General features: G+C 41.9%; 1 protein-coding gene across 1 annotated transcript; it reads right to left on the bottom strand.

The window, feature by feature from the left end:
* Positions 1-11,964: 11,964 nt before the first annotated feature.
* KDR (kinase insert domain receptor) lies at positions 11,965-42,554 on the bottom strand. The gene is made up of 30 exons (XM_015624064.3): positions 42,399-42,554; positions 41,126-41,216; positions 40,443-40,639; positions 39,175-39,299; positions 38,706-38,874; positions 37,474-37,613; positions 37,109-37,277; positions 35,588-35,699; positions 35,331-35,494; positions 34,368-34,524; positions 33,150-33,270; positions 32,456-32,564; positions 31,348-31,692; positions 30,307-30,453; positions 30,035-30,166; positions 28,269-28,375; positions 27,705-27,840; positions 27,338-27,442; positions 26,589-26,702; positions 25,279-25,367; positions 23,397-23,553; positions 21,854-21,954; positions 20,380-20,502; positions 20,133-20,244; positions 19,645-19,744; positions 19,422-19,527; positions 18,212-18,363; positions 14,851-14,947; positions 14,681-14,769; positions 11,965-13,828 (listed from the first exon to the last, which is right to left on the bottom strand). The coding sequence occupies exons 1-30, from the start codon at positions 42,448-42,450 to the stop codon at positions 13,624-13,626; spliced, it is 4,023 nt and encodes a 1,340-aa protein (XP_015479550.1). The 5' UTR covers positions 42,451-42,554; the 3' UTR covers positions 11,965-13,623.
* Between the last annotated feature and the right edge of the window lie 29,535 nt (positions 42,555-72,089).

Genomic DNA, 72,089 nt, shown 5'->3' with positions numbered 1-72,089 from the left:
CCTCCTCTTCCCAAATACAGTTTGGTCACTGAGTCCTTGGCACCAGCTCATGAATCGTTCTACAGAGCTGCATCTATGCTAATGCTGACAGTTTTATAGACAATTCCTGTTGGTCAACAAATCCAAGAGTACTTACTTAAAAGAAACTACCCAGGTACCAGGGCAAAAAAACAAGAGATATTCTCCAGGATGACAAAAGGCTTACCCACCTTCTAATAGATTAGATTTGAGCCTGCACCTTTTTTTATGCCTCATCAGCATTTGCAAGGAAGGATATTCCCCACACAGCAGAATTTTTGCTAACATGCCTGTCTTTCCTAGGATAATATCTCACATGACTGGAAAAAGGCTCTCAGAAAAGTCTTGAGCCAAATAAAACTGGCCATGACTTTTCTATGGATCATAACTGCATGTATGATCATAACTAGCACTTCTGAGGATCCAGGCACTTTTTCTGAGCTTTCCAAGGAGCTACATATGACATTACATGTACTGGTCTCCTCCCAGTACCTGAAAGGCAAGAGTGTCCATGTTATGGGATAATGTATATAAGGATGTAACTGTGGCCCTGCCTGGGCTGGCTGCTGCTTTCTACATTGGCTGCAGCAGAAAGCTCACAAAGGTCAGTGCAGAGTCCAAACTTTCCAGGCACAAAGTCCAAGAATGAAGCATCATTAGTACGAGTGAGTGATGAATAATCCGGCATTAATTGCTAAAATGTTACAGTCATCTATGGATGGAAAGAGCAGTTTACCCCAGGCACATGGTGTAACTCTTTGGGATAGTCCTACATGGCCAGAATTTGGACTCGATGATACATTTTACACTTGTGAATAGCTGTACACTTCTTTCCTTAGGACGTCCCACTTGTTTCCCAGTTATTCCCAGTTATTCCTGCTGTAGATATTTAGGCCTGTGTAAGTATATTTCCTGTTGTGTGGTTGGGGCATCTAGCTCTTTTTTAGGTTTTAGTATTGAATCCTCTCTAAATGAAAGGATCATCTCCTTTGAGTCAACATATCACCTGGACAGGAGCAAAGAAACTTAAGAGTCAGATGTCATCTATAGTTTGATCCTTTAAGCTTGCTGCTTGATATCTATTAATCATCATAGTTAGAGTGATTATTTCTAATCTAGTATCATATAGACATATTGAATAAAAAATGTAAGAGATTGGACCCCTGGTAGAACCCAGAAGATCTCATAGGGCTGAGGACCAGCTACCCTAAAACATTTTCTTGGCTTTCTGGGGTTAAAGGATTGAAGTGACTCTGGTCCCTCCAGAAGCTGTAGCTACAGCACACTGAGATGCAAGGTCTCCTCTGTATGATCTTTGAAAAGTCAGTGAAACTGGGAGAGGCCTCTCTCTAGTGACTGGAGAAAAGCAAATGCTACACACACATGGTCAAAAAAGACCAAAAAAGGACAATCCAGGGTACTGCAGACAGTCAGTCTCACTTTAATCCCTGGGAAAATTTTGAAACAAATACTCTTAGAAGATATTTTTTGGCATATAAGGGAATGAAGGTTATTGGTTTTGATTAGCATGTACTTAAGAGTGGTAAGTCATGCCTCATCAACCTGTGATAAAATAACTGCCTTTGCAGGTGCTTTTGGTGAGGCTTTTGAGGTTGCCACTCACAATGATCTTGTATCCCATGTTAGAGCTCTACAGTCTGGATGAATAGGTAACTGGTGGGCTGAAAAATTGGTTGAATAATCAGGCTTTGAGGGTTAATGGGTTATCCTCCACTTGGAAGCTGGTAACAAGTGGGGTACCACAGGGATCCTTCTTGTAAACTCTTGTGTTTAGCATCTTTATCAATGTCTCAAATAGGGTGGTGAAGTCCACTTTCATCCAGTCTCAGAGCTGGCCATTCTTCAGCAGGAGGCTAGAAGAGAGACCTTCTGTAGTCCCTTCCAACTTCAGTTATCCCAGGATCTTGTGAGAAGACATTAAATGCAATCCATGCTGTTCTTTCAGAGAATATTAACATTTGAAATGTAGCATGCATCAGCATTCTTTGCACTTAATCACAGTGCCTGCTGCAGGCAACTTCCCTTCCTGTTGTGGGTACATCCATCACAGAAGACCATGATAGATCAAATGGTTTTGTTACTTACAGCTCATATGCTGAAGCTGTGGTTTGGTTTTCTCTCTGTTTTTACTCATGCAATGAACTTCAGCACTTGGCTCTCACTTCATATATCCTAGATGTCACTATGGTTTCAAATCAGTGCAAGGTTTTTCACCTAAAGAGTTAAAAAGAGAAGCAATATTCCAGCACTAATGAGTCAAATACTATAGCTGAAAACAGGCTATGTGTCCTGAAATAGATTGGAGAGGATCAGTGCTGTAACCAAGTTTCCGTGTGAACCTCTGACTTTTATAAATACCAGAGACTCTTTCCTTTCAGATCCCAAGTTTACCTTCCTCATCTGGGTTGTTGCTTCCTTTAGCTGCATTGGGAGGGGACTGCTGTTTTGTAGGGAGAAGCCTGGGTTATTGTTGTCTAATTGGCCTTGTTGTTTTTTTCCACAGATACTGTCCCATGGGCTTCAGAAACTGTGAGGCCAGTGAAAGGTGATTTTTCTAAGCACAATTCTTGCAGAGACAGAAACACTTAAAGTATTGGCTGGATTAAAATCCATGGTGAAAAACTCTTGAGTTTCAATGAGGACAAAGTTTCGCACAAGATGATATTCGTCACAGGGAGGAGGTTTATATGAGGGCAAAAATCCTGTGAACTTCAGAGAAAACTGGTTCCCTGAACTCTCTAAAAACTGTATTTGATCATTGTGGTATAATATGTATGGCACTTAACTTTTTGCATAACATCACTCTGATAGCTCTTACAGACCCTGGGAAGGAAATCACTCTAACATGATCACAGTGTCTGCCTGTCCTCCCTTCCTGCCCCCTGCAGGTTTAGTTTTAGTAGTTAGTTTTTGTTGACTATCTCTTAGTTTTCCATTTTATTATTTTATATATTGTCCAGTGCTGGGGAAAGACTTCACACAGAGTTTGTGACTTAACAGGCACTACGAAATCTGACTGCAAGAATGGAAGTTCACAGCTAGTTCAGCTTCATTCATTCTAGGCTTAGGGGGCAGACCTTTCTGCTTTTCCCTTTTATTTCAGTCTCAGGTAATATTAGTGTTATTTTAACATGCCCTTGTCTGCAGGGAGCTGAGTTGAGAGAAAACCAGATATAACTTGAGTTTTCCCTACTGCTTTCCCAACAGAATAGCAAATGTTTATTCCCAGATTTGTTCCTGCTTTGACAATGCCAATCACAGCCTTGCTTGCATCTCCATCTATTCCCAGTAATAACTAAGGAAAGTTATACCAGGTTTCTAGAGTCTTGCTATAAAAATAGCTGGGAGGATAACTGAAATGTTAAGGCATCAGAAAGTATGTGAAATAAGGGAATAAGTAAGAAAAAACCTATTTGAATAGTTAACACCTAGAGTCTAATCTTAAAAATTTAAGGTATTTTTAAGGGAGAGTAAAGTAAGTTGTGTCTGAAATTTCCTGTAGCTCCACCCCATATTTACAGTGATATTTGCAGAAGAAGCTTGTTTACAAGCTCATATCATAACCTCTCACTTGGGAGAAGACTGAAAGTGAGCCAGTGACTTGCTGGAAAAGGACACATATAGTCGTGAGGCGTCAGCTGAAACAGGGAGCTGGGTTTCCCAAAGGGCAGCTTTATCAGGCTGTCTGTTCTGTTTCCTCAGCCTTACAAGAAAGCCTTGGAAGAAGTCAGATGGGTTAACTGCTGTGTTACAGTCTTGTGAAGGCCTCTTACCTGTACTGCATCACGCATGGTTTGTACAACCCCTGGATCCAGATGTCTCACATACCTGCTGTGCGTGGGCTGAATGAGCTGTAGCAGCACTGCCAGGTATTTGGTGCCTGTCTGCACCAAATACCAAGCTGCAAATCTGACAGGGTCAAGTCTCAGGGTCATATTCAGGGCAGTTATTCATTTGTTTGCAGAGAGGCTGTGGATGCACGAGCCCCGCCAGCTGTAGGACTGAGCTCAGTGTATCTAGATATGCTGTGTCACTGGGGATTTTCCCAAGGCCAGAATATTGACTGTCTCGTAAAGGTTGATGCCACAGGACAACCAAACCAACACCAAAGTAACAGCCTTTACATGTCATGGGCTTTCAGCAGTTGTTTAGAATTTCCATGCTTTAGCCTCGAGGAAATTTTTCCTTGTAAAATTACTAACTACACAGGCATCCCAACAGTGTCAATGAGCTTTCCCACTCTGAGCATTGCTGAGCATGGTCGTGTTCAGTGAACTTTGAGCTAGAAGCATGGAGTGATAAGAAAAATGTAATTTAGTTTTTCCTTTATGAATTACCAATTTACATTCACCTTTTGGTTTTTTCCATCTTGAAAAAATGGTAAACAGGTTGACTTCTTCACCAAGATTGTGTGGAAGTACAGGATATATATATTTAGCACCAGTCAATCTGTTGAGAATGAGTAGGAAACCCATCAGTTCCTGAGGCTGTAATAGATTTCCTCTGAACAACATGTCAGCAGCCTGCTGGAGCTGAGGATATTCTGCCTGTGTACTTGAAATGTCAGGAATGCAGTGTTTACTTGGAGCAAAAAGGCTGAAAATCAGGACCGAAAGTCTCTCACCCAGAGGTTACATGACTCTTCAGCAAGCTGCTGAGGGAGATACAAGCTGGTATTTGGTGGCAATGAGGCATCACTGAAATCAAACTGCAGGCTGCAGCTACCCCTGTGAGGTGTCTGTGACAGTGTCTGGTCCACTGCCCTTCACCCTCTCTTTGGAGACACGCTCATTTCCCAAGGGTTTGGAACCTCTTAGATCAATTTTAGCAGAATTTGTTTTACCAATGTATATGGTGCTCTCTGCAGAGCACTTTAAGTGTGTGCTGGAAAACACACATTTATCATCTTTTACATGCAGCCCAAAAACTGTAACTCTTGCAGAGAATTAGTGTCAAGACAGTGTTCTAGTTAACAATAAGAGCTTACAAGTTCACTTATAAAAGCTTCAGGGAGTCATATTGCAGTACACCAAAGCACCCTTCTAGGAGCTTTAGCAGTCCACAGTGGAAGCCAAATTGATAGTAAATCAGCAGGATCAGCACATAGAAAACTTCTCCCAAACACCCTGTCTCAGTTTCCCATGATTTGCAGCTCAGAGATTTCCTGAACTTGTGATGTGTTTTATATATTTAGTACCTCTGAATGCTTCTTCTTCCATTAATTTGCTGAACAGTTTGCTCAACTGATGTAAATTTTTACAACCTGTGGAAAAGAATTTCACAAGTGTACTGAGCACAGATGAAAGCTGTGTATTTGTACCTTAATATATTAATGTATTAATGCATTTGCAGCTGATGGTCACTAGTTCTTATGTTGGATGAGACAGAAAAACAGTTTTTCCCTACAACTCTGTTTCTGCAAGACACAACCTATGTGAGGAGCAAGCAAAGTATTATCTATTCTCTGTATTATCTTATTCTCTGTAACACAAGTAAAAGGAATGCAGAGAACTCTTTTGATGAAGACTTTTACACATCTGAAGGAATATCTCAAGTTTACTTGAAGTTCCTTCAGCTGCTGAAGATAAAACAAGAGCAAGACAGAGGAGAACGTCTTTCTTACCATTTCAGAAAATGCTCCAGATGGGAGCAGTGGGTAACTCTCCCCCATTTGCAGCTCACAGCCACCCAGACACACTGTGCTACATCTCAGAAAGGTTGGTGTAGTTTTAGTTCCACAAGCAGTTAGCTGGAGGAAAGACTGAAGCTGTGACTCTCCACTACTACCAGCATTCACTGCTTTCCCTCCTGAAGCTGCCACATCCCTTTTTATAGCTGTGATGCTCAGTAAACCATGTGCTGGGAGCTGAGCTCAAAATAACCTGAGAAAACCAATCAACCAACCAAATAACCCCACCCCAATTTGTTTTTAGTCAGCTCTGTCCTTTGCTGGCACAAAAAACCACACAGAACATGGGGTAAGGATTAGCCCCAAGAGTCCTAAGCCAGAGTTAGGGAGTTTCTTCTGGTGGAGAAACTGCCCAGCTCTGGCACTTAATGTAAGGCCAAGTGTCAGAGAAATCCTGGGCAAAGCTATACTGAAAGTATATACACTGTAAGTATGGGTTGTGAAACAAGAACTGCCTCAGATGTACCTTGCATTTTTTTACCATGCTATTTAAGCTCTGATGAACTGTAATATGCTCAAACCTAGGAATATAGTCTTAAAAAAGAAAAAGCACCATATAATGAAAAGCACTTCATCAATTCAGATGAGAAATCTGTCACGGACGCTTCTGTGACAAAGAGTTCTTCACCTTAGGCTAGTGAATTTTTGGAGAACTTATGAACATGTTTATGGCATGGTGATTTGAATATACATATTTATATGAATATACCGATTTGCTTGAGAGCTATGTAATGGTCAGGAATTTTAATGATGTTTCGGAGTCAGAAGGGGGAAAAGTTTTAAACATACAGCAATGATTTTCTACAGTCTACTTGTAAAATTCAATGCAAAGATTTAAGACTGTGGACAGATTCTGAAACCTTGTCTTCAATGCCAAAGACATCTATTTCATCATGCAAAGCCCAGTTTCAGCAGAATTATAAAGATTCCTCCTTATTTGATTTCAAAGCTGGCCCCATAAAAGACTCAACAAACTATAGCTATTAAGGGACTCCACATGATACAATATTGATTTCTCTAATAGCTATATAATTATAATAATTATACTGAGAAGAAAATTGGTAATAAAACTCAATAATCCTCCTGAAAAATTAGCAACATTAGCCCGGGAGCAGGCTTGAAATGACTAAAGCCATTGTTCCAACAGCATTACCAAACATACATTAATAATTGTATTGCTTTAGCTGCACGCTCCCTGCTGGTTTAGTACTTAACTATACTGAAATGCTAAATAGTTGTTGCCAATTTAAGAAGTTTATCAGACAATATAAAGATGTCTTTGTGATTGTAATACAAAACTACACATAAGTGCACCAAAAAAGTTCTGCTGGTGAAGTTATCTCCTAAGAGCTCCGTTTATGGGTATTACCCAGAGTTTAAAGAGAGCTTTTATGCCCCCGAGTTTTAACTCAGTAAGTAACTGATAAGATAGGGAACTGTCTTTCCCTCTGTTTGGCTGGTTCATGGTGGTAAATGGTGCTCCTGTTTGTGCTGCATTTCAGTCATCCAGCCCCTGCCTTCTGCCTCTTATCCCTCCCCGCAGCCAGCCAGGAGCCAGCACAAACAGCCTGGGAACAGGGCGATGCTGCCCATGGGAGACAAGTCCAGCACAGCCTCCGGAAACCTTTCACCAGCCAAAAATAGCAGCCCTGAGAAGATGCCGGCAAAGTCGGGTCTTGACATTGACTGATGTTCGCCAACACTGCGGTACATCCGTCACGCGAATGGCTTGACAAAACACCATCCTCTGCTGACTGTCCCACACCCTCCTTCCTCCCGATGGAAACCGGGTATCTTGTGGAGACCTGCTTGGGAATCGTGCCAGACAGATGTCACCTTCTCACCAAGGGGCCCTATGTACAGGTTTGGGGAGATGCAAACTGGTTTTACACAGACTTGGAAGGGAAAGACTGGGGGATGGCTGTCCATAAAATCCTGAATAACACAATGAAAGTGAGTAGGGAAAACTTGATTGATGTACTAGAAAATAGCTTGGGCCATCAAGTGAAAATCTGCATGCAAACAGCTCTTGCTGAGGGATGTTGCAAATGTTAAAGGTTACACATGAGTTCAAAAAGTGGAAAATCCATCAAAGGATATTAAACATAAGGGTCCACTGCTGGTTCAGATGCTTTGTCCAACTGATCAGCTCTTAAACCATAGCCTGAGCATGATGAACAGAGAAATAAATGGATCAAGTCTACAAGTGAAACCCTACAAACTTCAAGAATTATCCTTCCCAGGAACAAAGGGGTCCTACTTCTGCATGAAATATGCACTACAAAGTGGCCTCTGCGTAACTAGCAGCAAGCAGTGCAGGTCTTCTAATCAGCCAGTGCAACCTGAAGGTATCTAACAAGTAAAACCCCTTTGTTCTTCCTCGGTTCCTGGTGCTAAAGTACAACTCTCCAGGACCTTATGCACATTTGAAAAGGATATACACAATTATTAAAACTTTCTTTCAGTCTTTGTCTCCTCTCCCCTCCTCCATTCAATGCAGCACTGCCAAACCTAGGCAGAGTGTCAGTTCCAAAACCAAGGCCACTGCTGCCTGCTGGCCCCTGTCAGCTGCAGTTTTAGCCAGGGTCTGGTAGACTGGGAAATAGTGGTGGAAAACAACCAGCCATCTTCAGCCTCAGATGAGTCTGACAGAGGTGAAACATGACAGATAACCTTTGCTGCTGCAGAACATGAAGAGCATGCTATGGGGGAGTGGAATACACCAAGAAGCGCAAGAAACTCCAGCAACCAGACAAGAGTTGCATTCCTCTGATTATTCCCAAATGGGGAATTGCTGATGTGCTTCAGCACAACCCTGTGGCTGACTTCCCACTGGTGAGCTTGGTACCAGCAGCACAGACTTCGCAGTGTGCTCCATTATCATGGGGCCATCTCTGTAATGGGCAATGCTGGGCCAAGCCGAAGTCCAGGCTGCCAAACCCTCACTGGTACTGCTGCTTAGCTGGGCAGGATGAAAACTACCTTCTGTCTCTTTACAATGAGTGACAATCATGCTTCTGACTGTAGTGTGAAAACAGACTAAGAGAAATAAAACAAAACTGTCTTTGTGAAACCATTGCTAATCATGTCACTTAGCATGACTATACAGAAAGAAAGAGCATCATGGAGCCCAGGGAAGCAGCTTTGTAGGATGGTGAACAGATTCAGCTCTCCTTGGAAAAGATAATTTAATTTAATTTCATATGTTCCATCTTTGGAGAATGTCCTTTTTTGGTTTTTTTATCAGGACTTAGGAAACCACATGGAACTGCCATTTCACCTGGCACAAGAGGATGTGTCTGACATTACAGATGGGTCTGGAAATTGAATTCATTTCCCCCCGACTCTGCCCCAAAACTTACAGAGCAGTCATCATTCACCGTAACATGTCATCCTAACAAGCTGCAGGGCAGAGATACTTCCCATTTGAACCAACTGGTGGCAGCCAGTGAACAATGTCTAGGTAACCAGAACACCCTTCATCATGAATCTGATATGTTTAACAGCTAATTAAACCTGTGTAGGGATTAGGCTTTACATTGTACAGTTTTATGGCAACAAAACCTGAGCTTCCTAAGATTACATTGAGCAGCTCCTTATCTCTGATGCCGAGATGTTTATCAGCACCATATGTTACAAGCTCCTGCTATGTTTCCCACTGACCTTCTGGGACTTAATCAGCCTGAATGTCAGGGGTTGAGGAGCTGGGGACATATATTACAACACAGAATGCAACACTCAGCCAGGCAGAATAAAAATGCAGGGCTGAAGTCCAAAGAAAAGGTCTTTGTTGGTTAACTTCTGTCCCTAATAAATTTGTCAATTAGAAAGAACAAAAGTTAACTTTGTTTTCCTTGCCCTTGCTGTTGCTTTGAGAGGTCCCATACTGCGAGGTAACACAGGGTGTGTACTCAAGTATCAGTGATGAGGGGAAACCTCAGATGATTCATGGTTTGGGAATGTTTTGCATAAAAATAGCAAATTCCAACTTTATATCTGGAGGCTATCCACACTGCCCAGTTGTTTTCCAGCCTTGGAACCATAAAAAGAGATGCCATGAAGAGATTTTTGTCCACAATGTCAGCAGTTCTGCGACTGTAGTAATTTTAGTCACAGACTGCTTTTAGAATTAATTAGCACTCTGTACCTAAAGTCTCTAGTCATGGTCTTTCCGGATGACCACATCAGAAAACATGGAGTATCATCTTAACAATTTTATTTTCACTTGAAATGCACTTGTTTGCAATCAGAGATTAATAAGAAAAGCTGAGGCAAGGACTGGATTTGCCAAGACATTTCTGTGCAAATGATTTTACAGTATCTCATGCAGGGAGTAGGACCTACCTACCATGCCTGAACACCTCTGCATTCTTCAGGTGGGCTGTGTTTACATTGATAAGAGCTGACATGAGGCATCTCCAAGCCCTGAAAGTGCCTGTTTCTGGCATGGCTGTGCATGATTCCCCACATCCTAACCCACCAGCAATTACAGCTCACTCTGGCAGTTCCTCTGAACGAGTCAATCCCATCACTGCTTCTCCTCACTCCAACCCAGCTGCTCACAGTGATATGTTTGGATACATAATTTTATAAGTGTCCCTTCTATTTATTGTAGCTCACTGGGCTCAGATCCAGGCTGAATTTCATGGACAAGGATGCTGATCCGAATGTTGACACTTTGCTGCATGGCTGCAGGATAGAGATAAAGCTGGGACTGGTTTGCAAGGCATTTGCAAATCTGTGCATTATATGTCTGTTGTTTCATTGAAAATATCCATTTTGGAATTTAAAGCGTCTCAAAGACAGATGTGGGATGACTAGGGTTTAGCTGAATGCACTGTATTCAGAATACAACAAAAAGTCCAGGTGTTTTAAAGGATGTAATGGCCATGGTTTAAGAAAGTAATTGTGTTACTGGATACCAAATACATAAACACATTTCTAGAACCTTTGCTTGCTTCTGACAGTGAATATATGGTTTTGGTTGATTTTTTTTTTTTTCTTTTTAGAAACTAATTTCCTTTCCTAAAGCAGGTGTGTGTTAGTTGCCATATTTTCCAGGCATATTTAAAGCTATTTGGAGCCAGAAGAGAGTTTAACTGGCTGACAAGGATTGTAAGTGTGACCTTAGTAACTGACATGGCTATATCTTGAAATTTCATTAGTCTGCTTTGTGGTGGGAGGCTGTTTTAGAGGTTCTGTGAACACACAGGGAAGCATCTGACTGCATGTATGTGGCACATATCATATGTTACACCAAGCTGGAGAGGGAAAAAACTGCAAAATGAGATGTCTAAATTGATCACCCCAAACCCTGAGGAATGCAGGTCTAGGGCAGATGGATATCAGTGGCACATCTCCATCTTCACCTCAGGGCTCAGTGTCAGGACTCTCCAACATATGGCCCATCAACTGACACTGTTGTGTCAGTATTTTATGTCCACTGTGTAATATAACATAGAAGAGCCCTTTCATTAAAGGTATTAAAAATATTGCAGAGGGGGATGTTAAAGGATGCAGCATTGTTTGTTGAGCATTCTCTGCTGGCTAGACTCTTGCCTGGGAAGCAAGGCAAATGTCAAATAGATACATGAAAATAGAAGTCCTTCCTAGAAGCCCTTACACATGATCTAGGAAGCCTCTCTCTTTTTTCCCATCTGACCTCCCCGCTCCTGATTTCCTGGCTGTAAAATGCTTTAGATTTAGGGGGAGCAATGGAGAAACATTTACAACCTGACATCCCATAGCCTTGTATTTGGGTAATGCATGTAGTGTGTAAAAGGCAGTAGTCCCATGTTCAACCTGAGAAGAATTTAGCAGTGACATCTCTCACTGCTCAGACAAATGTTCTCACTATGCTACTATACTAGCCTGTCTCATTTCAAACTGCAATAAAGAGAAGCTGTATTAAAGTTTGCAGTTTGCAGCTTAACTTCCCTTGCACTGTGTTTTGGCATAAGCTGTTATGCCCCTAGCAGTGGACAGCTTTTCCCTGAAAACAAAGGCCTACACAGTGCAGAAGAGAAAGACAAAAATTGGACAACAGAATGAAAAGTTAGGAGCTTTAAGCATAGATTTAAAATAAAGGAAGACTTCACTGCACAAGAGCAGGGAAAACATTTAGTCTGTGGGAAGTGAGCTAGGAGAAACAAAAGTGGGAAAAGAGAATAAGGCTTTAAGTAAAATGCCACTCCCCAGGCAAAAGCCACAATACAATTAGATCAACCATCCCCCAATTAACATAATAAACTCTTTCAGAGGAGATTCAGCTTGTACAAGCAGTCTCTTCCTCTGGCCATTTCTCTAAAAGTATTTATTGCCAACTGCTAACAATCACTGAAGTTTCTTCACTACACATGCTACAATACGTTTGTAGACTTGAAACAAGTAGTATTTTAAAATCTTACCTGTCAATAGAAAAGTTATAACAAAAGAAAACAAACCTACTTGTAGCCCCCAGCTCTAAATTCCCAGTCCCTTTTAATAAAGTGAAAAATTCTAGCTATTAAAAAATTTTGTGACTCTTGCAATGTTGCAGAACACTGATACGAAATGTGAATAGTACAATATCTGTTATATAATATATATTTATATTTTAATATATTACATTTATTTCTACATAAAGAGGCTATAAATACTGTATATGCCTTATATTCATGGTTCCCAGCATTTGACATTATAGTAAGTACAAACAAAAAAAAACTTATAAAAATACAAAAAGAACTCGGTAGAAATAGCTTTACTTTTTAAAATCCTGTAGTCCTCATTGTGTCTATCACTAGAGTTCTGGGACTACAAGAGCACAGGTAAGAAGTTGTCCAACAATTAGGCACAATTTCATCACTCAGAGAAGATCAGAGCTGCCACAAAACCAGTCACAGATTCCCAAGGCTACATAAACTGAGATCTCTGCCACTGCAAACAGACCTTGAGTTTTCAAAGAGTCAGATCTAAATCTGAGGGAGGGGGAATGAGATGAGAAGGTAGGGTGCCCTAAGGATGCCCCAGCAGAACCACAGTGCTTCCTGTGGCCGTTGGGTAAATGACACTGCCTTTTCTACCTGTTGGAGGCTGCCCAAGTGGTGATCTGGGGGGAAGGGAGTATTTTCTGCAGCAGTTTCAGGCAGCTCAGAGGCAGGTAGGCATCTGGCATGAGTGAGGCATGACTGGGGATGAAAGGGGAGCAGAGCCATCCTCAGAGGTCAGGCATGGCTCTGCTATTTGAGTCCCATCACTTGGCTCAATGCTCTGCCTTCTCCCTGCTAACCAACTTCACTGAGAAAATGCAGCTCACAGGATTTGTACAGCAGCCTTTTTCCTCTTCCAAGGACAGAGACCATCACCCCCACCTATATTTAGCCCAGCCTATGTTTAGTCTCAGGCCATTAAAGTGCCAGAGCCTTGAGCTGGAGGTTCCTTTTTTTGTTTGTGAAGGTACAAGCAAGGAATAACTCTGAGAAACAAGAAGCCAGTGCTGTGCTGTTTCCTTCCTGGAGTCCAGCCACAAGGGAAAAACAAACAAAAAAAAAAACAAACCACAAAAAGCAGGGATGTGCCATTATTTCGTACAAGTAGAAACAGTTAAGTCGAATGCCATGATGCTGCCTGCATCAGGCAGATGCTCGACATCACCAGGCTCAGCCTCTGCCATGGGGCTGGCACAGCCCACACACCACAGCCAGGGCTTTGCACCCTCAGCCACCAGCATCTCTTGAGGAAAGGAGCCCAGCCTGGCACGGCGCAGTTTTGCTGCCAGATGCTTCCGCATCATCTTCAGGAAAAATAATGTCTTTCCTTAGTCCCATGGACGCCATCTTTCAATACATCAGACCTGAATACCACAGCCCAGGCAATGAAGGCACATCCCAGGGGGAGCTGGAGCTGCCAGCTCCACCCTAGAGCGGCGCGGGGCTCTCGTAGGGGAGCCCATGAGCGCGGCAGAGCGGGGGCGAAGCCTCCTGGGCACACAAGAGTTCAGTCTCCTCGCTGGAGTAGACGGTGGTGTCCATGTCATCCGAGTGGTATCCCGACTGGTACCCACTCGTCTGGTTGGAGGCTTCGGACATGACGGATTCGTTACTCTTGCTGGGCACCAGTGTGCTGCAAAAAACATTCAGAAACAGGGCTGAGAGGGCTGTGGGGACTGTCTTCTGGAGGGCAGGTGGGTGACTCTTTCCATCACAGCAACAACCAAACTAAAAAGCTTACTTAAACTTGGCTTCAAGCCCTTTTAAACACACATTTGATTGTAAGGAGAGACCTTTTCATATGCCCTAACTTCACTAATGCATGAAAAAGATGTTGCGTTTTATAATGATACAAGGAGTTAGATTGTGACCGCAGATGAAATGGAGAGAATGCTTTTAGAGGCTTTACTTCAGCTGTCGTGCAGCTGTAACTGCAGTATGCCTTCATCTGCACTGAAGCTGTCCTGGAAAAAAATAATTCCTGAGAAGCTCTCAGAGAGCATATGTGAGGTTTCAGCTCCATGAATGCCACTGTGCTTCCTGTGAACTGCACAATGAAACCCCTGTACAATGCTCTGAAAATACACCCAGGTACATCCTGAAAACTTGAGTGTCAGCTATAAAAAAAAAGAAACCAAAAAGAAAAAGCAAGTGAAAAACCGAGAACTGCTCATCGGTCCAGACAGGTCCTCATGTGCTCAATTGTGTGCACCAGCTCAGTACCTTCGAGAGGTGGTTGATGCCATTGCAGCTGATAAATACAAGTCCTTTCTGGGCACTGACTGAGGCTTCCAAAAGCTGCATTGCCTCCTATCTTCTAACAACAAATGCATATGACCAGGCACACCAGGCATAATTTTGCTCTCTGTTTTTGAAAATGCTTTAAGAAAGATTTTGTCTTCCAAACAATTTTACAAACCAATCAGTCTTCTGACATATTGCAATAAAAGGTCATATTCAATTCTATGTGCAGCCTGTGCCTTACCTAAAGGGTATTTTCACTTGTTTTTCACTTTCTTCCAATGCCTTCAGCTCTTCAGATGCAAGAACCATCCCACTATCTGTCTGGTTTTCCTGCAAAGGTGTTGGAAAAAGATTAAAAACACACAAAAAAGTATCAACAGAAGGAAAGTATGTATAAATAGACAAGCCCACCTCCTGAACAACTTTTACAGTGGTAACCAATGGGACATCTTCAAATGTTTTCACGCTTGCAGGGCGGCTTTTTCTCTTGCTACCTTGTCGGTACTGACTGCAAAGAAAACAAAAAAATTTTGTGTCCACTATCCACAACTTGGCTGCAAACAGCACAATGATATCAGAATCCTTTTATCTCTCTTCAGAGAAGTTAAATCGTTTTTGTCAAAACATATTATGCAAACTCCAAAATATCTATTTATTGAAAGGGATGAGCAGCCTAGAAAGTGGCATTTTTCTGACCTTTTGCTCCTGACAATATTGATCTCAGAGCAAATTCTAAGAAATGGCTTTGAGAAAACAGCTTCTTTCCTCAGTTACACTGGAGGGCTTCACTTCCTGCAAGCTTTGCTTAGAACTATAATAAACAGAGAAGCCTGGAGCACAGACGTGTGTTTCTTCCTTTGGACTGCACTTCTGAGACCCCTGGCTGGACCTAGGACAACAACAGCAGATTCAGCACACTGCTGCCCTTAAGGGATCAGGACAGGGAGTGCTAAATCTCTCTTGAAGGCTCTTCTCCAAAAGAAGCCCTCTGGTTCAGGATGACATCCATAAAAAATATTGGAGAAAAAAATAAAATTGACTTTGATGGAGATACTAAAACAGCAAACAAAGCGGCATCCTCAGCTCTCTGCCTAAGTGAATATGGAATGAAATGGATGGTGTACCCATTAAACAGGGCAAATTTATGCTCTTAACAGCTAATGAAGGAAAAGCCATGGAGTTAGTAGAGTAACCTGCATTCACTTGAAGTGCAAAGCTGGAGACCATTAAGAGCATCACTCACCTCTTTTCCCAGCTTTGAGTCTAACTATGCTGAATCCTCCTTATCTCTAATAGACTTTTATTTAAACTGGTGGGGATTTTACAAGTTCCTTAAGAAGCCTGCTCAGGTGCTCAATCAGACTTTAGAAAGTTTTTCATATATTAAACCCAAGTATTTGCTCAAATAAAATTTGTCTTAATGCTTGGGACACAGACTAATTATTTAACACCCTTTTTGGAGCAAATTCTCCTATACTGAAAACTGTTACTATGTTCCCTCTCCATTTTCTCTTCCTAAACTTAACAAAACCAGTTCTTTCAAGCTTTATGCACTGGCCATGTCTTCTGCTCCTCTGCAGCGGTATCTAATTTATTTTCCATCCAACACTTCCAGGTCCAAAACCATCAAATGGACAATCTAGTCCATGCACCCTCCTGGACAACCTGATCTTGTACAACTCAAAGTTCATTCCACAACTTGCCTTCTAAGTTTGGGAGCTTCCTGTGTGCCTGCATTAAATGTCTACACAGGCACAGAACTGCATGGCCAAGACTACAGTTTTCCAGGGTGGTGAGGACTGAGAAGCCCAGCTTCTTTACCTCAATGACCTCCCAAGTATGGGAGACCTGTCTCTGCTGAGCCCAGACAAGAGCCAGCCTATAAGAATCCTGCTTATCTCTAATAATATCCTGCTCATCTTTGTTGCAGATGCATTAAAATGCATCTCCTCTGCTATCATCCAGGTCAATTATTCTCCCTAAAAATGAAACTTAGATTATTTTGACTTGATTTGTTCGTGACAAATCCATGCTTGTCATTTGTAGTTAATTTGTCTTCCTGTAGGCATTTAACATTGTTTATCTGAATGTTTATTCCAGGACTGTTGCTAAAATGAAAATTAAACTGATTGCAGAATTACATTTTTTCTGTTCTTTCTAAGAGCAGGCTTCATCTTTACACTTCACACTAACTCTTCATACCTCACCTGACTGTTTTCAATGACAATCTATCAAAGTTCAGAAATTGTGTATCTATTTCCTAAAGCAAATATAGCAGACGTTAGGAGATCCTGCTGATTTTAATTTAATCAGCAATCTAACTAATCTTTATTATTCTCCATGTTTTCCCCGTTTGTTATCCTCCTCCAGCTTTGATTTAGTGATTATATTTTTTCATAGTCAGTACTTTTGTGAAGATTGAAAAAGACATTTCTAAACAGATTAATCTTTTCTATACTACCTGTATAGCAAGACCCACGCCTACAAAATAATTTTCTGCTACCAGAACTTAAGAATAAAGCCCCTAAGCATGACTTAACCTCCTCACTTTGCCTCTCCTAGCATCATTGCCACAAGTGCTTTCACAATCCTGTCACAAGGTTAAGATAGGAGAAAAGATATTCAAAGTCTCCTTAAAATGTCAACAGAGGGCTTTTACTTCTGTTCATAACAGGAAATGGGAACCAAGAAAAGCCATCAAGGAAGTATTAAAAGTAGAAAATAAGTGTTAAATCATGCTATTTTGTCTTTTAAATGTGTATAGTTTTAACTACCCCGCTACTAAAACATGGGGTTGAGAGTTGAGCTACACTCTTAAGTTCAACTGAAGTGTGAGAGTCACTGTGCCTATGTAGTCCTTTCTAGGACCGCATAAAAATCCTGCTCTACCCCAAATCCCCATCTGTTGTGGTTGTGATACAAGCTGTGGTACAAGCAGTGATCAGTGAGGCAGAGGGCTCTGTTTCATGGAAGCCACATGAAACCTGCCAATAGAGTCCGTGTCCACCCTGATGGTCACATCCATCTCTTTCTACCCTCCTTTGTCTGAGACTGCATTGAACAATCCAGGGGTCCCAGCATCTCAGTGGCTGCACTGGATGCCTTACATGCCTTTCTCCCTTACATCCCATGCCAGAGGTCCCCAAAGAGTCCAACATAAGCCCCTGAAGTGCATTAGTACAGACTCCTTGCTGAAAGGTCACCTCTGCCACGATACCCAATATCATCTACCATTGTGGATGCCCTAGGAGCCCACCAGAAGCAAGCAGTGGACAAAAAATGGTGACAATGCTATTTACTTCATCTTCCTCTTGGCTATCAATTCATGAGATATTTTCCAGTGTTTCACTTTAGGAGGAGAAATTCCAGAGAAGTTATTAAAAATAGATCTATCATCATTAATATTCTTGGCAGCTGCAACACAAGAACACAGCAAACACAACCGAATTGGACAAGTAAAGCCTTCTATGGGTTCTGGTCCTTAAAAACAAATAATGGTAATTTTCATGGGTTTTGCTTTTTTTGTTTGTTTTTGAATGAGAATACCAAGTCTTGAAAGGGTAGCAACATTAAAAATTAATTTAAAAGTCACTAGCTGGGAAGGTAAGAAACTAGCTTTTGCCTACAAAAGATTTATAAATTTCTTCTTATCCCTATGGAGAAGGTTAAATATGGACCAGGCAGCTGAAGTCTCTTCCTTTCATTTTCCCTTCCCCCAGCATGAACAAAACCTTCCCAGAGGCCCCAGTAGGATGTCCACCATATAAAATACCTAATTCCTGCTGTGTTGTCATAATGGAATTTAGGATCACAGACTTCCTCTTCCTCCCTACAGGAAGCAGGTGAAGTTGGGAGAGAGAGACCCGAATCCTCTTCCATATTCAGTGATACTGACAAAGGAAGGACAACGTAGTCTTTACCATCCTGTAGAATGCAGTGAAAAAACACAGAAATTAAATAGGCTACAGAGACACACAGACATAAACAGATACATGCACATACATGGAGAATGCATCAGCCCAACAGTGTGGGTGCTCTATTAAACTATGGAGAGTATACCACCTTTGCGGGAGCAGCTACATTAAAAGAAGGAAGATAAATAAAAACCACTTCCAAGTAGTTTTCAATTTTTTAAAAAATAGATTTTTATATGATACGCTGTAACATAATGTGCAAAAAGGACTTTTTATTGATGTCTTTGGAAAAATAGATTTTAGTAACATTTGAATCCCAATGCCACAAAGAAAATGAACCTGAGAGTTCAGAAGGGCAGTGTAATTCCCATCATCACTGAGAAGTTAGAAAGGGAGAGTCTGTCTAATAGAGAGCACACAGCCAAATCCATCCTCCTTCATTCGGTGGGCTCACATCTATGGCCCTGGCCTTGTCCACTGCCGTAGTAACTGAAGAGAAAGCCACAAGATGGAGAGCTTGGAAGGGAGGCCCATGTCCCTACCTGGTCTCTCTCTTACTGCAATGCCTGCACACAGGTCATGCCTTAATACATTAATTTGTGTGGAGCTGCTCACAGGCAATAAAGTTCTTGTATCCTTGTTTTCCAGGATAGCCACTAAAAGCATTGCAGCCCACACCCTCACATACACTAAGATAGCCATCTTTGGCACAGTAAGATCAACAGCAGCTACCTGCTGGAATGCATCTGCAGCGTGCAGAAAATCAGCAGGAGAGCAGGGAACTGAGCCCATGCCAACAGCTCCCCAGCAAAGACAGCAGGAGTGTCATGGGAAGCTTTGCTGGCAGGGCAGAATGGCTTTTGGTTATCACAACACAACCTCTGGGATCTTTACACCATAGGTCACTCTCTGCTGGTCAGAGACCCAACTGCTGGTCAGTAATGGGAGCAGTAGAAGTAGTCCAGGCTCGCTGACAGCTCCAGCAGACAGTACCCAACTATGGAATGCTGGCAGGACGGGACAGGTTCAGCCAGTGATTTTAGCAACCAGAGAATACAGTTCATGTACCTGACGGACGTTGGCTTGCAGTAAATTCCCCAGGTGCTCCACCAGCTCTGAAAAAGTTGGTCTCTGCTTAGGATCTCCATGCCAGCAATCCAACATTGTTTGGTACCTGGAATGACAGAACCGATTAAAATACCAGCACAAAGAAAACTGAAAAAAATAGCTTGCTTCTGCACCTTCTAGTAGTGTGGGGTAAATGTGGGCAGATGGAAGAACAGTTTCTCACATTTCTGGTGTTGTGTAGTCTGGTGCTCTCATTCTCGTTCCTTCTTTCAGCCTTCTGCAAAACTCCTCATCAATTTTCACTCCAGGGTACGGTGATGCGCCTAAAATGAAAGCAGCAGTAATTTTAATGCATTAGACTCTTACATTTTGGGATTAATTTTCAAGTAAATAACTTGCTATGATTTGTGTTAATAAGACAATTTGGTATATTTGGATGTGTAAACAATTTATATTTATGATGGAAACAGCAACTGACTGAGTAAATGAGGCACATCATCACTTACTGAAATTGTATGAAGAAGCATTTCAAGCCTATGTTCCTACATTTGCATTTTAAAGAAAATTTGAGTATTTTACTTCTATGGAGAAAATATACAGGAACTGTTCAAGAAATAAAAAGAAAATGCTACAGAGGATCCAAGAACACTATGGCTGTTTCCTTCAGACTCTTTTGTTTAGAGATGGCTCAGTAAAATTGAAGTGACTCACCTAATGAAAATATTTCCCACAGCAGAACTCCAAAGGACCATACATCACTCTGAATGGTATATACTCTATCAAAAATGGTTTCTGGTGCCATCCATTTGAGGGGTAGTCTGGCCTAAAAGCATTTTCATAAACAAAATGGTATCACAGTTTAGCAAAACATAGTTTCCAAAAATCTCATTAGGAAAAAAGGAAAAATAAGTCCCTATTTCATATTAGTTCTCTATCAAACAGATAATCTGAAACTTACATCTCCTTTCCTGACGTAATCTGGGTCTTTGTAGATGTCTCGAGCCAAGCCAAAATCACAGATTTTGACCACGTTATTGTCTGACAAGAGGATATTTCGAGCAGCCAGGTCTCTGTGGATGCACTGCAAAGAGAAGTAAACAACTTCATACACTGCCTGTCATCACAGCTCTGTCCACAGGGCTGATCTCTTTCACATATGTGCGCTCCTGCCCTCAAAGGCCAGATAATTCTTAAAACCTTTTAAGAAAAAGAAACCTCAGCATCAACAGTTGCTGATTTTGAGTGCTTTTTTGATGGTCACAACTGATTTGGCTCAGGGAGACTTGTGTTCCCAAGTCCAAACATACATCTGTTTATCCACTGTGCAGAGAGGGCCTTTGAAGTTAGCTAATTAATTATCCTAAGAAGCTGACACAAAACAGGTTCAGATCTGATTACCTTTAGATTTACTTCAGTTCACCCAAATCTGTGTACTCCACTACTTCTCTGAAAAACACCACACTAAAATGCTGACTTGATTCAACATAAACTAATCTTTACTACAGAGAAAGAAGTCCATGTCTCTACCTATGCAGAGCAACAGCTTACTTAACAGCCCAAACACTTCAAAACCCAAGCCTCAATAGCCTGAAGTAAAAAAACCAGCCTCTGAAAGTGGCTAGAGATTTGCTTCTACTATGGACTGAAACTGCAGATTCTGTAAACAGGTATTACTACATTTGCATGTCAATCGGGATGTATATGAAAGGCAGACAAAAGTAGGTTTGTAGAGAAAGACTCTGAATTCTGCTCTTGAACACCTAGCCTGCACTCTAAAGCAGTGTTTTATTTCCTGCTTCTACTTTCTTTTCCCATTTCTAAGTATTTTTTGTTTCTATACAGCTGCAGGCAATTCCCTCACTCTTGCTGGAATTGTCGTCTTTTGAAACATGTGCTCTACATATTTAGACTCAAACCACAGAAAAATATTTCTAAAAGGCCACAATGCAGGTGAGGTGCTGTTGACTGCCAGGGTGTCCTCAGCAAGAGATTCTCCAAGTAGTCATCCATGAAATTTCATAGCTGAGTATTGTCTCTCCTCACACCGTCCTTCCAATCCCTATGCACAAAGGTACAAGTAACCTCCTCAGAGCAAAATCCTTTACTCCCGTTTAGGCTCCTGTTACCAGGGATTTGTCCCTAATGCCTTTAATAGTCCTCATAAGTCAGCTCCCTTCCTCCAACCACTTAACCATTGTTCTATGGACTGGTGGCCCATAAAGCTTACACAGATCACTGACATTTGTGTCAATAAATGCATGGGCTGTTTCACTCTGTAGTATTAATGATTTGGGTATGTCTTAGAGCAAAGAGAAAATGTTGCGGATGACTGCCAGTCCAAAGATGCACATGCTGTTTCCTTCTACAGACCTACAGCATTACTTCCTGCAGTCAAATAAATAACATGCCACTCTTCCTGAGAAGTTCCTTACTTTGCGTGAAGCCAAGAACTCCATTCCCCTCGCCACCTGGAAGCTATAACAGATGAGGTCCTCCATGGTCAAAGGGTTCTTGCAAAGGTCTTCATGACCAGCTGCAAAGAATCAGATGACAGTCAAACATGCCCTTTGTCACTGATTTCACCAAAAACTGCTTTTTAGCCAAAAGTCCATCCGAACCTTATGCTGTACTGGACTGGAAGAGCAAATCAAGCACTTTTTTTAGCCATATAATTATCACTAAGAACTCACTTTACAGCAAACTAGTCTTTTGCAAAATAAACTTTGAGGAGATGGGTTATACCCTTTGCCTCCTTGCTTATTTCCAGAGGAAAGATTTGTGAAACAATCCCAAAAGAAAAACAACTGAAACTCAGCTCACAAGTTCCTAGGAGAGTAAAGCTTTCTAAATCAGATTAATTTAGAAACCAAGGACAGGGAGTCCCCACCTAGTCTTTCTGAGGAAAGGATATGCATTAGGGAGAAAGATTTTTTTTTTTTTGCAAAAAGCCCTGCTAGGTTAATGTAGAAGAACCCTAATATCATCATCTAGTGACCTACATATATATATATATACATATCTATATATACAAAGATACCTAGGCATTTCGTTCCTGCTGAAATAAACAACTCTGTGACTTTGTTCAGCTTTTGATTTTAAGTAGACATCCACCAAGAACTACAACACTGGTGGCTAAAACCTTCACCCCTAAGGGCTGCTTGAGGTCTACATAATTCTTGTAACATCCCAGTTCAGAGGGTCAATATCTGCACCAGGGAGTACTGGAAATGGACAAAGTACATGCATGACATTACCTATTAGATTGCATTCAAACTGCAAGATCATTCTCCCTGTTCACATACTGATGCTTTCTTTGCACTAAATTATTTTTAGTAGCAGTAGAGGTACAGGCAGTAGAGCTATGGCTTTCCTCCCAGCTAGTCTGATCCCACCCCCAGGTGAAATCAGCAGCCTCTGAAATGGCAGCACTGAGCATTTTGTACTGCATCTGCCAAAGGAGAACATGGCAAATGCAACAATGAAACCACTGCAGAGGATATGTGCATCCTGGGGAGGCTTTCAATGAGTGGATAAGTCAGGCAGCCTGCTCCTGACAGACCACCTGGGCAGAGGGAAGGCAAAGCAAGCTTTCTGCTAATAAGCAGTGAATCAAACAGCATTTCAAAGTATTTAACTTCTGGGTAAACATTAAGGAAATTCAGTTAGCATGCTGGTGCATCCCTCTCTGCACTGCCTTTGGAGTTTGTACTCTGCAGTTTTCCCTGAAAATATTGGGGCATTAAATAGACATACCTCCAAAAAGCTTCACACTAAAAACAGACCCTTTTCATACAGGACATTATCTGGGATTGGGCTGAGGAGTTTGGAATGCTGATCTAAATAATTCATAGCTCAGGAACTTTGATCATCCAGAGAATATCCCGCACACAAGTTTGAGGAAGCTTTGGAAATCAGAGTCCCTCATCAGCCCCACCAATGACACATGCCCCAACACTAGAAGAAGATGTATCCTACCATCCTCCTCTTCCACATCACTCAGGGACCGCTCCTCCACAAAGCCAGAGCTTGCTGAGCTCTGGCTGCTCGTGATGCTGTCCAACCGTCGCTTCAGGTCAGAAGAGACATCGCCAACATAGTTGTCTTTCCCCTGCCGAAATCTGGCACATTTGGTCTAGAAATATGAGGAGAAGGTGAGAAAAATCAGAAGCTGAAAGCCTACCAGAAGCTTCTGCTGGAGAGGCAGTGATGCTCCCTATGGTCAATGCCAAGGTCACCAGGGAAGGCAGGGAGAGCAACCCAGAAAAGGTGTGATCAGCTGCTCTGCTCCAAGCCAGCTCTGGTCAGGGCACCGGGCTGGTGCACGGACAGTACCAGCAAAACCCAACTCATGGCCATGCAGGTTCACCAGCTGGAGCACCCTCTGCCACTCTACAGCAGAAGTTTCTCCTGCTTTCACAACCTCCCAGCCAAACGCCAGCAGCATCTCCACATGCTGGGGACTAACTGCACACTGAGGAGCTGGTGTCTTCAGCCCCTGGTGTCCTCCACTTGTGAAACACACATGGGTGGATGCTGCCAAACCCTCTCATACACTCCAGCCTCTCTGTACTGCTATGGCTTTACCTCCTGCTGTTGCAAAGGCCCTTCTGCTAAACCTCTACCTTGGCCAAAACCCTAATAGCCATCAAAATCTGATTTACTTCCTTCTTCCCCTAAGCCACTGCATGCCTCTAGGAAGGAATCCAGCCCCAAAGGTGTCCTCCAAAACATTTCCATTTTCTCCTGCTTTGGTTTGGTGATTTTCTCCCTGGCAGGGCTGTTTTGTGACACTGCCAAATCCTATTCTTGCCGCTTGTGAAAGCAAGGGTCAGCACTCTCATTAAACCCTGTCTCCTTCTTCAAGGCCTCTCAGATATTTGTTTATCTTTTTACCTCACAAGAAGATGCAGAGAGTTGCCTTTGCCAATATAATATAGTAAACAATGTCTCCAAGGATAAAGAAAAATAACCCCCTGGAGAACCAACAAGCACTGGTGAGAAGCTTTGATGTAAACACAGCAGCTGCAGGAAGACAAGTCTACCAACATGGGAGAGTACAGCCCAGGGGCCTCTTGGCTGTGGGTGGAAAAGGCTAGGGTGCCCAGGGTAACCCTGAAAGCTGGGTACACACAGCCAAGTTCTTCATACAGCAATCTGACCCTCAGAGGGCATGGATCCTCCAGATGGATGCTCTCCAGAAATAAGATTCCTGTCAGAGGTGCCCAGAAATGAGTTTGAAAATGCTGGTCTCCATCCTCCCACTTCTGTCAAATCAGGGTGCAGAAGGGGTGCTGTGATGGAGCTCCTTCTTGTGAAGGACTTGGGAGGTGAAATGCTGAATGTAAACTCATGAGCTACATTAATTATACAAAACTATTAACAGCAGAAGAAATGCATAACCTTGTTCAGCAACGAGCCAAAGGGACAGTAGAACAGATAATCATATGACAGCAGATACCTAGGGATATCTGATAGATATATAAACTAAGCAAGGAATGCAGTTATTTAAGGTGGTCTGGAGCTTAACTAAGAAAGGAAAAAATTCAGGCTGATAATCAGAAAAAACTTCCTGAAAGATACAGCCAAGTGTAGAATAGTCTGCCAAAGGAAATAATGGAAGCCCAGTTCCTTTGCACATTTTAAGCTAACAATAACAAAACAGCTACATTGCAGGGGCCAGGGGAAAGACTAAATGACCTCTCATGTCTTTGCCATCTCTCATTCCCATAAAAAGCACCAAGAAGCACCAAGACATGTCCCCAAGGATTGCTGCTTTAGTCTGCACCAGAAAAAGAAACACTGTGTGTGGAAAAAACCCATCAAATCAAACATTTTACTGTTAACCTTGACTCTTTACCTTGTATGGGACAAATTCACTCCTCTTGCTCCTTAGGTAAGCAGACAGATTTCCAAACTTGCAATATTCCACAATCACCATGAGTGGGCCTGTACAACACATAAAGCAATTCATTAGACCACTTATATCCCACCTTACCTCACAGCATAAATTCTGGCTAGAAATACATACAGTTCGATAAGAATTCCAATAGCTAAAGTTTTTTTTTAAAAATCAGTAATTAAAAAAAAATCTAATCAAAGTACTGAAATTACTCATTTTTCTGCTGTTTAAAGGGAAAAAACAAAGCCTATCAAAATCACGGGCTTAATTTCGTATGTCAAAAAGTATAGTGGTGTGCTTGTATTTGAAATGCTGCTAGCAGCCCAAGTTAATTGACATTGTGAGGATGCAACATAAATATTTGAATGAGCTTCAGTGAAATTAACCTCCACAATAAAATACATATGTGATTATCCATGCATTTTTCTACAGGTGGTTAAAGTACTGAAAATTTAAAACAGGAAACTTGGTTTCAGACATATATGCCTAAATGTACAATCTAAATATGGTATTTCATGTCCAAATGTACTTCATATAAGCATATGCTATGATGACAAATTTTCATCCTAGGTTCCACATACTGGCCATCTCTATTTTATTATGGAATAAACAAGGAAATAAATATTTATGGATTAAGTTTCCTTCAACTACTGACTTCTGTCATGGAACTTTACAAATTAAATTTTCTTCCCACAGTAAGCCAACAAGTCAGTTTCCCTGAAAAATTATTACTTAGTTACTTTACACTGAATTTCTTCCAAATTAGTTTGTAGTACTGGATTTGCTAAATGAAACATCTGTCCCTGATTATAAAGTGAAATAGGTTCATCCACTCAGAACTAGACTCCAAGATGCAATCTCCCCTCCTACACACACATACACACATAGGCACCAACAGCCCATCCGAAGACAGAGAAGTCACAACTTGCTGTCACCCTGTAGCTGGTGACAAGAGTAACTTGTTAAATCTGGTATTAGACTCATCTCTGAACTCTGTTACACATGGGCTGTCCACTATAAAGGTGTATCTCAAGTACAGAAAAGCAGTGATAGAACAACTACGGGATAAAGCTGCATGGCCCTTTTTCCACCCTTATTCTGCCTTTATTCCACCTCTGGACCTGCTCACTCTTATCAGATTTTTTGTTGTTGCTAGAAAGCACTACTCTTTCAAATCCTTATTTTTTAATTTCAATTGTCTATGCAGCAAAAAGTGAAGAAATAAGGTTGTCATTTAGCACCTTCTCCTCCAGGAAGAAGTTACTCACCTCCTGGCTTTGTGCAGGCTCCAAGTAAATTGACAACATTGAGATGATGGCCAATATGAATGAGTATCTTCAGCTCTGACATGAGTGCTCTGTGCTCACTGTGGGTTGCCCCTTCTGCAGAGGTAAAGCAACACAGGTCAGGAGCATCACAGACAAAAAGGTTTTGCCCTCCTCCCCATTCTCTTCTGGTATTTATCCAGCCCATCAGGTGTGGAGCTGTGTTGGCTGGTAGGCTGTGTCAGCTATGCCTGTACAGCCTGCTGTGGAATACAGACTCCAGCTGCTGGCAGCCCCATTTTGCTGTCCCATTATGTCTTCTTTAGGAACAATGTGTCTGGGAACCACACATTTCAACTTTCCTGTGGCAAATGTGAGGCAGTATAATATGATTTAAAGTGAGGAGAAAGCTATTCCAAATTACAACTCAGTTTGGAGCGTGCCTAAGCCATTGTCTTGAGACTTGCAGAAAGCTTCCAACGAAGATGCATAAGGCAAAAATGGACACATGCAAATTGATTGCAGGAGCAACTTTACATTCTGAACATAAGCAGAATTATAAGCAGTGACAACGAAACCACAATTGCATTGCTCCAGTTGTCAGTGAAGGAAAGGCATGTACTTTCTCTAATCATTGCTTCATGATAACAGCTGTTAAGCTAAACTTACAGAAGGATGGGTACAATGGTTATAGTGTTGATAAATATGCCTATACTGTATATTCAAGTTGAAGTTCTAGTCATTATTTTTACCTTTAAGCATTTTGACTGCCACTGTTTTGCAGGTAGCAGTTTTGTCAATCCCGAACGCATCTGCTTCTATGACCTGGCCAAAAGCTCCACGTCCAAGAGGTTTACCTTGAAGTGAGAACACAAACATACTCGTTTGGCACAGCAGGCAAAAGTTGTAGAACAAAAACAATACTCCAAAATTAGTTCATAAAGCAGAAGTTAAGAGAGGACTTAAAATGTAGATAGGATGCATCATATTCTATGGGAACACAGAGTGCACCCAGGGATCAAGCAGCAGAGCAGTACTGTGGTGAGCCAGGACCCAAAACACCCTCCAGCACAGTGCTGGTTGCACTATCACTAAATGGCTCATGCAATGGAAACTCACCTAGCTTTAGCCGGTCTCTGGGAAACTCCCACTTGCTGGCATCATATGGGAGCCGCTCACAGTGCTCGTCTATGGGGACTTCATCAGGATCCATGATGATTGACAAGTAGCCAGTCTTCATGTCCCCTCCGTTGGCCTGGAAAATGGTATTAGTTGCAGTTGCACAGTTTTTTGCTGGCAGTGTGCAGGCAAAATGCCATTTTCTCACTTTAGAGTATTTTATTAGTTCCCAGAAATGCCAGGCTACCATTTCACTAGACCATGTCATCATGAGTGTGACCATTGTTAATTAATCACACTTTTCTTTTCTGTCTGTCTCTCTTTTTTTTTTTTTTTTTTAATAAACAGAACCAGATGAAACATTTTTCTCTTGCAAGGGCCTGTTCAATTAAAAACAAATTTCTGCGCCCTTGGTTCCAGGCAAGAATGTTATGGCATGGAGAGAAAAAATGTGTCTGTTGATTTAAGAACAATGGAAAGAAGCAACACAAAAGGCTTCAAGTCAGCTCTCATTTGTCATGCAAGACCAGTGCTGATAGGACAGTATGAGAATTTTTTCATTACCCGCTTAACGGTCCGGAGGATGATTACAAGAAGCAACCAGAAGAACATGGCAATCACTGCAGTGCCAACGAGGATAATGAGCTCCAGATTTGTTTTCTCTTCAGCGCCTGGGAAGAAATAAATGAATATTTGAGTGATAGTTGGAAGCATATTTGTTTTGTTCATTCATTAAAGTAAAGAATGGAGGTCCTTGTTCTGAAGGTTCGTTTTAAAAGTGCAACATGGAGCAAGGAAACGAAAGCAAAACAAAACAAAAAGCTTGGGGGTTTATGTTGGAATATTACAGTTCCATGCTGTTTTACACACCATCCCATTTCTCAGCATCAACTTTGTTCCAAAGACAGTTGCTGGACCTTTGGCAAATATAAAAAAGTAAAATTCACATTTTGGAAAGAAATAATTGTTTTAGAATACCAAAAACTAATTACTCCTTCTTTAGAAACAAAAAAACCATCCCCATCATATAGAAAATAAAGAGCTGTGAGAATGACCTAGAGAACAATCTCTCTCTTGTCTCTTGACATCATTCAGCTGGGGCATAAAAAATGTGGTTCTACAGGAACATGATAATAAGGTCTATTTACAATGTTCCTTTTCCCATAAAATAGTGGCCAGAAGATACCATTTGAACACCTTTTAGTGCACAGATACAGCCCTCTTTTTCAGCCCCTGTGTGCCACATCATGTTCCTGTATTTCATGCCTTGCACCACAGAGATTTTCCTACACAGCAGCACACTCCACTGCATGACCCCCATGAGCTGCACTATAAATTTACTGGAGTGAAACAGAATGTCCCACACAGATTTCAAATTTCTACAGATGTGCCCCAGACATATTTACCACAACAGCTGAAATCTACATCAATGCCATCTGCAGATAATTTCCACCCCAGGTAAATATTTTGCCTGACATCTTAATATCCTAAAGAGACCTATAAGAATACCATGATATTTCTTTAATTACCTTGATGGTATGGATCAGACAACCACCTGACTTTAAATACAGAGGTTTGTGAAGGGCTCAGTGACTAAAGTATGAAAATATCAAGAACAAGAAGTTTGAGGCTTCTTGTTGCAGGTCTTGGTGGAAAGTCCATCATGGTCCCAGCTACCCACACTGCCAACTAACCTCTTGCTACCATTTATTGTTTGTCATTGCAACTCGTATTTTGGTGGGCCACAAAAGGACTGAAACAAGTGAGAGATGGGTCTCACAAAAGCTGCTTTCAGAGTGTGGTGTGTGGTGGACCAAGGCTGGAGTCCTCTAATTCAAAATCACCACAGGTTTCATTGAAATGGAACAGCAATCACAACAGACTGCAAAAAAGCTTTCATTATGCTTTCATTAGATGCTCTGAAAGCAATGACACAATTCAAAAAAAGGTACAACATACTATGCTAAAAAAATAGTATGACAATTATGTTACCTAGACAACAGGGATGCCCCAGGATATCTGCATTTTTATGTAGCTCTGTTGTATGGGTTTGCACATGATATAGATTGGCAGAGTTTTCTCTGCAACCACAAGATAGATCCAGGTTTTGTTGAGAAGCTCTAAGCAACATAGTGGAGAAGAAAGCATCAACCTCAACAGCTGGGGTATGACAGCTGTGACAGCACCCAATTTGAGCTTGATAGGAATGGTCAGGACTTTTCACGAATTTCACAGTATATTTTCAGATCTCCCATCAGGATAGCAAGTAGATTTTCCTTCTAGTTACTCTAAAGATTTTATGCACAATCTGGAAAGAAGCAAACACCAACCTTCCACTGAAAAAAAAGCCACTGCTTTACTGCATCCAAGGACATTGCATGCAAGGCAGGTGTATAGCCCTCCATCTTCTTTCCTCACTCGACGGATGGTAAGTGTTTTGTTCCCATCTTTCAAAACAATACCTGGAAAAATATTATGAGTCTTAATTTTGCTATTTTTATGTCTCTTTCTGTTAAGAATTCAAAATGAAAATTTTCATGGTGAAAATCAGCAGTCAGTCCCATGATAGAAAGCTTTTTAATAATAAAGGAGCACTCCTCACCTGAATCTTCCACAAGGGTCTCATTATTTTTAAACCACATGATGCTTGGACGAGGAATGCCATTCACTGCACATGACACTTCTATAGTTTCACCAATGTTTGTTGTTTGATTTTCCAGGTTTCCAATAAGTGTGGGTGCCATGGGCTCTGTTGGTTTGAATTACAGAAATACAGTAAAATTACTGATTATTAAGAAAAAGATCATTTTTTTTCAGTAGTAGCAGTGCATGTCCCAGTAACAAAGTCTCAAATCCTTTTATTACACCAAGAGCCAAAGTGTTCATGTTAGTTAAGATCATAGTTCAACTTCCACATGACATGAAAAATTTATAATAGCCAAAGAAAATTTCAACAGTATTGATATAACTTGCTTTAGCTGATTTAACTTGTAACTGCTCAGGCTGCTGAGGGAAGAGGGAGTAGTTGAGAAATTGCTTCCCTCACATTGCTGTGTCCAGGGTCCTTATGAGAGGTTTGACATTAAACGTCCATTCAGGACAGGCTGTGAACATGCGTAAGTATTTTCCTGAATCTGCCTAATCAATCTAGACATCTAGTTCCCAAAGAAAAGTCATCACTATTTGTGTGAAAAGCTGACTGATTATCAGCTTGCATTGCTTCTTCCTGAATACTAGTATCACTCACGGCAGTTTTAAATTACAGGCACTACTCCAAACTCAAGAGTCAGTCACACAAAGCAACAGCATGAATACACACATGCATATACAGCTACAGAGAAAAACATGTTCTGAAAAGTAAAGTTGAGAAGTTACTGAGCTAAACACATTACTTCAGCAGAAGACAAACACATCTCCTTGCACAGTACAGTGACTCAGTCAGTGTTTCCTCACTGGTATAAATGAAAGTCTCTGCTGCCTGAACAAGCCCCAGAAGTGTGTGTTACAACTGGTTTAAATCCATTTAACAAACTGAGGGAACCATTAACCAAACACATGCAAAGCCTAAAAATCAAAAGCTGCCACTACTGCAATTGTTTTCATACACAACCAGTCATTTTGCTTCAGAGTAAGAGATCCATACCTTGAACAGTAAGGTGCTTCACCAGGCAGTGCTGTGTTTTAGCCTTTTTGTCCTGAGCAATGCAAACATAGTCCCCTGCATCTTGGAGGGAGATGTTACGAAGAATGAGCTCTAAGGTGACATTTTCACCATTGGTATTTGAAACTGTCTCATTCAGTTTCTGGAGAGCATTGAGATTCTTGCAAACAGGCATGGGCAGTCCTCCAAAGGGAGTCTGCGAAACGTGAGCGCTGAGCTTGTACCATGACAGCTTCTCAAAGGTGAACTTGTCTGCTGTGCATCGCAAGGACATGTTATCCTTCTCTGTCACTTGATTCTGAGGCTGGACATTAATTTCAAGTCCCCCTGTAAGTTAAAAAAGTAAAATAAATTCCTATTTGATTGTGCACTTTGTGGCTAACATTAACTCAAAAAAACTGTTTTGGAAATAAAGATTTTGTCATCCTATCTGGTTGAAAATAAGAAAAAGAAACAATGAAAAAGATCAGTCAAATCAAACAGTCAATCAACTAATCAATTATCTAAGGAGCACAATCTCATTAAAAGCAATACATTTCAAATGGATCAAATGAAGGACTGTGTAAGAAATACAGTTACTCTTCCTGTAGAAACTTACAGCAACCTAAAGATGATTCTCAACACTATCTTATAGTTCGTTTTTAGATATGGATTAAAATAAATTTTTTGGCATGTGAATATGGATACTGATTGTTAAGGAGACAGAAGCTCTTTGACAGTGGTTTGGAAAATTTTAGCCTTAGCTCTCACAGTAAGTCTTTACTCATTTTGTGACACTACTATAATTTCTCTGTTGCTCTTTTAAGTGACTGCAAAAACTCAACAAGAGTCACTCTTGGGACAACAGCTCCCATCTTGTATCATTTTCACTGGCCCACCAGTCTGATGCTAGTAGAACTAATCGCTTGGCTGAAATTAGTGGCAACTTTAAAGGCTGCCAAAAGAAAATCTTAAGTAAACCTAAAATCCTAAAGAAATAAAGAATTTCACAAAGGACAGAAATCAGGTAACATCACTGAAGTGCCTTCCATTAGCAAACAGACAAAATAACATTAATTTAACATGTCTGTCCTTGGCAGGGTGCACTTACTTGTCACATGGAAGGAGATCACTCTCTCACTTGACCCAGCCCTGTTCATAGCCGTACATCTGTACAAAGCAGACACATTTGCTGCTTGAATCACGAGGGTGCTCACAGTCTACAAAAAAACCAATTTCATACCATATCAGTGCTAAAGTAATGCCCAACTCCCTCAATAGCTCAGCAAAGGGCTCTGCAGATATCTGTACAACCACAAATCCCTCCAAAGCACAAATCCATGGCACAGCAGAAGCACAAGTCCCCTTCTGAAATTTACATTTTTGTCCTTAAGTGTGTAAATACCAGGTAAAAGGAAACAGGAAGAAGCAGAAGACGGACTTTGGTATAGGTGTTAAAAAATGCTGCACTCACATTTTTTTCTGCTTTTCAGTCTCTCCAACTTCTATTACAGTTAATTGGCAAGACTAACTCACTTAACTTTAGACCACTAAAAGTTAGTTATTGAAATCTAAGTAAGTTATACTCCACAACAGAGATTCACTTTGCATGAGTGCTCAAAGGACCTGAAAGTGTGTATCTCTACCTCTTGTTTTCAGCAGGAGCTTGCCCACCTAGCTGAGAGTAGATTCCCAAGTTTAACAACATGTGAAAAGAGTCTTATCTCTAGTGATATATTTCCAGACATGTGGACTGCTGAACAGAGTTAATTATCCCCAGCCAAGAGAAAAGAAAATGTGCTCACCTTTGTCTTCCCAGCAATAGTAACGACCCGGTGCTTAATTTCAACCTGATTCCCACCCTTTCTCTCTGAGATCACTTTCCATTTCTTGCATGCATATGGATTGGCTCCTGAGCGAACTTTCCTGAAATGTAAGTAGAGACATATGCATTAGATAAGAGGAATATTTGCCCTTCAAGAGAGGTATTTTGGGTTCACCATATAATATGCAGATATTTGTAAGTCAGATGCATCACTGGCCACAGCTTGCATCTGTGGGGGAAGCGTATGTTTCTGGAAATATTTCCATTAAATTTCACCCTATAACCTCCTGAGACCTTCATGCTCTTTAAAGTAAAGGACCCCCAAGCCTAAAGGTGAATTTCCTAATTAATCTGCCTGTGTCAGCTCATTTGGGATGGTTGGAGGAAAGCAGCTATTCTGGGAACAAACCTCCATTCATAAATGGATGATTCAAGTTGATTTAGTTCAAAGGAAGACACAGAGACATAAAAATCGCTGAACTCCCTACAAGAATTTCTTGAGGACAGTAGCCATTGTGTAGGAAGCAACCAGGCACCAAAGGAAGAAACTAGTGGAATCATTTTAAAAACAACAACAGGAAAGAAGAATGCTTTTTTTTTTTTTTTTTACCCTGGTCTTTTTTTTTTAAAGGAAATCTGGTCTTATGGCAGATCCAGATAAGGGAAGCTGCGTGAATCTCAGTCAGGCACTCTCTCTATCATTCCCCAACATCAATCAGTTCACTTCCTCTGAGATACACTTTCACACAGATAAAGAGCACCATCACATTCAGCACTTGAGCACAAGAAAAAAAACTCCACAAGGACACATAATTAGCATAAGCAGCAAATTTCCTCTGTTTGGGATGGAGTTTTGGGCCTGCAGCCCACAGGGGGATCTAAGGGAAGGGCATGCAAACAGCTGCATTTGAGACCCCCTGCAAGTCAAGATGCCCTTCATGAGAGCACGACAGCAACATGCCAGCACTGCTGGATCCTCTCCGCGGGTGGCCCTCGTCTCTGCCAACAACAATGACCTTGGCAGAGCCTGCCTGCAGCAATCTGTAAATTAAGTACAACAATCCTTTTCTTCATTGGCCATTGGGTTTGCACTCAGTAACGAGCCTGGATGAGGGAGGCACCAAACAAACCCCAACCCAACACAAATATCACTCGAGACCTACATAAGCTGCAGAAGATAACAAGGTTTGGCACTCACTGGGGGCTGAATGTGCACTCCTCCTCCAGCTGCCAGTGCCAGAGCACGGTGGTGGGTGGTGGGACGGCGTAGACGGTGCAGGTGAGCGCTTGTGTCGAGCCGTACTTGTAGGAGTCCACAGGGGCCATCAGCGCGTTCTCACCAATCTGGGGGGGCACTGCAAGGAGAGCAGCAGGTCACAGCTCCCGCTGAAGGCTCCCCAGTGCGCATGCATTAGACCTATGGTGACCAATTCATACCATGCCCCAGTGCGAGCGCAACACAGAGCATCTCCAAGGACAGGCGGGGAAGCAGTGAACCTGCCCAACACTTGGAGGATCAGGATACTTGGGATCTCCTACAAAACCCTCCTTCAATACTCCATGGTTTAAAATGCAGTTCCTGGACTCTCACCACCATTTCCAGCCATTAAATGCAAAATATTCCCCCGGCCTGATCCCTCTGCACGTAGCCTTGCTGCCCTTTCCAAGACCTGCTGTCTTCAAAGCATAGGCTGTTTCCTGGGGAGCAGAAAGGAGGAGGTAGGGGAGGAGGAGGAGGGTTGTAGAGGACAGGGCAGAAGAGGAGGGATAGCCTGTGTGGGGCAGGAAGGATGGGTGAGGCGGGACAGGGCCAGGATGGAGCGGGTGGAGGAGGACTCCAGCAGCACAGCCAGCAAGAAGGGCAGGAAAAGAGCAGGACACAGAGGCAAAGAATAATATACAGAAAAAACCCAAACCAAAACATAAAACCCCACCCCACACAAAGTATCATCACAACACTGACACCCAGAGTCTGCAGCCTCTTGACTGACACATCCCAGAGCCAGAAAAGACCGGTCACCTCTTCCTTCCCAGGGCTGAGGTTCAAGGGCTGTTCTTCTTCAGTACTTAAATCTTCATAGGTATGGGATGAATTAAGCCTAAGGATGGTAATATACCACATCCACACGTGAAAGAAAGGCACCTCTGTAATCCCACTTACCATTTACCAGCAGGGTAAATGTATGTCTTTTCTGCATCTTGTTAATGGGGTTTGTAAGGACAACCGTGTAATTCCCTGCATCCTTTTCAGTTGCTTCAGTGATTGCTAATGCATAGCCAAGTTTAACGGTATGATTTGCATTGATGGCTTTTCCATTTTTATACCTGAAAAAAAATACAGAGCGCTTTGAATATTTAAATGATTTGCTTTAATTAAGAATAGCTCATTTTTCAAACACGTTATATCCCAGTTCATACCATTTAGCCTCTGGTGGAGGATATCCTTTAAACTTGACAGGAATTTTGACTGTGTCACCTAGCCTTGTCTCAACGACATTCTCCATTTTCTCCAGGTGAATAAAAGGACTTTCTGGGGGGGAAAAAAAGGAAGTAAACTAAATGGTCTTTTCTCAAGGACCAAAGCAAAAGTGCTTTCCATTTGGGTTAGAACCTAACAAAGTGACAAATAGAAGATAGTGACAGGATTATGGGTCATTGGTAAAGCACAGCTGGCTCCAAACTGGGCTCCGGAGAGATGCCACCATGAAAATCTAGTCCCTTCTTTCACACAGAGGAACAGACCAGTTCCCTCACTGAGGAGCTCTGGAAAGCAGAGACAAGACTCAGCTCTCAGGATAATGTGCCAACTGTCAGACCTGTATATACATATATATATATATATACATATCATGAAACTCTCTCAGTATACTCATTCCAGGAAATTAGACTATTCAAAACTACAGTGTGATAAAGTTAAATACCCTCAGACTATTCTCAAGTATATATTTGAACCACTGCATTTACAGAGTACTTTGAAATTATTTACATTACTTGTTATAAGTTATAAACTTGCATTCAGACATAAGACAGTGATTAGCCTTTTGACTAAATTAGGCTTTTGACTAAGATTTAGGATAGTTTAGACTTAGTATCTGATATACTCAGTATAGCACATGATCTCACTTTGGCTCCTGAGGAGCAGAACACAAAGAACCCAGGAGAAAATTCAGTATATCTTGAATCACTATGCCCACAATAAGTTTGAAAGTTTTGTCTTTCATTTTAAAAGTACCATTAATATTCTGGCCCCTGAAATCAAACCTCAGGAAAACCAGTCTCCTTTAAAATATAAACCTCTTTGTCTGACTCAGCAATTAAAAATGGGCCATTCTCATGCTGGTAATTTTTTTCTATAAGTTAGTGGAGCTGGGGCTGTGCCCAAGAGGGGGTTGAGAAAAGGCTGTAGGATGTGGCCTTGTACTTATCTATTCACTTAGCCAAAGCTGTTTCCCTTGCATCATTTCCGTATGACCAAAACTCCATTTGATTCATCTATTCATAATGCAAAAGCTGAAGGTTTTATTTTCTTAGCTTCATTCATGCTGACCCAGACTCTTGTGTCACAGAGGCACCAAGACCTAGCCTAAGTTCACCAAGAGTGAGAACAGGCAGCCCTTGTACACAGCCACCTACACAAACTGAGTTTTACAGGACTTTAAGGAGGTCAATGCAGAAGAGAGTCAGAGCTTTACATTAGTTTATTTTACTGCCCACTTTCCAGTGGGATTCTACAGCTTTCAGTAAAATGCAGCATCCTTCAAAATCTTATTTACTAAGGATGTGGTATAAAAATAATCCCATACTAGTTGCAAGAGAAATACTGTAGCTACAGTTTGGTTAATTTCTGACATTTGATTCATCATCAAGATGCCTTCTGCATCCCAATAATTAACCCCAAATCTGAAACAAGCAACAGAACTGAAGTGGAAAATGTCATACCGTGGATAACAAAGTAACTGCTGTTTTTCATGTTCATACGACCACTGGATGCTGCACAAGTATATCGACCTTTGTCACTTAAGGAGACACTCTCAATGGTAAGGGTGCTCACAAACTTCTTTATTTCTCCTGCGGTGGTTTTTACATCCCTAATGGTGGCACGTTTTTCCTGTAATAGGCAAAAGACAGAAATGCTTGTAAGTGTCATTGTTATTCCTTCTGACACCTTTTGCACACTTGTGTATGCCAGAAATTCCATTGTGTATTATCATCTTTCTCAATGTTTTAAAGGGGGAAGTGACATTATACCTAAATAAATCAAACTGCTTTGTGATGAAGGCACCTGTTAGTTAGAATGACTTTACCTTGATGGAAGGGTAGTCCCATTTAAAATCGATTCCCACATTCAGCTCTGTCCTTACAGTGCAATTGAGAACAAGTTTTTCTCCCACCGCCAGCTCTACTTCATCATGTGGGTTCATTGTCAGGTCATAAATTCGGTACCCTAGAGAAAGACAAAGGCACACATGAAATACGGGGATAAGAAGAGTTCTTTACAGTACACAGCACCAAATTTCCCAGGTGAATACACCAAAACTCCGGCTACAAAAAAGCCCCTTGATACCCCAGTGCAGCACGATAATGGGTGTACAAAGGAGCCTGAAGACAAGTGATGTGCGTACCCTGAGCACTTCCCAGCTGAGATCTGTCAGACAGTGACACAGCAGGATCTGTGCATTTGATCAGAGCCCCTCCAGAGGTGGGAACAAGCAAGACACAGTGATTCACACACTTCCTCTGCCTTAGACACCTTCATCTAAAATATTTCAAAACAGAATATTCTGAATGCAGAAATTCTACAGATATTCTGAAATTCCTCCAAATCAGAGTGAGGACTTGTGAATTTGGTGGAGAAGTAAAAGCCTTCTGCACAGAGTAAAGAGGGAGGAGCTACTTATGCCTTCCTGACAAGCCAAGAGAGAGTGTCTTGGTGCCATTTGGATACTTGAAATGGACACTGTGTCCTCAGCTAAAAGGGAAATAGTTGCCGAGTTTCAGCTCAGGCTTAAGCCTCCACAGAATTAACACATTATTTCTGGGGTTTGATGAACATCTGACAAAATATACCAGGAAAGCATAAAACCCTTTGAGAGCTGAGACATAGGTCTTTAGGGAGATAATACAACCCAGCTCTAAGTGAGACCTTCAGATCCACCCTTCCCTTGGTACCCCCTCAGAGTAATTTCTTTTCATCTGCTGCTGATGGATGCTTGCCTCTCATTTCCTTCAAATGTGACTGACATTATGGATAAGTGATTTTAGGAAAAAGGTTTGCATTGTCAGGAAAAAAAAAAAAATTAAAATCCCTGGCATCAATGTAAAACACTAAAAATAGAAGCACTTATCCCAGTGATCAACCAGAAAGAACACAATACATTGCATTTAAAAGAAAAGTGATATAAATCTCAACATCCATTTTGCATTAGCTGCATTGTCAGTATTGAATAACCTAGTGTCCAACCAAATGTAATTGGTTCAGTATGCTGTAGAAAGCAAAAGAACATTGGTTATAGAGGAATAAAAACCTTTGGCTTACCTACAACTGCAACTATGTATATCACAGACTGGTAGCTTTCATCATCTATTTTAGCTTCGCAGAAGACCATGCCTGCGTAGTTGATTAAATGACTGGGTATAGTGAAGCCTTTTTTATTATTCCATGAAATGGATTTACCATCAGGAACAAATATCTTTTCTGGATATTTCTGTTTGGAATATTGATAAAACACAAAGTCAGATTTCAAAAATCAAACAACCCTGAACTGAAGTCACCCCCAGCACTTTCCACAACTGCAGGGCCCCATTTCAGCTCCCAGCCCAGGAATTAGTACATGCTCTGAGAGCTCAGTGCCATAGATGAGTACAGGTACATCTTGTAATCACAGGCTACAAAACTCACAACAACAGAAAGAAGTTTTTAAGCAATGTATTTATACTTCACACAACATATTTATGCCACAGTGATTACAACTAACTCTTGAAAAAATAACAGGCTTCTTCCTTACCGCATGTAGAGATACATTGAGATTTGATACGGTTCCAAGGCACGGCACTACCACAGTTTTGTTCTTTGTGATGTATACAATGCCAAGCTGATCACTAACTGAAGTCACAAATGGTGATCTGTAATCTAGAATAATATTCAAGTGATAAGTGGGTATTATTCATCACGTGATTTTCCAGTTTTGTTCTTTCCCTGTCTATTTTTTCACAAGTCAGTTTTATTATTTTCCGTGTCATAAAGCAATGAAATAATGAGACTAAATAGGGGAGGTGCATGTTTTATAGACACCTCATGTTTAGAATATCATTATTCTCAAAACAGTTATCAGCAGCATTGTGTACTTTGGAGAATGGCTTCCTGCTAAAGCAGTCCTTTTGCCGACAAAAAACTGATTTACCCTGGTGTGACTTTCCTTGCATAATTGTTACAGGAAATATCAGTTAAAAGTTGTGACATGTTACATTAACTCCCCTGATGGGCAGCATCCTTTTCAAAGTCAGATCAAAACACCAAAAAAATAGGTCCATGATATTATAAAACAAGCTAAGTCATGTACTCAATTACATCTCATTTCTCAAAACGGTAACTATAAGTTAACAATAAAGAGGAAACAGGATGCATATGGAAACGAGGTTGAAGCCATCAGTGCAAAAAGGCAGATGCCTCAATGAATGCACTTACTGAAGCTGAGTGTATAACTGGAGGCTTTGCAGTGTTTGAGATGCTCAGCTGCGCTGCTGCCAACACAACTGACAGCCCAAGTTTGAAAACTGAGTTCTTACAGCCTGCATAGATTTCAACACCAGAGTCAGCAAATGTATGGAAGTTCATGTTTTGGGGTATGGGTGGTTTTGGGGTTTTTTTAATGATATCAGTACAAATCGTGCAGTTTATCAGTTACGTAATTTTTAACAAATATAAAATCTCTGCAATCTTCTCTCATATGAAGCTCCTCCTGGGGTCAGTAATAGCTCTGCAGTCATGAGGACAAGCTGAGTTCATCAGAGATATGTATCAGTATGCTAAATTCTGGGTGGAGAACAGTAGACCATGTACTGCATATGGCAGGTCAATTCAGAGTTATAGGTACAAAGGCTTTTGTGTTGATGGCAACTAGCATACCTGAATTTAATTACTCAACATGAAAACAAGAAAAATGTTTCATAGGATAAAAAATTCTAGAATTTATAAATCAAAACTGTTTTGAGACACTTGATATTCCTTCCTTCTCTTGATGCTAGGGAAAGAGACACCTGTGTAAGCACTTACCTTGAACATAAACATAAATGGTTGTAGCTGCCTGGTTGTCCCTGTAAAGGCACTTGTAGTCCCCTGTGTCATTGCCAATGACTTTGCTTAGAGTAAGTGTCTTGCAGTAGGGGCCATCACTGCAGTCTGTCACGGAGATACGCCTCTCAGCATTGCTCTGCTTGCTTGGCCACGACCACTCCAGTGGTCTCTGACCGCTGGGAAAGCAAATGTTAGAGGAGCAGACACTTCTGATAGGGCCCCCAGCCCCACCAGTCTCTGTGGCTAAGGATGGGCTTCACCCCCTCACACAGAGAGAGCGTCAAACCATGTAGGACAAATTTACACACAACATACTTTTAACAGCTACAAGGAAGCTACTTGAGATTTACATTCTGTTGAATCTAAGTGGCAAAGCACCCAAAAGAGAGTGCTGAGAGTATGGCTCACCAGCAGGATCCACGAGGCCACAGCCAATGCTTCCTCCTCCCAGCCACCCTACATTCCCCAGCCCTCTCCTGCTGCCACCCCTCCCACATAATTTCTAAAACTTGTCAGGGAAAAGTAAGGCAGAAGGCACAGAGGGAGCAGGGAGTAAACAGGAGTCATGACAGGAGAGAGGTCACATCACCTGTGATTCTGTACAAAAACTCACTACATAAATTACCAATCATCAAAATCATACTGAACAGACGTGTCCTTACCTGCAAGTAATATTTAGTGTGTTGTTTGCCATTATTGTGAGGACATCTTTTTGGATGCTAAGGGTTGGCTGATCCAGAGAAATAAATAAACCTGCAAAAAACATGTATGAAATCCTTCAAATAAACCAAATAAACAAAGAAAATGCTACTCTGTCAGAAAAGTATTATTACAGGAATATGCAGCAGGTTTTAAGTGGACACTTTCACATCACCTATTTAGCAGTGAAGGGTAAATCAGGATTTTTCACACATCCCAAAAAGTTAAAAAATTCTGTCATAACAGGAAGCAAAGGCAGATGGTCAGGAGCTAGCTGCAGAGAACTACAATTCAGCCAGCCAGGGTGGAGTTCCTGTTTTCTTGCATTGCCAACTTCAAGGTCTAACAAGAGGATGTGGGACATTGAAACGAAGTGAACCTTCATCTGATGATCTCACTCCCTTGGGGATTACCAACTTTTCTTATAATAAATTGAATATACTTGAGACTACTGATCAATGAATTATGCAAAGAAACTATTTTATACTTTGTCACTAATTTGAGATCCCATGAACTTATTTTGTGCCATGATTTTCCAAGTTTACCTCTTTCCTCCTAAGCAGTTAGGCAAAACTGCATTACTACCGGACTATGTGCACAGCAGCTCGCATCGCACCCACCCGCAGCCACTGGCGCTTGTCAGGGCTGTGATCTGGGTGCCGGTGCTTGCTCTGAGGCACCAGCCCAGCTTGTGCAACATTTGGGAATACCACAGGGAGAGATTTTCAGTCCGCCCTAGCTGCTGCCATCACCTCCAGGAATCCCGCCTCACCGGGCTGAGCCGCAGCCCCAGCCGTGACAGCTCGGCCGGCTTCAGCGGGCAACAAGAGAGCGTGGCCAGACCGGGACATTCCCTATTTCGCTAGCATTTCCCCGTGCTTTAATCACTTGCATTCCGAGCAGGTTCTTCGCTGATGACAGGTTTCCCGCGTTTGGCTCCAGGGACATTCTGCTCTCGGAAACGACAGCTGATGCTGGAGCCAAGCGAGCGGGACACTATGCCAGGACAGGCAGCCCGCTCCGACGGGCCAGCCCCCGCCGGCCGGACAGGAGAGGCCAAGCGGACAGGACAGGAGGGGTCACCAAGCCCGCAGCCACGGGCGTCCCGTCCCACACGGACACTCGCACTCAAGCAGCCCCGACAAACCCACAGGAAAGCCGCACCCGCGGCACCCGGGCATCCCCGCGCCCCCTCTCCTCGGGGTCCCGGACCCCGGCGGCTCCCCGAGGGCTTACCGGGAGCTAGGCACAGCAGGACCGCCAGCAGTCGCGCCGCGCCGAGCTCCATCCCGCGGCCGCCGGGGCTGCGGGGCGCCGAGAGAACCCTCTGTCCGACGGCAGCCGCGTCTCGTCCAGCCGAGCCGAGCCGAGCCGAGCCGAGCCGAGCCGAGCCGAGCCGAGCCGAGCCGCACGCCCCTCACCGCCCGGCGGGGATGCGGGACCCCGGCGAGCGGCACCGCCCCTCATGTGCCCGGGGCGGGGCCCGGGGCCGAGCCCCCGCCCTCCCCAGCCCGATCCCGCCCCCGGCCCAGCCCCGGGCCTCCTGCGCATCCCGCCGGGATGATCCCCTTCGGGGGGGACAGCGAGAGCTCTGCCTCTTCCCTGCTCGACGGCAGGAGGGATTCACAGTAAAATTCAGCCTCTGGCGCTACATCGTGAATTTCTGGGGTTTCTTAAAATCCTCCCAACAGAAAAGGTCCCAAAGGCCAGTCGTATGAGGTACTGTCCGTGAGACACACGTTCCTGCCGGCAGTGACTGCACCGTGTGAAGTGTCTGGCAGCACCAGGGCTGAGCTCACAAGGTGGAGTTCCCCCCTAAGCATGTAGCGTGTACCCCACCACCCTCACTGGCCGCAGCCCAGTGATCCAACAAGATATGGGGATCCAACAAGTGCTGCCACAGCTGCCCTTCCCACCCGCCGCCATCCACATCCTGCTCCATGGGGGATGCTCCCCATTGCAGCAGCCATTGCCCTCTCACACCAAGTGTTGGGTTTTTTTAGCAAAAATGAACCCCCCAAACGGAATTATACCTTTTAATCAGAATTATTAACTAGTGATTAGTCAAAGAGAAGTTTGTGAGGTAGTCCTTTGGGAAAAATAAACAGACAGTGGTCATTAATGAGTTATCCATACACACAATATAAAGCCTCTGGGGGAGATAGATTAATAAAGAGAGGAGATAATAGATCAATAAACAGGGAGATAATCAGGTAGATAGAAACACACAGCTGTGTACGTAACTATGCACGCATATACACATATGTGTACATCAACATGTTACCTTTTCCTCTTTCCCTGCAAATCTGCATGGGAAATGTCCACAAATTACTAAGTTAATGAAGCAGTGATTTTATTTTGCATGCAATGTAATTCCAGCTGTTTTACTGTAGTGGGGAAAGAGTGTAATTTCCTTTGAAATTACACCCCTGTTGCCCACAGAGAGATACAGGGAATAGGAGAAGCCAAAGCTTTCCTAGAGATTAAATAAAATCCATGAAAAGTCAAATAAGACCCACATGATTCAAGGGGCAGCAAGTCAGCTCATGCAAATAAAAACTGCAGTTGCTATTCTTATGAGCTCTTAAACCAGAATATTGGCAGCCCTCATTAGTACCCCCACCTCCATCATACTGTGGGTCAGGTCACTGGTATTGCTGAGTGATTTGGGGAACTCTGGCAGTGAGTTCAACTACTGACCTTGCTGAAACTAGACTGCATGTAAGGTTTCTGTGCTAGTGACAGATATTTAGTGAAAACCAAAGGTACCTACTGCTAAAAAAGCCAGTTATGGTAACTTTATTTGTGGTGACGCAGGTTTTGTTTGGTTTGACCACAAAGAAAAAAAATTTGCTAAGAGTTGGATGGCCTAGAAGAAGTGTTCGCCTCAAAAGCAGTTTAGGTTGTAAAAAAAAATAAATAATTAAATTATAGGAGTAAGTTAAAAACTATTTACATGAAATTGCTACAGGATCCATAGAAAACACTAAAATCACTGGCAGCTCACTTTAATGCTTTCTGCATTCCTATGTGAACTTCCAAAATTCAGCAGTAGAAAATATGCCCCTATATTGATTTTAACAAGTAACTTTTCTAAAATTTAGTCAGATGATATGCAGCTACAGCTTACTGCAATGCCACCTGGGCTCTGTTTTCATTCACAGTCATTGCCATTAAGTGAGTGGTTTGGAAGGGGGGGCTGCTTTCATTGTTGAAAATTTGTGCCTGAGCTTTATGGAAACAAATACCTACTGCTTGCCCTAAGCACATCTAAGCCAAGACAGATGAATGCTAGCCCTCTTCAGGCCCTTTGGCATTTGCCATGTCCCCTGCCTCCTTCTCCCCTGCAGCATCCTGAGGAAGGGAAGTAAAGAGAGGGGCTGATCCTTCAAACACACCAACCTGGTGAGTACACATCAAACTGAGCAGCTGGCAGCAAGGAGCTTGCATGTTGTGACTGTAGTTCATCCACAGGGAACTCTGCATTTCAAAAGCACAAATTGTTTTTATCTTCCTGTGTGAACCCAGTGAGATCTCAGTTTTTACGCTGTGCTTCCTAAATGGAACAGAATTCTTCAGCACTTTGACTGACTGTCAGTATAATCTTGGTTACTAGTGTCATCCCTGTAGTACCAGGGACATTTGTGGTACCAATGAGAACAAGAAGGTGACTTCTTTGAATGAGGCCCTAACCCTGTAAACATTTAAGCACAGAAGTAGCTTTATTCTGAAGAGTCATTCAACAGATGCAGAACTTTTCATCTGATTCAAATTACTTACATGGTATTATTGGTGAGACTAATCTCCTAGGAAGATAAAATGAAACCTAGAGCCAAGTATCATTGAAAATGGTAGATGTTTGGGGAAGGTGAGAATTGGAAAAGATGTGAGATGACTTTACCAGTACATGATGTATGATATCATATGTACTTTGCTAAACTGATTTTTCTGTTTTGAGCTCCAGTGGGGCTTTTGCAAGTGGATCTTGACTGGAAGATGCCATGGGGAACCTCTGAGGGAAAAATCAACCAGAGCACAGAAGAAAGACAGTCACCTAATATCCAAGTGAAAGATTCATATAAATAATGTGTAAATAAAGCTGCTGTGATGGCTATGTGACACAGATACCTGGTTACAAAATCAAAACTCCAGTGGTTTAAGGGATGGCAACTTTCTCATCCAGTCTTTTAGGCTTTGATCTCTGCCCAGCCTTTGTGTCATCCTTCAGACTTGTAGAGTATCTAGCATAATTCAGGTTGCACCAGAGACTAGCAGTGCTGAACCACAGGGATCTAGTGAGAGAAGCCAAGTATGTTAATGTATTTCAGTGAATACAGGGTGGGATCTCCTCCATCTCCAGAGACAGTGTGAATGTTGAAAACTTCCTGAGATCTAAATCCAGTTTGCAACAGCTTCTAAAGATACTCTACTCTCTGTCTCAGCATTGTCACCCACCTCGAATAATGGGAAAACCATTAAGACTTTTTTAATCTGCCTTTCTTCAAAAATGTGCCTCTGCCTTGGCCAGACAACAACAGGAAAGAAACGTGGGGTTAGAAGGAGCTCGATAAAAGTTCAGCTGTCTGAACTGAGCAGATCTCAATAAAGCATGAGACCAGGCCTGGGGAGCTGAGGAAGAACTGGTGGCTGACAGACAGAATGCATCACTCCGTGCTTCATCAGATTGACTCCCAGCTCACACAACATCTCCCAGAGTCCCTGGGAGAGCAGCTTCCCTTCTGAAATGAGTGTGTTCCCAGTCCCATGGCTCATCTTCCTCCTTCCCTGCAGCCTCTTTCTGCTGCAGCCCGCACGCAGGGAAAGCTCCGTGTCCGTGAGCGGCCCCTGGGAACGGTCTGAGCAATGGGAGGGGGCACCGAGCCTTGCCCAGGCCAAACAGGGCCGGCGAGCCTTTGTTTGTGCCTCTGCTCCTCTGATCGCCAACAGCTCATTAAAAACAAGACACAAAGAAGCAGCAGAGGAACCGGACAAGCCCCCTCCGGTCTCCTCCCCGACCTGTCACGACTCCCCCTGGCTCTGTCAGGGCTTCCCGGGCAGCCCTGCCGAGGAGTCCGACTGGAGGCCAGGGCAGCAGCAGCCTAGCGGCCCTTTGTTTGCTTAATTATTCAAATAACAACCTGGAGAGAGATAAGGGCTGGCCCTGGCAACACCGATTATGTGCTTTCCTGCTCCTGTGGCTCACCAAGCTTGCAAGGGGTCAGCATCCCAGGCAGAATCCATCTGGAATGCGGCAGCCAGCAGCCTCCCGGTCACACCTCTGTGCCGCAGCCACGGCTGCAAGCATCTCAGCATCTAATGCAGGAGTGGATGCTCTGTCTTCATGGCAGACTGCACCACTGCAGCAGCCTGCAGCCCTGGCCCCAGTGTGGCTCTCATCAGGCATGCATCCCCAGCACACTGATAAACTTTGAGGAAGCAGACGTGGAAGTGTATGCAAGATGCCGCTACAAGAAAATGAGATGGCGTTCATGTAAATGGCATGCAAGATCAGAAATACATTTACCACAATATATACTTTGTGTGTAGACCCCACAAAACATGTTGGCTTGCAAGGGGCATTGCAAAGGACAAAATTTAACCTTCCAGCAAGAACTGAAATAATAATTGTCTCAGGTGAGAACAGATGTGGAAGTAGGAATGAGATGGCCTAAACCCACTAATTTTCAGATTTGCCTAAAGGTAGAGGTTTGAATGTTTCTATTTTCAGAGTATGCCAAAAACATGGATACCTTAGCTGGAGTCTAGGGATATGTGCTTTGTATTTGGCTTTGTCCATCTATAAACAGGAGGTATGAGTTTGGTGTGCATGCAGATCCCCAAAGCAGCTTTATTCTAGCTTGGCTGGATGCTGATGGTAACAAAACTGGAGGAGCAAGTCCATTGCTATCAAACCCCATGCTAGTCTAAAGCGCCTTGGATATTTCTCTCCACTCCTAGGCATGTAATTATGGTTCCAGGCACCTGGAGTTTTAGGGACACACCTTTGAAAAACTCATTTTATTTCATTGTTTATTTACTTGCCCCTATTGTGTCCTAAAACACTGCATAATTACTCCTGCCAGGACAACAGGGTCCTACACACCCTTCATTCAAGGAGTTATTTCTTTTTTTACCCTATCTAGTTGTTTTTTCCCACCAAACTCTTTTCAAGGCAAGGGCTTTCTGGAGAAGGGAAAAATGCCTTTGTTGTTTATGTGGCTGAAGTCTATGGATTCTCTGTTCCTTGCAGCAGGAAGCCACTCTGAAGCATCGCTTTCTGAGCAGGAAGCAGAGGGTGTCTGGGGCCCCTGGTCAGTTTGGCTAATGGATGGGCAACTGGTGACAGGGACAAGCTACAGATTCTTACACAGAAGTGGCATGCAATACTTTTTTCCTTGGTTTTTTTGTTTTTTTGTTTTTGTTTTTGGTTTTGGTTTTTTTACATTCTTTTTCTTCCCCTTGACTTTTCTTTTTCCTTTTTGGAGCTCAAAGTTGAAAGTCTCTGAAAAAAGTCTCAAAGCCTAGGTTGAAAAAAACTGCTGAAGAAGGACAAAATCCTTTTTTCTGTTAGTTGCCTAGTGCAGCATGTCTTCACTGCATCCCCTCCTGTGAAGAGATTTGCATTCACAAAAATATCCTCACCTCCATGCTGCAGGAATGGAAAGCAGCATCCTTAGGCACTTTGTAAAAATGGCTGTGTTTTTTTATGTGAATTCCCTTAATATTCACTGAAGGAAAACAAAGGATCAAAACAAGTATCACACTACTTACAGAGAAGGTCCTGGAGCAAAGACCTGGATTCTGGACCATGTGCCTGCAAATATGGAAGGAGCTTGTTTGATGTGGAACAGCACCATCAGGAAACCTGAAATGGCCACCTGTTATGGAATGGTGTCTGAGGCTTTCTAGTGACCCAAAGCCAGGCTTCCCACAGCTGAATTTCTGTGGTAGTAGAAGTCTAACTTTGGGAAAGAGTCTGCCACAGATAAATATTATTGTTTTTCATGAAATAAAGAAAAATTATGAATGTATCTGACAGGGAGCCAGACAATCCAACCAACATATTCTTACAAGTCATCATTGCTTTAGGGGTAGAAGAAATGCACCCCAGCTCCTGGGGTGTTTATGTGTCCCATACAAAAGGGAAAATCTGAAGGGCTTTGTGTTGTTTGTAGCACTTTTCTGCTATGGAAGTGCCTCAGTGTCTGCTAGGAGTTTTGTCATGTTGCAGCCTTTTAATTGGTGTCACTCTAATCAGATGTCTCTCCTACACCTTACCACTTCTTAAATGAAATAAATATGTACCTAATATCTTAGAGACATTTAACCACTGTCATGTTTGCTTGACACTTGGCAGAAGAGTTAAAAAAATTATGAATCAAGTAGATAGAAAAAGTAAACAGACAGACAAAAAATGTGATTAGTAAGTCCTATTTCCCCAAAGAGCCAGCCTAAAATTTACTGGTCACAACAACTGGAAAAAACTGCCAGCACTTCATAGGACAGCATTAAGAGTTTAAACTGGAGGAAACTCAAAGGAGAGCAAAAGGCTGTCAGGAATTGCAAAAACTCAGCCACAAGGAAAGGCTGACAGATCTTTCAATCTTGAGACTGTTCAATCTTGAAGAAGAGGAGACCAGACAGAAAGGCATGATAACAACCTTCCAGTGGGACAGGCTGGAGGTCCCTGATCAATTATCCTTATAGTCACCAAAGGTAAAAGAGGAAATAATCAGTCTAATTTTCTGGACAGGAGATTTATCTCAGGCAATGGGGTACATTTTCTGATTTTCAGGGCAGTTAAGCACTGAATAAGGTTGTCTGGAGAGTCTGGGACTAACATCAATTGAGGTATTTCGGATCACATCTCTCAGATCTTTGTAAGGGATGAAATTTAATTCTAATTTACAATAAAAGTTGGTATTAGAGAGTCTTCTCAGTTTTATTCAAGTCACATGTATTCATAATAAATAGGTATACAATTTGTGATTTCTCATTCTTTAATAAAACAGCCCAAATTATGTACTTCTTTATTGGGTCAGGTGAAATATTTAATCCAGCCTACAACAACATTTCAGCATTTCTTTTCAGACAGAAGAGCTAATCTGATCAGTTTGAGTTGATACCTCTTCTATACCTTTTTCTTGGAAGGTACCTTGAAGTGACTCGATTTCCTGTCATTTTTTGTGTGTTCAGCAGCACAACTGAAAAAATCCAAAACTACCCAACCTCCAAACCATTAATCACATTGCTCTTCTTCCAGGTAGGAGCTCCTGGGAGGTGCCTGAGGGAAAAAATTGGTGAGGACTTCTGAAATGTGTCAACAGTTGCCAAAGTTCAAGCAGAGTTTTATAGTCATGGCTCAAAATTACATCAAACGACTTTCCCAAATCAGAGCCAATGGCACAGAGCATCTCTTGTGCCATTGGCTTGGATGATGTGACATCTCTTTCCCAACTAATGCTTGCTAGTAGACTTAAACTGCATTTAGGAATGCCTCCAAATTGGTTCCCTCCAGGTAATTATCTTTCTTCCCAAATATTTTCACAGCCAGGATAAGTAAATAGTAACTGTATTATGGGACATAATGTAAGGACTTTGGAACACAAAGAACTTTGAGATGCACAAAAGTCACAACAAGGGCTCCTACAGATATAGGAGGCATCTCCATCACTGCATTCTTCTGAAGACTTTTTCTAGCACACCTGGCTCTAACAGTCCCTCTGAAGAACAATTTTTATTTCAACAGTGAGGAACCCTTGTTTTTGCAGTCACAATTTACTTGCACAGCAGATATCTTAAATGGGATTAAACCCGTTAAAGTTGTAATACAGGAGTTGATTGAGACACCTGTGTCTCAAAAGCCATTTCTTACAAAGTGTAGAAGTTCATCACAGCTAATTGTGTCTTTTCATGTTAGTATTTTTCTTTGTTTTACTTCATTCCCATTTTCATGGGATAATGGCCATCATTTGTTCCAAAGAAAAGAACTGTTCCACTAAGGGCAAGTTCACCTTCAGGTTTCCCTTCCAGGACACAAATCAGTCAGGTTTGAAAAGGTACAGGGAGAATAGCAGTTTCTTTGCTGATCAGAGTACTCTCTTTACAGGGGTACAAATCATGTTTCAACAGTCTGGGGAAGCAGACTACCTCAATTCTCACAATCACATTCTTTACCCCAAAGCCAGAAATCCTAACCCAAAGCTCTTTTTTCTATGTATTTTACCTTTGCGAACAAGTTGATGGATTACACTGTTTTTAATCATCTGACTATCTTTTCACATCTCTCATCCAAGATGAAAAATCATAGCAAATATTGTACCACTTCCTCATTGTTTTCTGCTGTGGCCATAGCAAAATTAATCCTCTGAACATTTAGTAGCTGATGTGTGGCAATGTGGGACCAGAAGAAAAGCATCAACAGGAAAGGAAAGGAAGTGACCGGGCACTGACTGTATTCTTCACTGGGTTTCTGTCACCAAAGGTTGTCACCAACCAAAGGTTAAAAAATACATTCCACATTGTTTTCTGGAGGGGGACGCCCAAACAAGCCATGCACAAAATTCATAGAATAATCATTAAGGACAAAAGGAAGTATTAGGACATGTAGTGTGACCTTTGAAAACCACAGGCTGCAAAAGGAGCCCACTGGGACGCAATGCTTCATTATTGAAGTACAAATTCTACTAGAAGAGAAGAGGAATATTTACTAGAAGCTTGAGCCTGGCTGAAGTTAGAGCCAGACAATTAATAGCAGATGAATGGCTCAGAGCCTGCACATTATTCAGGAGGATTTTAGGATCACATATAATAGCAACTTTAGCACTGTGTTGAGATTATTCTAAAAAGACAAACTGTATAATCATATATTTGAGGGCTATAACATACACATTTATATTTATATCTGTACTCTGTGAGAGGTCAGGAATATTTCTGGAATTCTACTAGTATAACATTTATTAACTACACAGTAAACATAGCTGATAAGCATTTTGAAATTATTTCATTTCACTGAATTGCTGATTCAGTGCTTGTAATACATTACCATTCCAACCCTTTCAGTTGTGGGAGTCACCAAGGTGACCCTTCCTTGTAACACTCGTAGTAAGCAATGTGGACACTTTTTTCTTCCTGCCCAGACTCAGAAGGAGCTGATTAAAGCTAACAATGCCAAGGAAACAATAAGGAAAGCACAGAACCTTGGGAGGGGCTGGAGGGTTCCCTCGAGAACCATCCTGCAGCTGAGGGAGCAGTCAGGGAAAGAGCCCAGCTGTGTTCCTTTCCACAGCCAGCATCACATTTTCCAGGCAAGCCCTGGATACAGAACACCACAGACTGGGAAAACTGATCTACTGAGACTGCATGGTGGAGACTTCCAGGCCATCCTCTGGGGCATTGCTTTCTCTGCAGAGATTATAATTCAGTGGTAGCATTTTCAGCTGAGACCAGCAGTGAAATGCTGGGCAATGAAGAGGTGAGATGGGAATTGTGAGTCCAAGAACGACATGGTGCAAACTAACAGGTGCAGATGTAGATAGGGATGCCAAATCTCCAGGCTTAAATTGGTAGGAAGGACTTTCTATTGGCATTAGAAATGAGTGGTGAAAGCAACCGTTTGGGTGAAAAGGGTGAGAACCTTATGAAAGTGACATGGATCTCAGATTATCTGGTTTTGGACCTTTGTCCATAAAATGCCACAGGATGCGAGTCAGCAGGAATTCCCCATAAGCCTGAAATTAGACCTAAATTGCAGGAAATGCTATGCCAACACTGAGGTGTTGGCACCACACACGACACACCTCCTTATTCTTTGACATCTGCAAACTGTCATGTGCCAAGAAAAAGGTAACCGAGCAGTTCAAGGAAGGAAGACATTGAGATCAGGGTCACTGAGACTGCCAAGAAGACTTCTTTTATTTCAGAATTAGAAATACAGGAATATTTAATTTATAAAAGGTGAGAATCTAAACATAAAATCATAATTTCTAAAGTTTTAAAAGTGATAGCTTTTTTAACCCCAAAAATATAGCAACAGGTGTCAGCGAAGAACAAATCTGTCTAATGTCCACAGATGCATGAACAGTCACTATATAGAATAAGCCTCTGTCTCTTCATTCCTTTCCCTCTGCCTGATTTATAATGTTATTTACTCTATTCACACAGCTTAACTGTGAATTTTCTATCCTCTTGTTATCATTTCAGTCACTAGATTTTTGTGTGTCTGTGTGTGTGAACCTGTGAAAATATTTTGATTGAACTGGTGCAAAAATATTTCAGGCAAATCCAAGGTATGGATGTCAAAACATGCCAGGAGAATAACACAACTACTGGTGTCTAATAACATTATCCAGTTATTAAAGGAACCAAGTGAGAAAACATAGGTATATGTTTTCTAGCTAGCTGGAAAAAAGAAAAATAAAAAGATCCTGACTAAAAGTTATTAAATGACTTTGAATACTGCCTCCCTTCCTTAATCCATGTGGCCTACAAAGCATGGCCCTAGCTGGGCAGGAGAGCACACATAAGTAGGCAGCTTTACCACGCTCAACTGGTGCAGCCAGCGAAAGTCACTTTCCGTAGCCTCCAGCCTTCCTCTTGGATATGCGTGTCATCAGGAAAACTAAGTCCAGGCTCCCTACTTTCTCTTCCGCCCCTTTAGCTCCACATGTTTCCTGACCCTTGGCTCCTCTGCTACGAGGGCTTGCCACCTGCATGCCGGCTCTGCTAGCACAACCACATCCTGTACCTTCCCCTGGCCAGGGGTCATTACTTTCATCGGCCCATAGGGTAGCTGTGAGCTGGGAATGTATTTGGGTTTAAACTACCCTTGTGAATGAAAACAAGCCAGTGTTTCCATTGCAGGGTGCAGCAGGGAGAGCTGAATAGTAAAAAAGGAACCAAAGACTGTGTAGCATCAGGCTGGTTGCCTCTTTGGGTATGATGATGAGTGCCACATGGGGATGGGAACCTGGGCCTTTGCAAATTGGCTTACAGAGGTTACAGAGTGTGTGAAAAAGCTGAGTGCTGTTTCTCCAAATATGTCTGTCCTCCTCTCCCAAGGAAGACATTGCAATGAGTGACAAGGAAAAAAAGTAATTTGCACTTTCTCTTATATTTCCCATCCCATTTCTGTTGCCATAATGTGTCCTGCCCAATTTTTTCCTCTGGTGATTTTCCCAGAATAAGAATCTCTTCACATGAGATGCTGTTTCTGAGTAAACAAGAAAATAGCCATATCTGAAGGGTGAGCAGGAGACATCATCAAGGACATAATTTAATAGAGAAAAAAAAAATCCTAAAATGTCAGTGGCAGGAGGAGAAACATGTCTGTCTCCATATGTTCAGGCATAGAAGAAAAAAAGTCTCATTCCAGTTAAGTTCAGCATGGAGTTTTTCTTACCTCTATTGATCCAGCTCCCCAGACAGCTGCTATTCTGGTGCTACAGGCAATGAAATTACTGCCCACTTGCAGTTACTGGGTTGTATCATTGAAGGACAGTGACTAAACAGTGGAAACAGGTCCTCCCACCTGAGTCCCCAGTGCGATGTTCTCCAAGAGGACAAGGCAGGCTGAGGAGTAGCACAACACTCTCTGGCTGGGGGGTGGCTTTGGAAAGCCATGGAACCCCTGAACATGCTAATGAGGGCTGCAACAAAATCCAGAGTGCTAATGTGTTACTATGTCCAAACGTACTTCAGGTGCCAAATGCCAAAGTACCTTGGATTTATTCATTGCAAATTGTAGAAAAATGAAAGGCCAGTGCCTTTCAAAAAGACACCACAGTGTTTCCAAAGGAAGTCCAGTTCTGACCTCCTGTGTACTGATGCAGACCGGAAAACTCTGCATGAACATCCTTCACTGGTCAATGTAAGTTATCTGAAATGCCACTTAAAACTAACTCACCCTGAGAGTGCCAAAAGACTGAGAAAAAATTCAGCAACATTTCTGATAGGCTTATTCAACTTAATAATCCTTTTGACAGAAACCCAAATTCAGTAACCCTTTATTTCTCTGAAGCTGGTAATGACTTCTGCTCAGTGTGATGAAAGAAGAAACACCAAGTAGTCCTTCATCTGAAATATGACCTTCTGATTGCAGTGCAGAGAGTCCTCACACAGGTCCATAACTACCATCAATGAGTAAAAAAATAATTTTACCCATGAGCTGATATCAGATTGTGTTCTTAAAAACAATGGTTAGTGTTCCATGTGAGAAAGAACCTACACAAAGAATAACACCAACTTTCATTCATCAGGAAGTGTTTGCACAGCCTATAGAAATCAGTTGGTTTTATAAAAAACACACAACTGCAAAAGTTATATCCTCTTTGGAATTCAATTGGTTTGAATAAATGGTAAGGCTGTTGCCACCAGTAAAGTTAATCTAGATTTCTTCAGTATGAACAGGTTAGACTTAATTCTTAATGGTTGGATATTACCGATTATCTACCTGAAGTCATTACTTTTAAAACTGTAATAGAGAGAAAGATATAATCCTCTACTGTGAGTGTAGTGGGGCTTTTTATGGAGTGGGAACAGAGACATCATTTTCTTCAAAGTGAACATCAACACACAGTGATAAACAATGAAGTTCCAATACAGGCAAAAACTTGTGTCAAATTTTGGAGGTGATATTTGGGGACAGCCTTAACCTGGAAGAGATTTACTTTGGGAGATGACACAACAGCAAAGCAGGCTCTCCGCACTTTATCCATCACACTGAAGGGTCTGTACATTGTCCTATTCCAGAGGTGAAAGAAACTGCCTCTTATCTTTGGATCAACTTTAGTAATAGCTGGATAGCACTTTGGAATTGCAGCCTTTATACCCTGGAGGACTTGTAATGGTCTGGATAAGGAGGAACTTCCATTTGATGTCAAGCACCAGAAAAGGCTCTGCAAAATGAATTCTTATGAAGGCTGGAAGTGTCTGGGTTTGGTATGTTTAGTGGTAGAAAATGCTCTAGTTGTGAGAGAGGACGTTATAGGGGGGAAAAAAACACAGTATCTGAAGAGACAATCTGCTGAACATGTAAGTGAAAAAAGTGTTTCAAGAGCTCTTACCTAATTGATAAAGGTCTTATAGGCACAGAAATTTTTCCTTCTATGAAATACTTCTCAAAATGACCATTATCAGTCCAGAGGCCACAGTAAATATTTAGATTTTTCTTAGGTTTTGTTTGAGCCTGACTGTCTTAATCCAGTGTTAACAACTACAGTTTTGAGTTACCATTAACAAGAAAGGGTGTAAAACCCAAGCCACCCTTTCTTGGCTGTGCAAGTTGACTACTGTGCTGTATAACAAATGGGCTACCATGGTGGGCTTTCCTAAAATAAAGGCCCTATAGTCATATTATAGCCCAGAGAAGCTAGCACAGGAACAGAGGCCACTTTGCCCAGTTTCTGAATCGCAGTGGAGGAGAGGGAGCTGCTGCAGCCAGCATCACTCTGGCTACGGAGGCAGCACAGCAAACAGATACAAGTACTGGGCCCAGCAGGGACATCCAGACCAGCTCAGATGCTAGACTGGAATGGCTGATCAGTGAAAGTACTTTAAAATCTTTGGATGGAGAGTCCATGTAAATCCTGTTTGAGGTGAGTAAGTCCTTTTTGTGCTCCTGGTCCTTTGATGAGCAAAGGATTTGAAGACCAGCAGTGTATTTATTTTACAACGCATTCAGCGTGTATACTTCTGAATGATAAGATGGTTTATCTGTTGTTTGCTTAATCTTTTCCTGTCATTCATGGAGATTAAGCACCATTTTCATTGTAAACATTCTCTCTGCTCCCCTTATAATTCCCTAAGGATGCACTACTTCAGATATCCCTTCAAATAATGAACAGGCAAGGACTAATAAATATTTCACACATAAAAAGGAATCTTGTAGCAAAAGGCTCTAATATCTCCCTTCCATCTGATTTTTACTCCTTGAAACTTTTCTTATAACTCAGAGAAAAATATGGACTTCCAGTGAAAGTGGCAAGCACACCCAGACCTAGATAAAATAAAACTATGGAAAACTAACTGTCAGGAAGCAGAGCACTTATTTTGTGTGCCCATCCCACTTCCTATAATGCATTTTAAAGCAGGGGCTGTTCTGTATCACAGCTCAATGAAGTTTACTATACCTTTTTCCATCGTCATCTAAAGCACACTGTGCTTTTAAGACTAAAGATTAAGTAAGGGGAAATTGAAAACATAATACATACTGAAATTTCTGTACTTGTAAAATCCAAGTTAAAAAAAATGTCAAAAAAGGAAGAATACCAGAAGGCTCATATAGGTTTCCCTCAGCTGGTTTTTAAGTAAAAGTTACCAGTCTATCCCGATTCTAGTCATCAGAGAATAATTAATTAGTAAGGCATAAGGCATTTCATTTCAATGGCTCTGATAAATTCCCAATGCCCAGTATGGTCAGAAATCATGCCACCTTTGGTTTTTTTTCACATATCTTGAAGGTATTGCTTCCTTCATTTTGTTTACTGCCCAAGTACTCACCGTCTGAGAAAAAACCCCAAACTACAAAACAGTGGATGAAGCTGTGTGCATCTAAACATCTAATTCCTTTTAACAAGAATCCTGGAGCAATTAAGTCCACAGATCCCAAATTTTATGCACAGTTCCTCATTTTAAAAGAAATGTTAAGAAAACAGAAACTGTGGGTTTTCTTTGAAAAAGGTCTGATTTATGAGCTGGAAAAACTCGTGGTGATTTCTGTCACCCATTTCTCAGAAGCTGCTACTTTTGCTGTAGGATGTCTCATTGGCCTCTGCGAATCCATGGGGTTTACAATTCAGCAAAATCTCAGAATAAGTGCCTATTTTGTGAAAAGATAATAAGCTGAAGTGGTTCAGTAAGGGCAATATACTTTAGGAAAGAAGACTGAAGAGATAGGGACATGGACACCTAAATCCATCACATCTGCTTAGGCATGTATCCTGCTTCTGAGGTCTTCCACAACATGGACATAGCTGATCATGCAATACTTAGCCAGTCCCATGATACTTGCATCCAGACACCTCTAAATGAAGTAGATGATGGAGCATCACTGGACACAGAAGTGGCTTTGGAGCTTCCCCTTCCACTTTCTAACCAAGTCATGCCTACCGTTTGCTGACAAAAAATAGTCAGCAATTCGTCACTGCCAGCATGGGCACCAGAGCTCTGCGTTCACTCAGAGCTGAGCTGTTGATGCCATGGCTTGATCTCTCATCTTCCTTTCATGTGGTGAGTCCCACTGTGGTCCCTGCCATGGCAAATGAAACTGCATGAGTAGGAAGTTAGCTATTCTGGCAGCTAAACATATTTTTGACCACAGAGTTATAGCAATAACCAAAGCTGCTGGATGGTCAGCTTTCAAAATCTTGAGCTTGGATCATTCACCATGACACACATGTACTGATAGTAGTGAAAAACTTTGGTTCAGAACTTGTGTTTTACTGGTGGTATTAATCTCAACCAGAGATGGAAAATTTAACTTGCATTACCCATAAACACAGTAGGTTCAGGTCCTGATGTCATGCTTCACATGTGGGCTGAGCTGAGCCTTCTGAGAAAGATGTTCCCAGCCTCTTCCCCAGACATCCCTGTGGCTTTCTTAGGGCCAGCACAAGTGCTACAGTCCTAGGGGAAACAGATCCTTCCCACCCTAAACAGAGTATTGGTTTTAGGGCTAATCTGAATATTGCTGGCCAGCTGATGCCTCAGACATGGCATCTGAAAATGAAGCTGAATATTTCAACTTTTCCAGCCTGATCCAGGGGCACTGGAAGGGATCCCATGATACGCCTCCAGGCATAAGCTGTCACTTCTCTTTATTGATGTACAGTGAGTTGGTCAATTGAGTTCATCTGGCAGTAGACAGACTGAATTCCAAGAAACATCCTTCCATCAGTTCAGGTCAACAAAACAACACAACCCATAATCATGCAATTATTAGAGAGTAGAGAATTTATGATAAAAGCTGAGAAGGATTGATCAACTCCTTGCTGGCAGTGAGCACTCAGGTCTGATTTGGTAAATCATGAAATTGCACCAGAATGCTGCTGCCTCAACTGAATCAAGTGAATCATGTTCTCTGCAGATCTTCCTGTTTTCCAAAAAATCATCTTCTGAACTGGCATAAGCAGCAGTGTCACTTGCCTTTGCAGACTGAATCACATTTTCAATTCCCTCTTTGTGTTCTCCTGTTCTTCCCTGAGAGCACAGAGTCTGGATGATTGTTCTGGAGTTTTCACCAACCTTAACTTCATACAAATTTTTATTTTCTTTCTCTGTTTTGGAAGCTGTTGATTTTAAAACCTCACACCTACTGTAAAGGAAAGTCTTGATCTGACACAATCACATTTCAAGACTGTGTTGAGTTTTGACCTCTTGTGAGCACCTTGCTGCAGTGACCTCGTTCAGAATGACAGCAGGCTTTCGGAGAGGGAACCTTTCCAGCAAGCTCTCAGTGAGGTGTGCAGCGAAGGCAAGCGCAGATGGGGAAAGAAACAGCTCTGGGGCTCTGGCCTGTTTGATGGAAATGAAAAAACATCAGCAAATTTGTAAGAGCTGACTGAGGCCTTTTTCAAAGAAGCACAACAGCTGCAGGGCTGACTTTGAGGCTGTCATCCTGTGCTGTGCGGTGCACTTTGACCACACTCTCACAAACACCGTCTTCCAGTTACAGGCAGGCTTGGTCACTTTGCTGCAGAAAATGTGGGGTGAAATGATAACCAGCACTGCAAGACATGTAGCAGTGAGCAACAAGCACATCCACAGTTAGAGTAACAACAATGAAGATGTTCATCATTAATAAAAACAACAGCTCAGGAGAAGAGGTGGGAGGAGTCATAAAATTAAAAAAGGTTAATTGACAAAACTTTATTTTTCAATATGCAAATTTCTTAATTAAAGAAGGTAATTTGATTTGGACATCACCTCTAACAACACTTGTAATTCGACCTCACATAGGTCCTGCTGCTTATGATTTGTTTTAGTTCAGTCTTGCAAGTCCTGCCCTTGTTATTCCTGAAGAGGTTTCAGCTTGTGTCCTCAGCTTTAAGCATATATGTATCTCCCATGGCTTTCACAAACAGCAAGAGTGTTTTGAGGCTGACATGCACTATGTTGACATGCACTATGGGACTGCAGCTTGGGCACTCATCTGCAGCACATCGTGAGATCAAGCCTTGCATGATTTAAAGCTGTCATTCAACATGTTGTCCTGTAATAAGGTTTTTCTGGACTCGAGGAGCTGAGTCTAGGCTGTGTGTCATTTGGAGAAAAGTGACTTTTGCAGTGAGAGCAGGAATATGTCTTAAGGAGTGAGTAATTTTGCTGCATGCTGCAGTTTCCACCACAGTGCTTTACTTCAAGTGCTGCTTCTTGCCTCAGGGAATATTTTCCCACTCTCTGGTGTTTATAATAATGAAAAGGCTGGTCTTGATTTGGAAAGAGAAATGTGTGCAGATAAGATAAAATTGCTGCTGAGGAACTAAGAGCAGTCCTTTCTTTGCATTGCCATTTGCCGAAGGCTAGCGTCTCATACATACCCAGCCTCCCTCTATCTCAGGAGCAAGCAGCAGAGCCCAGTGCTGTATATACTGTTCAGCCAGTTTCCCAGACATCAGGAAATGAACGTTTTGACAACTTAGCCAAAATAACAAAATAGCTAAAGTTAACAGGATAGCAGCTGTGAGGACTTATTTCTCACATGGGGCTTACCGACAAATGTTATTGCATGCTGAGGTGGAAGGATGGGACACCAAATTCCCCCTTAATTTTACATATTTATTAATAGAAATAGCTTTTGTAGCAGGGGAGAGGCTCACCCTATTAAAGTTTGAAGTCTAAAGCCCTCTGATTGCTTACAGAGAGAAGACACAGGCAGTCTTTCTCCATTGCAACACTAGCATTTTCTGTCATAGTCCAGGTGAACACATTTAGAAAGGGAAGATAGCTTTAAGTCAGTCGTAAGTCAAAAGGTTTTAGCAATAGGTTTTTTATTTGCTGTTGGATTAGGTTTCTTTAGAAAAGGGGACAAACAGGAAACGGGGATCTCTCCTGCACGAGGCTGTGCTCCTGCTGAGCTGTTCCACCCCACTGCACCAGGCAGGAGCAGGGCAGTCCCCGTTCCCCACCTCCCTGTGGCAGCATGATGAATGATGAGGTGCCAAGGCTGTGGCTCAAAAGGCAGAGACCAGGAAAATCCTGCATCCCTGTGAATCATGAAGACAAGATAGGAGTGCAAAGCCTTTTGTTGAAGGGCTAGGAAAATTCCTGTACATCCAACACAGGACTTCTGCTCTCCAGACTTATACAAAATAGGCCAGCCAGTAATCATAGTAGGATTTGGGGGCCATCCATGCTGCTGCAAGGAGAAGTAGATCCATGAGCACATGGCATCACCACGAATGAATGTTATTCCCACACAGCAAGGCTGGAGAAGGAACCACTGGAGCAATGATTTTGCTCAGCAGTAGAAATTTAAATTGCTGGAAAATTGTGCAAGTGAGCCTAGAGCTCTGGAATTTGGAGCCACGGTGGCAGTTAGGGAGGACTCAGCATCCCAAGGCTGTGTGATGGAAGTAGGATGCAAAAAGACCATATTACTTCCAGGTGAGCAGGTCTGCATGCACTGCCCCTGGAGAGGGCTTCTAGCAGGACTCGAGGCATTCTCATTCCCAGGTTGGTCACACCTAGCCTGGGTATTTTTGTATTGGGCTCCAGAGCACAGCATGTCCTATAAGATTTTATGTCTATCATAAAAAAATCAAGACAGGTGCCTTCCTGAGGTAATCAGTTTTACAAAGGGACAAGTTTTCACTTATAATGGAGGAAGAGAAGTGTCGTGGGATAAAGCTGGATCTGGTATAAGCTGGTGTTACTTATTCAGAGTCACTGAAACCACCTCCATTTATACCAACTGATTCAGCTTTTGCAGTATGAGAGAATTCAGCCAGTGGGAAGCTCAGTTGGGAGAAATGACAAGTGGAAGGCAGAATATGAAGCTGATATGGGATGGCCTTTATGAAATTCTCCCAACAATTCTCAGACATTCATGAGAAACATATAATGAGGTGACAGTGTTGACAAGTGTTATCATTGGTCCCAGTTATGCTATAATGCAGAGGGCAGAAGCAAAGGCAGTGTTTGTGATGCTACAGGACTTCTGTAAAGCAAGAAACATTTATGAAAGGTTCATTCTAGACTTGCAGAAGCTCTCACTGAGGTTTTGTAAATATTTGGTATTAACAAACCTGGTCCTTCACATGCCTTATACCTTCGGCTTTTCATAATGCCTTTGTCCTTAAGACAAACCACAGCCCCATTCAGAACAGGCTGTTGCTCTGGTAATTTTTTTCTACCAGCACCAGAAAAGAAGGTTCTATTTCATTCTGTGAAGGAATAGCTGCTGTGTGGCATGATCCTGGACCAAGAGAAGAAAAAACCCTGGAAAATGTTTTTACAAATAGAGGGCTTTTATCACCATGGTGTGCCCTTTCCTTTGACTTGATATAAAGATGAAATTGTATCTCAAACATCTCAGAACTGGTCTGCTTAGACCCAGCCAGGAGGGTGCTTGTCCCCTACTGCCTGGGGGTGGAGATGGGGTGTGGTGTTTTAGGAGTGATGGAGAAGGTGAAGATACCCCAGGGCTCGGGGAGCACAGCCCCCCCAGAGCCACGGGGGTGTTGCTGCTGAGCAGGGAAGTGGGGCAGGGGCTGGCTGAGCAGGGGCAGAGGTGCCACAAGCATGGGGCCGGGTCAGGAGCAAGACCAGCACTGTGGTGTCATTTTAAGGCCCAAGAAGGGACACCCATTTTTTCTTGATCATATAATCTTAAAACAACTTTTATTGCTTTTTCTCTTACCAATGCTCAAATTAACTTTACTTGGCCTCTGGGGAGTTAATCTTGTCCTTAAAGTTAAGCACAGGTACAAGTGCTTTTCTGGAGCAGACACAGTGTACAATGCCCCTGGCAGGATCAACCACACACTACAAAGAATCTGCAGACCCCTTTTATACACTCAAGAATCTGCAGAAAGTAAATATACCATTTATGCACACAAGAATTTCTACAAGAAACCTGATTCTATGAATTATATTCATTTACCTAAGAGTGCAGGAATTTCTCATGTAGCCTAAAGCAAATAATCTCAAATGTCCAATATTAATTGCAAACTATTTGTAAATGGTCTGCAGCCAAAACTCATGTGCAGAAATTACACAGCTAAAAATTTATAACAAAGAAATCTGTTTACCAGTAATTTCTCTGGGAAATAATGAGCCAGGTTCAACAAGTCTTTCAAACTATTTTATAAAACTTTATTTCTAAACAAAAGTGTTTGCTGTCATGCTGCGAATGTCAGAGCAATGCCCAAACCAGGTGTGCAAACAGGACTACAAGCAGAAGCATGGACTGGGCCCAAAGGAGATCCTCAAAATGTGATGAAAGTTTTCTTTATAATTAAAATCATCAAGAACTGAGAAAAGTCATAATGAGAAGGCAAGACTTGGATTGCTGAAGTAAATTTGGGTTTTCTTATTTTAACTACCCATCCTTTGTGGTACCAAAATGTATTTTATTTAATTGATCTTGACTGGTGTAACTGTATTTATTCTAATTAGGCTCTTACTCTAATGCGTATTCTAGTAATATCCTCTCCAGCAGTGCACAAACACAGGTTTGCCCAAATGCATCTCCAGATGACCTTGAGAAACAACAATCCCACCACAGCCCATAGGTCCTTTTTCTCTTGGATCCTCACTGAGAACCTCCTGTGGCCTTCAGACTTGTTTTTATGCACTACAGACAGGATGCTGCTGTCTGTCCCACGGTAACAGCCCATATCTGCTCTGCCTGGAGAGGCCTTCAAGAGTCAGCTGGGGCCCATTAGGCATTTTACAGGATTATATTCTCTGCTTGTAGTCCTAGAGAAACTTGTACTCATTTTACTGGTGAAAGCAACCGGTGCATTTGCACTCATGGTGCAGCTCATCTCTAGAAGGGTGACCACCGCTGGGTCCCTGAAGCCTGGGATGAGGGTGTGGCTAGGAGGATGACGTGAGGAGGAGAGCTGATGGCCAAGGAAGGGTCTGGGTGAGCCAGAAAAACCTTTTCTCCAGCGGTCCACACAGCCCATGCAGAAGGCAACAGTTGTTTTTCCTGAACGTAATTTGAAAAGCAGGTGTGATCCAGCTGCAGGAGAGCTTGGACCATATGGAGGTACATTTTATTGCCAAATAACCTTGATGAGCCAACACTTTACCAGCATTTGCTGTCTGGTGTTGGCTCATTAGTCACTTTTCCCTTCTTGGAGTATAGCAAGAAGTGATAATGAAGAGGGTCTAACTTCACCATCTTTCTCAGCAGCCATCCTAACTCCAGTGCATGCCCACTGGAGATAGCCTTGCTTACTGTCTGCCCACTGAGTGCCTGTTTAGTCATCACTTCGCTGATACTTACAGGAAAGAGCCATTGTTCCTGGGCTTCCTCGTCAATAGTACGAGTTCCTGAATTTCTATTGGTAAGTGAAAGAAAACATCTCTGAAGAAATCTTTGGTTCTGATTCATAACTGTCAACATTTTCTGACTATAATCTGCATTAATTGGTTTAATTTTTTTAATTCATAGCCTGTAAAGCAGCAAGGGGGATTTAAGCAAACTTCTTTGGGCAAGATTATGGTGCAATTCACAAGAACTGAAATGCCAAAACAATAGCAACCAGCAAACATAAGTGACTGCCTGGAGCATCACTGAATTTTGAAAGCTGCTCAGCCCTGCGTTGCTGTTTGGAAGAGGAAAGCAAGGTGCTTCTCAAGGGGAATTTTCAATGTAGCCAACATATTTATCAAGTTAGAACACAGGAAAGGAACATAGGCAAAAAGAAATAATTTTAATTGAGTTGATAAGCATAATAGCTTCCTGGTTCAACATAATAAGGGACACAAATTATTCAGTCATTTTCCAGTACCCATCTGATATTTGACTGGTTTATAATGTTAGTATTGCTGTTCAGCTAGGAAGGGAAAGAAATTACATCTTCTGGAAATTAGGAAGAAGAGAAACAAAGCATAGAAAATAGAAAGTTGGGGAGCAATCAATGTATCTAAGAAAATCACTAGGATAAATGGGAATCTGAAAAAGTTGGGTAAGAATGAGACTTTTTTAATAAAGCAGAGACCTATATGGATATATTGCTTTTTCTGTAGGCTGTGTCCTGAATATGCAGTAACTTTCTTTATCTAGCTAACATTGTAAGGAGATACGGAATTTGCCTAGTTAAATGTGCTTAGATAATAAAAGTTTTTCATCTAAGTGCTGTTCTGTAATAGACATGGCCTTCACTAAGATAATGAGTGATTTAGATAAAGATGGGCATACTGTATTAACTTTGAAGATGTAATCTTCACTAGGAAATTCTGAAAACTGAAACTAAATTAGCATTCTAGTAATTGTACATGTCCAGGAACACTTCAGTAGATAAGTGCAACAACAGCACCCGAAAGCTGTTAAACTCTTTGGCTGCTAAAAATGTGATCTACATGGCATCTACATAAAATTACAGACTCATGTCACTCATGCCAAGTGGAGAAAAAAAAAATCCAAGAACAAAAAAACAGTAATATTGTAAAACATTTTGACATTGCTTTGGGTGTTTGCATTAGTAGAGGTTAGGAGTTAAGGCTTTTATAGACCTAAGTCATGGTTCTGACTGTTTTCCTCTCAGACAGACACAATTTCATTTGTGCAGCCCTGTGCACACCCAGATGAATAGCACAGCATGGGCACAGTAAGGCTGGTACAGGCAATGTGATTTATCTGTAGGTGTGCAATAAACATTTTTCCTGACAGCTGCCAGCTGGCACTCCTAAGCCTCTGGAACAGTGGGACTGCAAAAATACAGGAAAAGACATATCCCGTATGCTTGTCATGGGGCATGGGAACTGGCCAGGCAGTAGAGGAAATCCTGTGCAGCAGGAGCAGTGCAGCAACCCTGGCACTACCTAAAATGCCTTGGGAGCTTCAATGTAGGGAAGGGAGTTCCTGAACCTGGGTTGCAAACCCGTGAGCTCATTCTCTGGGGTGGCACTGTCTCGGCCTCCTCGGGGTCCAGCCGCACCAGTGCCTAAGCATCCTTCTCATGGGGCCAGCAGCTCACTTTGCTGCTCTCACTGACTTCAAGGAAGCTACTCATATGCTTAAAATTAGCCCTGGAGCAGGGCCAGACTTCTCAGCACATTATGGGACAGAGCTGTTGACAGACAATTTTAACTCTCTCGCTTGTGAGAAGTTTGTACACACTCTCGGCAGAGCTGCCGGACCAAGGTCTTGGCCTCACATTGCTGCTGAAAAGCCCACGGTGCTTTTCATGAGAATTAAGATATCAGGATCATCAGTCTGACCAGATCAGGTGCTGATGCCAGTAAAACCCTCCTGCCCTGTTCTCCCTGGGTGTCTTTAAACATCCCTGGTGAACCAGTCTGCCGTACCCCAGCCCCAGGCAGTGAGACTTTGAAACAGTTTGGCATTAATTTGGATCTAATACTGAAAAGCATTAACCAAGAAAGGAAATACTCAGAGACTGATATTCCTAACTGCTATTTGTGTTCACATGTTCTGTGTTTGTACAGAGACAAATTAGGGAGTACAGCTGAGGCAGTCACAAAAAGTAAGGTGTTTCTGTGGTGAGATTTTGCCAGTAAGCAAGCAGGTGAGTAGAAAAAAAAACTGGAGAAATATTTCATTGGGTTGCTTGGCAGATTTTGCTTCTGCTGCTAGTTGGGCAGAATAATCTGGTAAGGATGCTCTGGTTAAGAAGGAAGACCAAAGGAAGGAAGACAAAATGCTTGGTTCCAGCAGGACAGCAGACTTTTGTCTTGCTAACCTTTATAATACTGATGTTACAATGAGGTGGCAAGGAAGAAGTACCATGAGAGGCAGCCCCTGACCACAGCAACAACAAAAAAATAAGACTGAATTAGCAGTTTTGAGCATGTTACATTTCCTGGGCATCTTCTTCTTTATCTTACTCTTGTTTTTGATCTATGGATGAGCGCGTCAGGAAGTGTCCTGAAAGCACCCCTTTAGCCTCATGCATGGAAATTTTGTAATTATAGGGCTACATCGACAGGCTCCCACTCCTGTCATGACACTTTGTATGGTTTATGTGGTTTAAACAAGAGAGGGAAAGAACTCACCTCCCCAAACCAGTGAAATAATGAGCAACAAAATGCACTCTTTTATCTTTTTGTCAAGTGAGGCAAGTCTATTATCTGCCCAAGCCTGTCTGCCCCAGAGCAGCATTTTACAGGCTGATTAGTGTATAGCTTCCTGCAGTAAACTGCCTGCAGGGACCAGAACACAGGAGGGGAAAGAGAAATTCAGGGATGAGATTTAAGCACCAGCCTTAGTTTTTGTGGCCTATTTTGTATGTCAATACATATTTAACTGTTAATTCATGGATATTATATGACCTGAATGTACAAACAAGTTTTGCAAACACAAAATAGCCTGCATCAACCCCAGGAGTCACTGCTGACCCTGAACCCAGAACAAAGCTAAATCAGAAAGGAGTGAACCATCTGGCTTTGGAAAAAGGTACCCCTGGAGCAGGCTGGTAGTAATGCCAGACAAGTTTGTAGGACAATGGTGGAGTTCTGTAGAGCCATTGTCTTCAGATTTGAAAAGACTCAGAGTTAATGCAGTTGAAAAGAGTTTCTGCTACACTAAAAATTATTATCTCTTAATACTTTATATTATTGGAAAGTAACTATAATTATTGTATACTATAATATCATACATATATTTATATGTTTATGTATATTATACCTATATTTATATATTTATACTATAATTATATACTATACCATACTATAATTGTAAAGGATTTGCTTGCATAATCTTGTTCTTATTCAGTTAGAGATGCCTGTTAAAAATGGCTACTTGTATAGATACAACCAGAAAAATGTATCTGTGACAGCAGGAAGAACCAACCGCTTATTAAGTGTCTGATTTGTGTAGCAAAGTAATGATGTGACAGTAAACTTCTTACACCTCCAAATTGCTAATGCTTTATTGCCTTGTGTAAAGCGGGACAAAGCTAGAAAGACATCAGGATATTTTGGGTTTATTGACTAAAAACCTTTGAAAGACTTGGAAGTATTATTTGCTGTCAGAGTATATGACTGTAAGGAGTCCATAAGCACACTAACAGAAGAACTGACAGAAACAATAAGCAAGAAAGTGGCATTATTTCTAAAAAAGCTTTCTGAAGGTGTCTCAGCAATGGAAAGAGGTGACTTGAAAGCTAACTGGGACCTTGTAGCACATCTCTTTGTATGAGCAATGCACAGCCCACTCAAATCAGCTCTGGTTCTGCAGAGGCAGCTGCAGTGCAGGGCAGGAGGAGGAGTTTCTCTTCGCTGAAACCAGAAGGATAATCAGCTTTTAGATCCTGGATGTGATTTTGTTAGGTGCATTGATCTTGATTTGGAGATACACTTCAAATGAGCCTTTGTAATATAACTTAGAGAGCCCAGAACCCTGTTGCCTTTTATTTATTTATTATTAGCAACATTATATACCTTATTTGCTTAGATGTAAATATTTATTTCAGGTAAATGGGATAACCTTGAAAACCACGGTGATGATACTGTGTGCATTAACTCTGCACTGTTCAAATCTGATTTACTTGAAATATTTCTTCATCTTTGCTGAGATTGTAAAAAAAATTAACTGCTTTGGTTTCCCAGATGAAGGTGAATTAAAATAACTCCCACTATCCAGCTAAATCCAGTGGGCTACCAGGATGATAGAGGAGACAGCTTGGGTGCAGACCCTGATCTCTCAGCTCACTGGGAGGTGTTGAGAGGTGCTGCCTCACAAAACAGAGATAAACAAAAAAAGAGCAGAAAGATAATGAGAAAGATAAAACTGCACAAAACTTCCTCTCAAGGAGCCTTAGTATCCATTGAACTTGAGCTCGTCAGGCATGCAAACCTTTCACACATCCAGAAAAGAATTATAGACCATACAATCAGCTGTTGTGAGGAAGAGAAGTTGCCCTAGATCAACTATTCCAGGTGTTTTCACAAGGAAGAGCTGTTGCAGATATTGCAGCTCTGGGTAGCTGGACTGGGCATTCCCTTCATATTCAGTCATTTGGCACTAGTCTTAAATTGCCATTAGTATTTTTCACAAAGAACAATTTTTTTAAAACATATCATTTTCACTGGTAGATTTTCCCTATCCAGAAAATTCTCAAGACATCAGAATATTGTCAGAACCATACTGAGGGGATTTGCACACTCCCAAGCAAGGTGTGATACAAAGAAAGAAAATTTAACTTTAAAAGTCTGCCAAGGCAGGGTATTGAGCTACTTTACCAGAGGATTTTGTTCTCTCTCCATGTCAACTCCACACATGAAGTGAAACTCCTGTCCACTGCAGAGGCATAGAGTGAGCATCAGCAGCTCCTGCAGAGCAGCCAGCATGCTGCTGTCATTGAGATAACCTGTCCATGGCTGGCTCTCACTCATCTGAAACCAGAAAGGGCAGGTACAAGGAGAACACTACGTCCACATTTTTTTCTTTTCATTTCCCTGAAGCAGGGCAAGCTAGTTTATAGCAGGGTGGGACACCATGAACAGAGCACAGGACTGCAGCCCAGGGATCTCACCTCCTTCCATGCTTGGACACACAATCACTGCCTCACATTCCTTGGCCACAAAACAGGAGTGGTGGTGCATACCCAGCTCTGTGTAAAAGGGCCTTCAGATCTACACACCTGAATGGCAGCAGAAGTGCTGTGAGCTATCTAATAATTTTAACTTTCCTTACTTCAATATGAGATGAACCTTTTTCTTAAAAAACAACTGCTGAGCAAGTATAGAGGCTGAAGAGGGAAATCACAAAGATCCCTTCAACAGATCTGAAATGAGAGCTGGATGATGTACTTGGCACAGGAAAGGTTGGTGGCAGTACAAAAAGCACTCCAAAGAATACTTAAAAGGTGCCAGCTCAGAAGAGGATAAAAGCCCAATTTTATCAGGGTAGAGGTGAAAGAAAGAACTGTAGAGAAGGGAACATGTATGAGGATCACAAGGTGAAGAGAAAATCCAGCCTAATGAAAGAGTCATGGATCCCAATGAATAGAAAAGGGAAAACATTACCTTTTTTATCCTCTCTATGAAGAGGTGTTTGCCTGCCAGCATTTTACAGCTTGCAATATATAGTTTGATGTTAAATCTATACTCAGAAATGCCTTTTGTTTTCTACTCAGGTGCATACATTGGCAGCCAGGAAGGTTCCTCCTAAGTGATGTTGGCTGCTTAATCTGTGAGATACTCAATTTTAATTAGAAACTGACAATGTTATCCCAAAAAAACCGCTTCAATGGCCTTTGGGGTTTCTACTCTTTTGCATTTCATATAAACTGCACTTATACTTGGATCTGGTGATGGGAAGTATACAGGATCCTTCTCTTTTTAAAACAAAATTAATTTAAGTCCAGCAGGAAGAGCTTAACTATGGAAGAGTCTATATTTAGATTATTTTCCTTTTGTGTACAGCTGAGTGTATTTCCAGATCCCTTGAGTGTCCGTCATGCTGTGGACAGCTACAAAACTTATTCCACCCTTGAAAGCCATTCCAAAGGCAGAAGGAAGACAAGACAAGAATAACTAGCTGCAATGATCACAAAACTTAGGAAGAAGTCCTTTCTGTCCTCAGAACAAAAATTTACCTTGTTTGACAGCATCGTTGAATTACTTCCAATAATTTGACATAAGTGTTAAAACTCACCCAATATAAGCACAAAACCATTGAATAATTTAAGTTAGAAAGGATCTCTGGAGATCATATTTTTCCCCAATCACAGCAGCTCCTGGATTAGACCTAACTAAAAATTAGATCAAGTTCTCAGGGCATTGTCTAGTCCAGTTTTTAATATCTTTGAGAACAGAAATTACATGGCCTTTCTGGACATTTTATTCAAATGCCTGGTTATCCACATAGTGAAAAACTGAAAAATTGCTTGAACAAAGTCTAACAAAGAAGGACTGATTTAAGTATAAATAAACCATTTAGTGCTGTGTGAATACTGAGAGGCTTTAACTCCTCAAGAATGTATCAATTCCAAAGGTCTCAAATGGGAAATTTAGCATTGTCAGCAACATAGAGCCATAACTTTTATAAATAAAAAAAAGTTAATTCAGCACATACTTGTGTTTCTGTTCCTACTTACTGGTCTTTCTTTTAATCCAGTCAAATACTCCCAGAGAACAAAATTCACAGTTTCCAGTACCATTTTAGTCATTTTAGTAATATTTTGGTAATAATTTAATGGCCAAAAGCACACACATTAACTTCCACAACATCTCCCTCTCTTAAAAAGAGCTGTAGCATGTGATATTCCAGAAAAATTTGTTTTGCTAAACTGAAACTGGTTTGACTTTAATTTCTGATTTTCATTCTAGTTTCTGTGGTTATAATTTTTAGGTGGATTTTCCTTGTATTTTTTGTACAATATTTATCAGTGTTTTGTTGAATAATACAATCTATATTTGCTTTTGCAACAAAAGGCACAGCAGAATAAATGGGATCTTTAGACATACTTCTTTCAGGCTTTCAAAACCTTTCAAAATCTGTCAAGCACAGAGAAAGATAATCAAAAAAGGTGTGAAAATGTGAAATTTGGAGGTAAAAACATAATCACACACTGTATTTAGAAAGCAAGTCTTACAGTGGAGATGACATAAAACATGAGGTCCTATCCACTTCAAAGTGACCTCGTTGAGAGGTTGAACATCATCTTTCACACAATCTTACAATTGAGCCAGTGCTCTGTCACTATTTTGTAGTTATTTTTATTTGCACTCACATAACACTCTGGTTTTCATATATCACAACACAGGTTTGACCCTCAAGCTGCTTTACAATTTCTGAGACTTGTACAAAAGAACTAGCTGTTTCCTTTCCAAGAAGATGAGGATCATGGTACAGCTGAGCAGGATCACCGAATCTTATCTCCATTGTTATGACAAAATAAACAGTAATTACTAGCTGCAAAGAAAATAAGCTCTTCTGTAAGCAGAGCAGATCCCTAGCCTGCCAGTTCACAAATATAAAAACAATGCTTTATGAAGGAAAAGTGTCACGAAAACCAGTTGATCATTAATTGCTGAGGAAAGAAAAATCTTCACATAGTACAGACACATTGAAGGCTCTTGGTGGGCCACTAGCACTCTTCACACAAAGGTGATTTTGACTTGTTTTTAAAGCTCAGGATTTCAACCCTGGTGGGCACACAGCTGTATGTGGTGTAGGGGATGCTGGCAACCACAGGTGATGTGCCTACAGCTGTCAGTGGTGAACACCCAGCTTTGTGCCCAGAGGTGTACACTGCTAGATGGAAATGTAGTTGACTTTGGCATTGCCACATTTCTGTCAGAAAGTCCACATGCTAATTAAATACACACTTAATGGCTGTAGTTAATAGCACCCAACAAAGTCTGACAATTTACGCAAGTAAGAGCAAACTCAGTAAGCAATTGAACCACTGCTTCTAGTATGTGATAGTGCATAAAGGGCCCAAACAGGGATTAAATTCTCCTTCAGCTAGGTTCTGAACAAACAAATAGCAGCAAGAGAATCCCCCAGCCGAGTTCACCACCTCAAGCAGTGCACTGCCAATAGCAGTATCACTTACAGCTGAGACTTGGCCACGTTTTCTCAGTTAATGGGCAGGGAAGCAGTATTTGGTATTAGATGGATTTCGTGAGAAATTTGGAAGCTGGCACTTAAGAGAGAAGTCCTAGAAAGCAAAATGTAAAAAAACCCCATAATTTAGAATGCAGCCGTCACTTAAAAGGAGCAAAAAAATCATATAGTTTATTGTATGACCAACTCATAGTAAAGGGAGAGCAAGTAATGCAAAA

This window comes from Parus major, chromosome 4 (genome assembly GCF_001522545.3).
Source record: "Parus major isolate Abel chromosome 4, Parus_major1.1, whole genome shotgun sequence".
Taxonomy (NCBI): Eukaryota; Metazoa; Chordata; class Aves; order Passeriformes; family Paridae; genus Parus; species Parus major.
Note: the sequence above shows the minus strand (reverse complement) of the source record. Positions and strands in the feature narration are given on the sequence as shown.

Bases quoted from the DNA above. Each gene is read 5' to 3' on its own strand.
- KDR (XM_015624064.3), bottom strand. From the start codon at position 42,450: ATGGAGCTCGGCGCGGCGCGACTGCTGGCGGTCCTGCTGTGCCTAGCT. The intron at 41,217-42,398 runs GTAAGCCCTCGG...TGTTTTTTGCAG, and splicing joins CCTGCTGTGCCTAGCTCCCG to GTTTATTTATTTCTCTGGAT. The intron at 18,364-19,421 runs GTACATGAACTG...TGCATTCTACAG, and splicing joins TGCAAGCCAACGTCCGTCAG to GATGGTAAAGACTACGTTGT.